This window comes from Salmo trutta, chromosome 16 (genome assembly GCF_901001165.1).
Source record: "Salmo trutta chromosome 16, fSalTru1.1, whole genome shotgun sequence".
Lineage (NCBI taxonomy): Eukaryota > Metazoa > Chordata > Actinopteri > Salmoniformes > Salmonidae > Salmo > Salmo trutta.
Window position 1 is genome coordinate 18,668,269 of NC_042972.1, and position 72,089 is coordinate 18,740,357.

At 42.3% G+C, this 72,089-nt stretch overlaps 2 protein-coding genes and 1 long non-coding RNA gene across 3 annotated transcripts; 1 reads left to right on the plus strand and 2 right to left on the minus strand.

The window, feature by feature from the left end:
* The first annotated feature begins 13,980 nt into the window (after window positions 1–13,980).
* On the plus strand, window positions 13,981–38,431 carry LOC115150223 (interferon-induced protein 44-like). The gene is made up of 8 exons (XM_029693301.1): window positions 13,981–14,032; window positions 26,750–26,798; window positions 27,111–27,144; window positions 32,300–32,504; window positions 36,841–36,990; window positions 37,144–37,315; window positions 37,491–37,591; window positions 37,895–38,431. Exons 2-8 carry the CDS (start codon window positions 26,750–26,752, stop codon window positions 38,066–38,068), a joined length of 885 nt encoding a protein of 294 aa, XP_029549161.1. The 5' UTR covers window positions 13,981–14,032; the 3' UTR covers window positions 38,069–38,431.
* A 26,346-nt stretch (window positions 38,432–64,777) lies between these two features.
* On the minus strand, window positions 64,778–66,088 carry LOC115150225 (uncharacterized). The gene is made up of 3 exons (XR_003867076.1): window positions 65,798–66,088; window positions 65,632–65,692; window positions 64,778–65,454 (listed from the first exon to the last, which is right to left on the minus strand). It is a non-coding gene; the product is annotated as an uncharacterized LOC115150225 (long non-coding RNA).
* A 41-nt stretch (window positions 66,089–66,129) lies between these two features.
* Window positions 66,130–67,290, minus strand: LOC115150224 (aminoacylase-1-like; the record flags this gene model as incomplete). The annotated part of the gene is made up of 4 exons (XM_029693302.1): window positions 67,279–67,290; window positions 66,719–66,775; window positions 66,401–66,450; window positions 66,130–66,283 (listed from the first exon to the last, which is right to left on the minus strand). Coding segments are annotated over exons 2-4 (225 nt in total), but the record flags the coding sequence as incomplete, so codon positions are not given.
* Between the last annotated feature and the right edge of the window lie 4,799 nt (window positions 67,291–72,089).

The window sequence follows — 72,089 nt, forward strand, 5'->3', positions numbered from 1 at the left end:
ATCTCTCCTAAATTTCAATCGGCTGGGTCTTTGTCCTCGCTCGAGAAATTAATAATGACCTAGCCAACACGCGTCTGAAACGCGCGAGGCAGAAATAGCCCAGTGGCCAAACACGCTATTTATCAGATAGCTTTATCAGCCCTCATACAGAACTGTATAGGGTATGCTACCCACTGACTACCTCAGAGCACAACACTGAGGCGATTCTCCAGAACACACACGCACCAATAATTCCGATCTACAATTCCCATAATGTATATAATCAACTTGGTATATTATGTAATCTGCTTTTCAATTTTATATAGGCTGAATCAAAATGAAAGCTTCATCCTATTTTAGATTCCTCGCACGGGGGCTCCATTATGTCGTGTCTTTGGCTATGCCGGATTAAGTGATATGACATGCTAACTTATACAATTATTTCTCTGTAATTAATATTACCTGATTAAGCTAATCATGTAAATGTAATTAACTAGAAAGTCGGGGCACCACAGAAGAACGTTTATAGAGCTGTTATCTTCTGAATAAACTCTTAAAATACTTAGTAATATTTTACATCGATAGCAGTCAATCTTATCTTATTTTCAGTCTCATCATGAAAGTTATAAATTCTTGGTTATCTTCACGAACCCTGGCTAACAAGTTGAATCAGCAATACAAAATTGGGTTTAATTATTTATTTACTAAATACCTAACTAATCACACAGAATTACAAATACACAGAATACATATGATGTCATACAGAAAACGTCCTGGTGGACTGAGCCTGTATCATGGCTGGTTACACAAAGGAAGGGGGTTGGGCTTGAATGAAAGAGCGGGAAGATTTAGGAAAACAGAAACAGCAGCTATGCTATCGTAAATACATTATCTTATGCATTCTAAATTACCGCCCATTTGGAAAAGGAAAATGCAATAAATATTTACTCTGAGCTGCGCTTCGGTAGATTGGTCGTAGATGCTGGCCGGGTTGGCCAACAGATCTCCCTGTAGTGGAAGAATGTCAAAGGTGGCAAATTGGATACGTGGTGGTCTCTTCGTCTGGTTGTTAGACTGGATCCGTCGTCCGTCCTTTCCTAGCCCACGTTAGCAGCGGCTAACTCAACGGCTAGGAAGTATCACTTCTGTAGTGAATAAGCTCAAAGTTCATACCATTCGCCATCAAAGCTCACGCCGAGGTAGGCTTAGTTCTGTCCTAGATATGTGTCTAGTTAACATGTGTGTCCTTCTGACGTAGAGGCTGCAGTCCTCACGTACTGGAACCCGTGAATGTCTTTTCGTCAAAGACTTATATAGTGGAGGGGGGAAGGAGGCGCCCCATCGTTTATAACCCCATGTCTCTTCACAGGGTTGGCCACTGATCGGCAGGGCACTTTCCCTATGAAAACCCAATTCTCTCATTTGGAAGCTAAAATTACATTTAATCTCCTAACAAACAATTTCAATATCAAACATTTCAATTGCATAACAATTCCATGTGACTCTGATAACTAGAGGGTGTATACTTTCTCCGGTACAGTTTATGTCGTCCTGCCATCAATCATAATGTCTCAGATAACAATGAACTGACATACATACTCATTACGTTATCAAGCATATTTCCAACTGGTTTTATTAACAAAAGATGGTTCCTTTCCCCATTTGTTTGATGTTCCCAGACTCTCTATATTTAACACAGGCTATTCCAGTCCTTCAGTAGGGTCAGAGAGAGAGGGGAAGGGAGAAGGTATTTATGGGGGGGTTATAAACCTTACCCACAGGCCAACGTCATGACACGCTGCATTTTGGTCTTCATCCTACGACAACCGTGACAGTTATCAGAAGAAACTGTGTAACCTAGCATTTATAGCGGCTAAGAAATGCATTGCAATTAATTGGAAGGTTGGTTATTCTCCCACAATGTCACAATGGATGTCAGAAATGTCAAGTTATGTATCACTAGATTTTATATATTACAAGATTAAAGGTATACTGTTTAACTTTCAAGAGGTCTGGATGCCTTATATGGAATAATGTACAACAAAGGTGTCTGTATTGAAAACATGCCCACATCAGGGAGATACCAATTTAGGTAATCCCTAGCTGCTGGGCTGCTCAGTCCTGGCCCTGGGGGTCTGCTGTAGTGTTGGTTGTCACTCTGGCCTTGGCCTAACACACCTGAAACCAATGAATGTTTCACTAAGATCCTAAAGCTGAGTGTGGTGTGCTGGGTTGGGGAAATGCAGGGAGCTGGACCCCTAGTAGCAGTAAGGGGCGATTGTCACGCCCTGACCGGGTGAACTCAGGTGTTTTGGGTCAGGGTGGTTTATGTTGGGTGGTTTTCCTGTGTTTGTTTTCTGTTTTGCGTTGGAGCCTTGTGTTGGCTCTATTGGGGAGTATTTCTATGTTGGTTTCTGTCTTCCCAATCAGAGACAGCTGTCGCTAGTTGTCTCTGATTGGGATCTCATTTAAGTTCATTTTCCCCCACGCTGTTCGTGGGGAATTGTATTTGCATTGCTATTCGTAGCCTGTGAAGCTGTTCGTTCGTGGTATCGTTTATTGTTTTGCTGGTTCACCGTTCTAATAAAAATGATGATGAACCAAACCTCCGCTGCGCCTTGGTCCCTCTATAACGACGAACGTTACAGAATTCCCCACCGAACCAGGACCAAGCAGCGGGAGGAAAAGGAGCGCGAGAGATGGGCTCGCGAGGGAAAGGAGTTCTGGACCTGGGAGGAGATCATGTCGGGGAAAGGACCCTGGCGGACGGACTCCCAGGTCGAGGAGGAAAAGCCAGCCGGTAGACGGAGTCGCAGGCGGCGGTCGAGGAGGCCCGGAAAACAGCCCCAAGAAAATTTTGGGGGGGGGCTAATGGGGTGGTCCGGTAGGGCAGAGGAAGAGCCCAGACCACTGCTCTCGTGGGGGATGACGGCGGAGGAAGAGACGAGGATGAGGCAGTTGATTGAGGACCTGCAGAGGGAAGATCTGGAGGAGGAGCCCTGGTATGCGGAGTTGCGCGCTGTGTCGCCAGTGCGCCCGCACAGCCCAGTGCGTCCGGTGGACAGACCCAGCACATGCCGTGCTAAGATGGGAATCCAGCAGGAACGAGTGGCTAAACCAGCTCCACGCTACAGGTCACCTATACGTGTTCACAGTCCTGTCTGGCCCGTCCCTGCTCCCCGCACCAAGCCCACGGTGCGTGTCCACAGTCCTGTCCGGCCCGTCCCTGCTCCCCGCTCCAGGCCACGGGAAGCGGAGTTGCGCGGTGTGTCGCCAGTGCGCCCGCACATCCCGGTACGTCCGGTGGACATGCCCAGCACATGCCGTGCTAGGATGGACATCCAGCCAGGACGAGTGGCTAAACCGGCTCCACGCTTCAGGGCACCAGTACGTGTTCACAGTCCTGTCTGGCCCGTCCCTGCTCCCCGCACCAGGTTAGTGGTGCGTGTCCCCAGTCCTGTCCGGCCCGTTCCTGCTCCCCGCACCAAGTCAGAGGTGCGTGTTCCCAGTCCTGTCCGGCCCGTTCCTGCTCCCCGCACCAGGTTAGTGGTGCGTGTCCCCAGTCCTGTCCGGCCCGTTCCTGCTCCCCGCACCAGGTTAGTGGTGCGTGTCCCCAGTCCTGTCCGGCCCGTCCCTGCTCCCCGCACCAAGTCAGTGGTGCGTGTCCCCAGTCCTGTCCGGCCCGTCCCTGCTCCCCGCACCAGGTTAGTGGTGCGTGTCCCCAGTCCTGTCCGGCCCGTCCCTGCTCCCCGCACCAGGTTAGTGGTGCGTGTCCCCAGTCCTGTCCGGCCCGTCCCTGCTCCCCGCACCAGGTTAGTGGTGCGTGTCCCCAGTCCTGTCCGGCCCGTCCCTGCTCCCCGCACCAGGTTAGTGGTGCGTGTCCCCAGTCCTGTCCGGCCCGTTCCTGCTCCCCGCACCAAGTCAGAGGTGCGTGTTCCCAGTCCTGTCCGGCCCGTTCCTGCTCCCCGCACCAGGTTAGTGGTGCGTGTCCCCAGTCCTGTCCGGCCCGTTCCTGCTCCCCGCACCAAGTCAGTGGTGCGTGTCCCCAGTCCTGTCCGGCCCGTCCCTGCTGCCCGCACCAAACCAGTGGTGCGTGTTCCCAGTCCGGCACGGCCCGGGTCCGGTCCACCGGTGCCCAATCCTGTTCCGGGCGACGGCTCCGCTCCAGAGCCTGGGCATGCCGCTCCACAGTGGTCCAGTCCGGGCCAGAGGGGTAGGGCTAAGGTGGAGGCGGGGGGGAGAACACGCCCGGGGCCAGAGCCTCCACCGAGGGTGAGGCGCCCACCCGGATTCCCCCCCCTAATAGACTTAAGTTTGGTGCGCCGGGAGTACGCACCGTTGAGGGGGGGGTACTGTCACGCCCTGACCGGGTGAACTCAGGTGTTTTGGGTCAGGGTGGTTTATGTTGGGTGGTTTTCCTGTGTTTGTTTTCTGTTTTGCGTTGGAGCCTTGTGTTGGCTCTATTGGGGAGTATTTCTATGTTGGTTTCTGTCTTCCCAATCAGAGACAGCTGTCGCTAGTTGTCTCTGATTGGGATCTCATTTAAGTTCATTTTCCCCCACGCTGTTCGTGGGGAATTGTATTTGCATTGCTATTCGTAGCCTGTGAAGCTGTTCGTTCGTGGTATCGTTTATTGTTTTGCTGGTTCACCGTTCTAATAAAAATGATGATGAACCAAACCTCCGCTGCGCCTTGGTCCCTCTATAACGACGAACGTTACAGCGATCCAGCTGTATTGTGTGCAAGTTCATTTTAAAATAGCTCTACAGTACTATTAGGCCTATGATATGAATTACAGTGCCCTCCATAATTATTGGAACAGTAAATCAAACAATTACTATGAAGTGCAGACTGTCAGCAAAAGTATTGGCACAAATTCACTTGTACGTGTATTTAAGTAGTAAAAAGTGAAGTATTTGGTTCCACATTCATAGCACGCAATGACTACATCAAGCTTGTGAATCTACACATTTGTTTTAGGTTGTCTTTCAGATTATTTGTGCTCAATAGAAATTAATGGTAAATAACGTATTGTCATTTTGTAGTCCATTTTTCTGTAAAAAGTTAGACACACATATCATACCCACCCCCCCCAAATAAATGCTAATGTCCCCTGTTATTACTATGGTGAGAGTTTAGCATGTCTTGGGGGTTTGATATTTGTACGTCTAACTTTCTCACTCATCATTATTCACGATTCATTCAGGATAATCCATAATCATGGTAGCATTCACATTCACGTAGAAGGGTTTATTTACAATAATTGACCCCAAAATGACTCCAAAAGGGTCATATTAGAAATGAGCTTAAGATGTCTAAAAAATATGAGGGAGGACCCCCAGAACCCCACCAGGTTATGTCCCCCTGACTTCTAAAACCACAGTTGCGCTCCTGAAGAAATGTACAATCTACAATCTACTTACAATGCTACATATGAACTGCACAGTGATCTTTCAGAGGGGAAATAAAGTATACATCACCTTTGGATGAAGGTTGGGATGCAGGAGAAGCTATCCATTTGGGTCCATGGTGTATATGTACCCATTGGCTCCAAGCAGCAAAGGACAGAGCAGATTGTGTGTGTGTTTAAGTAAGAGTGTGAAGTGCAATATACTGCAGTATACTAACATTGTATGTTGGTGTCAGCTTCTTGATTTCCTCCAGATGTACGTCCACCCCCATGACACTTAATATCAGCTGATTCTTTGGCGAAAAAAACCCGCAAACACAACGTCAAGAAAGGGTGTTTTAGTAAACAAAGCTGTGCATCGGTCAACATGGGCCAATTTAAATGGCTGTACCTGTGAGTTTCCATCCACAGTGAGATTTAAAACAGGAATTGTTCCAGTAAAAACCAGTCCCAGACCCTAAGAATAACAAAATGTTAAGTATTTTCACTAATCCTCCCTAATTTCCCTAGTCCTCCTGGACACTACCAACAGAACACATCATAGTCCAGGACTAGGCTTACTCTTTGTCCGCTTAATCTGTGTCCTGTAATCAGGACTAAGCTCTGAAACTGCCCCAAAATCTCCAGAGAACTCAAATGTATATCTGTCAGTAGAAAGTGCATAAGGCCAATGTAGCCTGTAAGAAAGTGCATAAGGCCAATATATAAGAAAGTGTATAAGGCTAGTGTCCTGAGCCAGGTGATCTCTCACCAAGGTATCCTGATAGACGTTGGTCCACTGAACCTGCTTGGCACGGCTGCTTGCCAGGACCATGGGGCAACCTAGCACGTCCATGTACTCCTGGTAACAATACACAGGAATAGCAAACAGTCAGGCATCAGCTGTGGAGCAATACTGATGTTACTCATACTGTAGTCCCTTTGCAGTGCACTACTTTTGACCAGGACACATAGGGCTCTGGTTAAAAGTAGAGCATTACGTAGAGAATAGGATGCCGTTTGTTACACAAGAAACGGAAATGTAGTTCACTTGACTATGTACTGTTGCTGACTGAAACATGCTCAGTAAAGTTGGCCTATCTTGATAACTTTGTCTGCCATGAAGCTGTAAAGTGAAAACACTTCACAGTAACAACCTCAAGGTAATTAGAATATATATATGCGCTGCATTAGAGTCAGTCTCCACTAATTAACAACAACATTTCCGGGAAGTAGGAAGCATTGCTAGGAGGAAAACTGACAGACCCATGATCAGCTGTGTGAGAGTCACTAGACAAACCCACCTGGGTGTTAATCCTTATGGCACAGATGGAGCGGATCTCAAAATAGTAACCTAGAGGGAGAGATGGAGAGAAGAGAGAGAGAGACCGAGAGAGAGAGAGACAGGGGGAAGAGGGAGAGGGGGTAAAAAGAGAGAAAATGGATGAGAAACAGAGCTCAGGATTATGGCACATATGAGGGTGAGTGAAGATGGAGGTTAATAACCTCGGCTAGGGGTTATATTATAAACGATGAAAGACTACAGTAATTTCTCCTCGGCTATGGTTATATTATAAACAATGAAAGACTACAGTAATTTCTCCTCCGCTAGGGTTTATATTATAAACTATGACTACAGTAATTTCTCCTTGGCAAGGGGTTATATTATAAACTATGAAAGTACAGAGAGATAGAGAGAGATATTAAAATGTCCGCATGTGTTGTTGTTTTTTGTGTTTTGGCCAGTTGTACTGCTTAAAGATGTCCTGAGCTCGATCCTCTCCTCCATCCGTGAACAGCATGATTATTTTATTGCAGTGAGCTCGGGGGACATTTGTCTTCTGAGAAAGACAGAAAGTGAAAAATAAAGAGAGTGTGACATGAATACATAACACAGCCAGTGAATCATTAATACAGAAAGTTAATATGTGATATATAAAGCAGGCAAGAGGGGAAGACTATCCAAAGCCACTTACATCAGTGAGTGCATTTTTTTAAGTTTGCGTATGGGTGGCCCCAGGGGGAATCAAACATGTGACTCAGGCGCCATGCTCTTACCAACTAAGCCAAACAGGATCACCCGTTCCATATATAACACTGTCTACTTCTAGAGAGCCACTGTTATATGTTATACTGGTCTGTTATCTATAATTAAATGTAATTTATAGTAGTAACAAAGAATTGGGCATCACTAGTCCATAGTGCGGTCATTCAGAGTGTTGAGCTTTGAGTCATTTACGTTTAGTAGCTGATTGAAGGCAAAGTGGAAACCAGACTTGTAGTCTGTGGTGCCTTTAGCTTGCATGATCTGCACAGTCTCTTTGAAGATCTTCTTGTTGCGAACGTTGGCCTGGACCAGGTGTTTGAAGCAAGGGACCACTGCCTCTGCCTTCTCATTAAACTGAAACAGGGCAGGAGAGAGAAGGACGGAGCAGAAGAGGGTTTGAAGAAAGACTATGAGAGAGCAGGTTAGAGAGATAAAGACAGTGAGTTAGAGAGGGGGAAGGGAGGGGTTAATTATTAACAAATGTATAACCGTCATATGATAGCGTTTTGTTCTGTTGCTTAATAAGGTCGTCCAACATGTTTTATGTTGATATCATGTATCAAAAATAATACATTAAAAAAAGTATAACCAATGAAATATCAATCCCAGGTTTAACGAAAGTACCACATTATCAGACATACTCACCCTGGCCACGTTGACATAGTCGTCATCAGACAGTATCCAGCATCTCCGTCACTGATGCCTTGATCAGCTTCAGAGTCAGTCCGCTCACACAGCCTCTCCTGAGGTGGGAAAGGGGAAAGGTATCATGGCACACACTCAAAAAAATAAATAATAATAGCATAATAATAGCACACACATGCACTTGTGCATGTACGTATACAGCAACAGCAAGGCAGGCCCAAGCCAACACACTGTGTCACACTGAACAGAGCACAACACTAACCTGTAGGAAGTACACGTTTTATGAGGCCTACATCAAATTATCCCCCGTACAAACTAGAGGTCGACTGATTAATCGGCATGCCCGATTAATTAGGGCCGATATCAAGTTTTCTTAACAATCGGTAATCTGCATTTTTGGACGCCGATTATGGCTGTTTACATTGCACTCCACGAGGAGACTGCGTGGCAGGCTGACCACCTGTTACGCGAGTGCAGCAAGGAGCCAAGGTAAGTTGCTAGCTAGCATCAAACTTATCTTATAAAAAACAATCAATCTTAAAATAATCACTAGTTAACTACACATGGTTGATGATTATACTAGTTTAACTATCTTGTCCTGCGTTGCATATAATCAATGTGGTGCCTGTTAATTTATCATCGAATCACAGCCTACTTCGCCAAACGGGTGATGATTTAACATGCGCATTCGCGAAAAAAGCACCGGCGTTGCACTAATGTACCTAACCATAAACATCAATGCCTTTCTTAAAATCAATACACAAGTATATTATTTTAAACCTGCATATTTAGTTAAAAGAAATTCATGTTAGCAGGCAATATTAACTAGGGAAATCGTGTCATCTCTCTTGCGTTCTGTGCAAGCAGATTCAGGGTATATGCAGCAGTTTGGGCTGCCTGGCTCGTTGCGAACTCTTCCTAACAAAGATCGTAATTAATTTGCCAGAATTGTACATAATTATGACATAACATTGAAGGTTGTGCAATGTAACAGCAATATTTAGACTTTAGACGATAAAATACGGAACGGTTCCGTATTTCACTGAAAGAATAAACGTTTGTTTTTGAAATGATAGTTTACGTATTTGACCATATTAATGACCTAAGGCTCGTATTTCTGTGTGTTTATTATATTATAATTAAGTCTATGATTTGATATTTGATAGAGCAGTCTGACCGAGTGGTGGTAGGCAGCAGCAGGCTCGTAAGCATTCATTCAAACAGCACTTTCCTGCGCTTGCCAGCAGCTCTTCGCAATGCTTGAAGCACTGCTCTGTTTATGACTTCAAGTCTATCAATTCCCGAGATTAGGCTGGCAATACTATAGTGCCTATAAGAACATCCAATAGTCAAGGTATATGAAATACAAATGGTATAGAGAGAAATAGTCCTATAACTACAACCTAAAACTTCATAACTGGGAATATTGACGACTCATGTTAAAAGGAACCACCAGCTTTCATATGTTCTCATGTTCTGAGCAAGGAACTTAAACATTAGCTTTTTTACATGGCACATATTGCACTTTTATTTTCTTCTCCAACACTGTGTTTTTGCATTATTTAAACCAAATTGAACACGTTTCATTATTTATTTGAGACTAAATTGATTTTATTCATGTATTATTTTAAGTTAAAATAAATAGTGTTCATTCAGTATTGTTGTAATTGTCATTATTACAAATATATACAAATCGGACGATTAATCGGTATCGGCTGTTTTTGGTCCTCCAATAATCGGTATCGGCGTTGAAAAATCATAATCGTGAGCTTCACAGCTATGGAATGATGCTAGGAAGCTGCGTCTAACAGCCAGGACAGCGAAACGAGTCCCCAAACGAAACACCACAGATCCCCAAAAAAATATAAATTTGTATTTGTACCCCACCTTCACTGGCAATACAGCAACAAAGCATGGCAAAGCAAATTAGGTCAATGTCATCACACTCCTGGAGAGCAGAGGGCATGTTGTGGAGAACAGAGGCCTGGTGGTGCACCCTGACCATCCTTGGTTGGGAGCCAGCCCAGATGGGATCCTTGATGCAACACAGCTCCTTGAGATCAAGTGCCCCTTCAAGAGTTCCACGTCTCTAACATCATTTTTGAGTCGGCCAAATGGTGACATCAAAAGCTTGGATGATGGACAGTACCTAATTCACCCCAATGGAAAAGATGGATACTACCTTAAGCTGGGTAAAAATGTTTTCAAGAAAATTGATTATTAGCTGCATTATTTCAAGTATTGAACATTGTATTGTAAACTCATACTAATCAGAATTTTGTGGCAATGTGCTTTCTTGTTCCTTCTTTCAGACACAAGTGACCATGATGTGCATGGGCCTACAGAGCTGCAAGCTGGTCATCTGGACACCAAGCGAGCACATAGAAGTGGACATTCCATTTGATAAAGACTACACAGATGCACATGTGCAACAGCTGCAGAAGTTCTACTTTTTACACATACTACCTAGGTTGGCTGATGATTTGGCTGAAAAGAAGATACATCTCTGCCCAAAGTACCTGGAGCTCTTTAAGTAAATGGGAGTGAGCAGTAGATTGAATATGCTGGGCATAGACAATTCAATTAGTTTGAGCATGCACTTACTTCATGAAGTACTGTTTTAATAAATATATTAAATAATACAAAATATACTACTATTAGATAATCAATTTATTAAGAGATATACCTACACAAACACAGTGTCATGATCTCACCAGTTTATTTTTCATAAGACAAAGTCAATTTTTCATAAGACAGAACCAGTTAAAATAGGCAAGTTGGTATAAGCAGTTGTGTGAGCTGACAAAACAATGATTTAAAACAAATACAGCTAACAGTTGGAATAAAATAATGTTACAAATGCTGACAATGTTTTGCAGTTCATTAATGGAAATAAAGTGATGTACATTTTTGTAATACATAAACAATCAGTGCATGTTAGTCATGTTGATTGTGAAATAGTGTCACGTCCTGACCAGTATAAGGGTTATTTGTTATTGTAGTTTGGTCAGGACGTGGCAGAGGGTATTTGTTTTATGTGGTTCGGGGTGGTGGTTTATTTAGTAGGGCGTTTGATTTATTATTTCCGGGGTTTTGGGGTTTTTGGGTAATGTTCTATGTGGTCTCTGGTCTTTTGTATTTCTATGTCTGGTTTATTGGAGGCAGGACTCTCAATTGGAGGCAGGTGTTTTCTCGTTGCCTCTGATTGGGAGTGCTATATATGGGTATGTGTTTGGTTTAGTGTTTGTGGGAGATTGTTTCTTGTTTTGCATGTGTGAGCATGACAAGACTGTTTCGTTGTTCGTGCGTTCTTTGTTATTTTGGCGTTCTCTTGATTTAAAATTAAATACAAGATGAGCATCCACATTCCTGCTGCGTTTTGGTCCTCCATTCCCGACAACAACCGTTACAAATAGTCTCTATTTGCTAGAAATAAGCTCTCCTCTCAGATTTACAAGAGCTGCACACATTTTAAGTATGTTGGCAATTTTAGGGACCAAACTAATAGGCAGTTTGTGAGAGAATCTTGTACACCTTAAGACGCCTTATTGCTCGTTCCACATGAATACGGACATTAGCAATGCGTCGTGTGCGAGTGACCTGCTCATTTGTCAACTGGCATTTCTTGCGTGTAAATGCTGGTAAGACCAAGCGTACATTCCGTTCCTCTAGCAAGTCCCTAATTGTGAAGCCACGGATCCTCATCACCTCATCTCCAGCACGCAAATGGTTCTGTGTTATGAACACATCGCTACATTTCCCACCATTAGCCTCTGAAATGAACACAACCATTCCTGATGGAGCAGTTGCTACTAGATATTTTACAGTATTACTGGCATAGTAGTGACTGTAGAATTCACTTCTTGAGTCCAGATTTTAGCCTTCTGCAAAACACTTTCTGAGCAGTCAATAACACAAGTTGTGTTTGAAAAATTATCCTGAAAAACCTGTGGCATAGCAGCCTTTATTGTCTCACGAGGCAGCCATGGAATGAGATCCTTGGTGTGCTCAGCAATAACATCTATCCAGAATTTCAACGTTTTACTGACCTGAACAGGTGACCTTTTGAAGTGTCTTGCTAAATCAGCTATTACAAAGTTCTAAGTTTCATTAGTGTCAACAGAATTTGGTCTACAACCGGCATTGCTGATGATGTGGGGGCAAAACCTTGGAAGCAAGACACAACAGTGTTGAATTCTAGTAGTGGAATCCCTGTCTACAGCAGACAGTCTGCATCATCTTTCAATGTAACATCTGCAACAGATAGTGACCTCTCAGGGGCTGGTGCAGTTGTCATGCCACATGTGATGATAGGTCCTTTGGAGTAGGTGTGGTCCTCCATTGCTGGGTCTGACCACTGTGTTTGGGTATCATGGAAGGTCTTTGAAATAGAACCTCGCTCCTCAGAAACCTCCACCACACCAGGCTCATCTGCAGGTGATGATTAGTTGAATATGAATATAGATGATTAGTTCATGAGATTATTTGGTAAGGATCTGGAAAAGCAAATACACTAATTAGGGATACTTTTAAAAACACTTTAAACTCCCTGTGCCTTACTTATATTGTTTATCAGACTATTCACTACTGCAAATAAACCCAGTGGGATACATAGACTAGGTTTAATATTTTCAAAACAAATATTCTGTATCTATTAGCTAGAACAGGGAATGAAATTAACACCTGCCAAATACAGGGTAAATGTTGGCTGTGGCAGGTAGGTTATTATTATAAATTAAGAATAATCATGGATTAAAGGTTACACAATATGTACCATATTTCTAATGTCAGGTAGCCTACCACTGACTCAGTGTTTACAATTATAAAGCGTTTAGCATAGATTTCATAAGAGGCAAAAAAAAATATGGTAGAAATGAAAGAGATTCATTTCAGACCCTGACTAGGACCTAACGTAGTCAGATTCTAGTAACAAAAACTGAAGACAAACACGCGATATGAAAACTAGTCGACATAACGTTACCTATTCTTGTGACATGTCTGTCAACCCTCCTGTTGAGGCGGCGTCTCATAACCCAGAAAGAGGGTTGAGTATGGGTTATCCTGCGTTGGCGTTTTATCAACAAAGCGAAACGAGGGGGGACTTTTTAAAGTTTTTGAGCCAATTTCTTTTCACTTTGTCGTCATTTGGGAGGCAATGGAAACTGTACCATCTCGTGACAGGAACATTCTGATTTAGTTTTAGGTTTATGGTCGAAGGACTCCAATTTCAACATCTAGCGAGTGAATATCTTATTATTCCTTATCCCAGTTGCCTAGCTTCTAAAACCAAAAATACAGCTGGTTAACTCAGTACCGCTACTTCCGCAGGAAATGCCACCCATAATCGTTTCCCCAGGAAACTTGTGGATAAAAACATGTTTTCACTTTGTCATTATGGGGAATTGTCTGTAGATGGGTAATACATTGATGTAATACATTTTGAATTCAAGCTGTAACACAACAAAATGTGGAATAAGTCATGGAGTATGAATTAAATATTTCTGAAGGCACTGTAGAAGCAAGTTGTGGTACCTTAATTGTCTTCCGAAAAAAATTACATTTACATGAATATTGACCACAAAGATTGCCATTTTCCCAATGACTATAATGGGGGATTCTGCTTCCTGGATACAACAGCCTGCAGTATACAGGTTGGCCTTCAACTTGAGATCCTCGATGAGATGGGACAGTCATAAAACAGAGTCATGTTGAAAGTGAAACTATGCCCCCTCTATTCCTGTAACGGTACCATTTACAGGAAATTGGTATAGAAATAAGAGAGCCAGATTGCTCTCTCTACTTGATAGATTTGTAGAATGATCTAGTTATTCTATATCTAACACTGGAAAGTGAAACTTACTGCACCAGTCAGTCAATTTCACTTTCTATTGTAGCCTATATAAGTGCAGCTGCAATTATTGTTTCACATCTACATCAGCATCTCAGTCTCAGGAGGAACTAATACTAACAAGGTAAGTCTGTGGCATTACCAATTATTCTACTGATAAATATTGGTAGAGGACCTGCTTGATATACAGTACAGTATATTCTTCCCATTTGCAATGTAAAAGGAAAAATCTAATTGCTATATTGCAATGTTTGTAGAAGCTTGCTGTAATTTGTGCACAAGGGGAATGTGTTACATTGTCTTCTATTGTTCCTACAGTATATAGCCTTTACATTACAGGGCAGTTTCCTAGATACAGATTAAGCCTATACGATAAATACAAAATAAGACATTATACTTTAACACAAATTGAATTGTAACCCGTCAAATTGCATTCCACCCATCTTTGCTTTCACAAACACCTGACAAGCTAGTTTGAAGTGCATTTTTTGTTACTAAATACATTACAAATGTATTGGAAACAGGTTATTTCACATGCCGTGGAAAATGTCAGACTTGCAAACGAAACGTGTTAATTTTGTGTGAAATGTCCGGCAGGGAATACTGGACTAATGCTTACTTTAAAACAAATATGTGTTAATAGGGCAGTAAATATATACTGAACAAAAATATAAATGCAACATGTAGCAATTTTAAAGATTTTGCTGAGTTACAGTTCAGGAAATCAGTCAATATAAATTAGGCCCTTAATCTATGGATTTCACATGACTGGGCAGGGGCGCAGCCATAGGCCATAGGCCCACCCACTTGGGAGCCAAGCTGACCCACTGGGGAGCCAGGCCCAGCCAATGAGAATTAGGTTTTCCACACAAAAATACTTTATTACAGATAGAAATACTACAATGCTCACTAATAGGGATGTAAACAAATTTGTGCACAAAATGTGATAGAAATACGCTTTTTGTGCATATGGAACATTTCTGGGATCTTTTATTTCAGCTCGTGAAACATGGGACCAGCACTTTACATGTTGCGTTTATATTTTTGTTCAGCGTAATACAAAAAATGTATGTATTCAGTGGAATGCACTGTACTTCGGCATGGTCTGCCACTAGTGCTGAGCAATTAGTGCTTTTTGGTAACCATCATTTATTCATATTACTTTACTTAAATAAAATATTTCAGTTGTTGTGTATATTACATTTGTTTTATTTGATGACTTCATTATTTAATTCCAAGTCATCATCTCCAAAGAGCTGCGGTCAATGCTGTCTGACAAAATCACTATTTAAGTAGTTCTTCAAAGTAAATAAGGCATACTTTCATGACTGCTGATTACCAACTGTCAATCACTTAGATCATGTATTTTCAGGTAGAGATAAATCACGAAGCAACTGCTCCCTATCCCCTTTGAGCATGCATTTTTCTGTCTCTTCTCACTCTCAGTGACTGCCCCACACTAACCTAATGTAGCAGGCATAAAAGAAGCAAACTGAAAGGACAAGTAGGTGCGCAATGGATTATGGTCAATGTAGTTAATTACCATGTTTTCGGCACTAAACTATGTAGAATATTGGCCTGTTGGAAACTACAACTCCCTAATATGCACAGTTCGGGTTTGATCTCATTTATTTCTAGAAAAATAAACAACTGCGTAAACAAGATGGCGCCGACAGAGAGGGCTGCCTCGCTTCTAGTCATTAGATAACTTTGCAGTATTTTGTTTTTTTATGACTTATTTCTTACATTGTTAGCCCAGAAAATCTTAACCTCTCTAGGGTAGGGGGCAGTATTTTCACATCCGGATAAAAAACGTACCCGATTTAATCTGGTTATTACTACTGCCCAGAAACTAGAATATGCATATAATTGTTTGATTTGGATAGAAAACACCCTAAAGTTTCTAAAACTGTTTGAATGGTGTCTGTGAGTATAACAGAACTCATATGGCAGGCAAAAACCTGAGAAGATTCTGTACAGAAAGTGCCCTCTCTGACCATTTCTTGGCCTTCTACACTCTCTTTCTTGAAAACTTAGGATCTCTGCTGTAACGTGACACTTCCTAAGGCTCCCATAGGCTCTCAGAAGGCGCCAGAACATTGAATGATGACTTTGCAGCCCATGGCTGAAAAACAGTAGTGCATTTGGTAAGTGGTCGATCTGAGAACAATGAGACGGGCGCGCGTGTGCACGTGAAGACTCCATTTTAGATTTTGAGTCTTTGAACAAAAACAGGGTTTCCCGGTCGGAATATTATCGCTTTTTTACGAGGAAAATCGCATAAAAATTGATTTTAAACAGCGCTTGACATGCTTCGAAGTACGGAAATGGAATATTTAGATTTTTTTTGTCACGATACGCGTCCGCGCGTCACCCTTCGTCACCCTTCGGATAGTGTCTTGAAAGCAAGAACAAAACAGAGGATATTTGAACATAACTATGGATTATTTTGAACCAAAACAACATTTGTGGATGAAGTAGAAGTCCTGGGAGTGCATTCTGATGAAGAACAGCAAAGGTAATCCAATTTTTCTTATAGTAAATCTGAGTTTGGTGAGTGCCAAACTTGGTGGGTGTCAAAATAGCTAGCCCGTGATGGCGAGCTATCTACTCAGAATATTGCAAAATGTGCTTTTGCCGAAAAGCTATTTTATTAATCGGACATAGCGATTGCATAAAGGAGTTCTGTATCTATAATTCTTAAAAGAATTGTTGTGTTTTTTGTGAACGTTTATCGTGAGTAATTTAGTAAATTCACCGAAAGTTTGCGGTGGGTATGCTAGTTCTGAACGTCACATGCTAATGTAAAAAGCTGTTTTTTGATATAAATATGAACTTGATTGAACAAAACATGCATGTATTGTATAACATAATGTCCTAGGAGTGTCATCTGATGAAGATCATCAAAGGTTAGTGCTGCATTTAGCTGTGGTTTTGGTTTTTGTGACATTATATGCTAGCTTGAAAAATGGGTGTCTGATTATTTCTGGCTGGGTACTCTGCTGACATAATCTAATGTTTTGCTTTCGTTGTAAAGCCTTTTTGAAATCAGACAGTGTGGTTAGATTAACGAGAGTCGTGTCTTTAAAATGGTGTAAAATAGTCATATGTTTGAGAAATTGAAGTAATAGCATTTCTAACGTATTTGAATATCGCGCCACGGGATTCCACTGGCTGTTGAGTAAATCAAAATCAAAATCAAATCAAATTTATTTATATAGCCCTTCGTACATCAGCTGAAATCTCAAAGTGCTGTACAGAAACCCAGCCTAAAACCCCAAACAGCAAGCAATGCATGTGAAAGAAGCACGGTGGCTGGGAAAAACTCCCTAGGAAAAACTCCTGAGAAAGGCCAAAAACCTAGGAAGAAACCTAGAGAGGAACCAGGCTATGAGGGGTGGCCAGTCCTCTTCTGGCTGTGCCGGGTGGATATTATAACAGAACATGGTCAAGATGTTAAAACGTTCGTAAATGACCAGCATGGTCAAATAATAATAATCATAGTAATTGTCGAGGGTGCAACAAGCACGTCCGGTGAACAGGTCAGGGTTCCGTAGCCGCAGGCAGAACAGTTGAAACTGGAGCAGCAGCATGGCCAGGTGGACTGGGGACAGCAAGGAGTCATCATGCCAGGTAGTCCTAGGGCTCAGGTCCTCCGAGAGAAAGAAAGAAAGAGAGAATTAGAGAGAGCATATTTACATTCACACAGGACACCGGATAAGACAAGAGAATACTCCAGATGTAACAGACTGACCCTAGCCCCCGACACATAAACTACTGCAGCATAAATACTGGAGGCTGAGACAGGAGGGATCAGAAGACACTGTGGCCCCATCCGATGATACCCCCGGACAGGGCCAAACAGGCAGGATATAACCCCACCCACTTTGCCAAAGCACAGCCCCCACACCACTAGAGGGATATCTACAACCACCAACTTACCGTCCGAAGACAAGGCCGAGTATAGCCCACAAAGATGTCCGCCACGGCACAACCCAAGGGGGGGGCGCCAACCCAGACAGGAAGACCACGTCAGTGGCTCAACCTACTCAAGTGACGCACCCCTCCCATGGACGGCATGGAAGAACACCAGTAAGTCAGTGACTCAGCCCCTGTAAAAGGGTTAGAGGCAGAGAATCCCAGTGGGAAGAGGGGAACCGACAAGGCAGAGACAGCAAGGGCGGTTCGTTGCTCCAGCCTTTCCGTTCACCTTCACACTCCTGGGCCAGACTATACTTAATCATAGGACCTACTGAAGAGATAAGTCTTCAGTAAAGACTTAAAGGTTGAGACTGAGTCTGCGTCTCTCACATGGGTAGGCAGACCATTCCATAAAAATGGAGCTCTATAGGAGAAAGCCCTACCTCCAGCCGTTTGCTTAGAAATTCTAGGGACAATTAGGAGGCCTGCGTCTTGTGACCGTAGCGTACGTGTAGGTATGTACGGCAGGACCAAATCGGAAAGATAGGTAGGAGCAAGCCCATGTAATGCTTTGTAGGTTAGCAGTAAAACCTTGAAATCAGCCCTTGCCTTAACAGGAAGCCAGTGTAGGGAAGCTAGCACTGGAGTAATATGATCAAATTTTTTGGTTCTAGTCAGGATTCTAGCAGCCGTATTTAGCACTAACTGAAGTTTGTTTAGTGCTTTATCCGGGTAGCCGGAAAGTAGAGCATTGCAGTAGTCGAGCCTAGAAGTAACAAAAGCATGGATTAATTTTTCTGCGTCATTTTTGGACAGAAAGTTTCTGATTTTTGCAATGTTACGTAGATGGAAAAAAGCTGTCCTTGAAGCAGTCTTGATATGTTCTTCAAAAGAGAGATCAGGGTCCAGAGTAACGCCGAGGTCCTTCACAGTTTTATTTGAGACGACTGTACAACCATCCAGATTAATTGTCAGATTCAACAGAAGATCTCTTTGTTTCTTGGGACCTAGGACAAGCATCTCTGTTTTGTCCGAGTTTAAAAGTAGAAAATTTGCAGCCATCCACTTCCTTATGTCTGAAACACAGGCTTCTAGCGAGGGCAATTTTGGGGCTTCACCATGTTTCATTGAAATGTACAGCTGTGTGTCGTCCGCATAGCAGTGAAATTTAACATTATGTTTTCGAATGACATCCCCAAGAGGTAAAATATATAGTGAAAACAATAGTGGTCCTAGAACGGAACCTTGAGGAACACCGAAATTTACAATTGATTTGTCAGAGGACGAACCATTCACAGAGACAAACTGATATCTTTCCGACAGATAAGATCTAAACCAGGCCAGAACTTGTCCATGTAGACCAATTTGGGTTTCCAATCTCTCCAAAAGAATGTGGTGATCGATGGTATCAAAAGCGGCACTAAGATCTAGGAGCACGAGGACAGATGCAGAGCCTCGGTCTGACGTCATTAAAAGGTCATTTACCACCTTCACAAGTGCAGTCTCAGTGCTATGATGGGGTCTAAAACCAGACTGAAGCGTTTCGTATACATTGTTTGTCTTCAGGAAGGCAGTGAGTTGCTGCGCAACAACTTTTTCTAAAATTTTTGAGAGGAATGGAAGATTCGATATAGGCCGATAGTTTTTTATAATTTCTGGGTCAAGATTCGGCTTTTTCAAGAGAGGCTTTATTACTGCCACTTTTAGTGAGCTTGGTACACATCCGGTGGATAGAGAGCCGTTTATTATGTTCAACATAGGAGGGCCAAGCACAGGAAGCAGCTCTTTCAGTAGTTTAGTTGGAATAGGGTCCAGTATGCAGCTTGAGGGTTTGGAGGCCATGATTATTTTCATCATTGTGTCAAGAGATATAGTACTAAAACACTTTAGTATCTCCCTTGAGCCAAGGTCCTGGCAGAGTTGTGCAGACTCTGGACAATGAAGCCCTGGAGGAATACCCAGATTTAAAGAGGAGTCCGTAATTTGCTTTCTAATGATCATGATCTTTTCCTCAAAAAAGTTCATAAATTTATTACTGCTGAAGTGAAAGCCATCCTCCATTTGCGAATGCTGCTTTTTAGTTAGCTTTGCGACAGTGTCAAAAAGAAATTTCGGATTGTTCTTATTTTCCTCAATTAAGTTGGAAAAATAGGATGATCGTGCAGCAGTGAGGGCTCTTCGATACTGCACGGTACTGTCTTTCCAAGCTAGTCGGAAGACTTCCAGTTTAGTGTGGCGCCATTTCCGTTCCAATTTTCTGGAAGCTTGCTTCAGAGCTCGTGTATTTTCTGTATACCAGGGAGCTAGTTTCTTATGACAGATGTTTTTAATTTTTAGGGGTGCAACTGCATCTAGGGTATTGCGCAAGGTTGAATTGAGTTCCTCGGTTAGGTGGTTAACTGATTCTTGTCCTCTGACGTCCTTGGGTAGGCAGAGGGAGTCTGGAAGGGCATCAAGGAATCTTTGGGTTGTCTGAGAGTAGACGATTTCGTCCCACATACCCTAGAGAGGTTTTAAGTGTTATTACATACAGCCGAGAAGACCTATTGGATATCAGAGCGACGTCAACTTACCAGCACTACGACCAGGAATACGACTTTCCCAAAGCGGATCCTTTGTCCGCACCACCCAGGGCATTTGAACTGACCCCAGAGGCCGACCCAAAACAACGCCGCCGGAGAAGAGGAAGACGGAGCGGTCTTCTGGTCAGACTTTGGAGGTGCGCACACCACCCACCGCTTCCGAGTATATTACTCGCTAATGTCCAGTCTAGATAACAAGGTCAACGAAATTAGGGCAAGGGTTGCTTTCAAGAGAGACATCAAGTATTGTAACATACGCTATTTCACGGAAACACGGCTCTCTCGTGATATGCTGTCGGAGTCGGTAAAGCCACCTGGATTCTCGGTGCGTCGTGCTGACAGAAATAAACATCTCTCTGGGAAGAAGAAGGGCGTGGGTGTATGTTTCATGATTAACGACTCATGGTGTAATTTTAACAACATACAGGAACTTAAGTCCTTTTGTTCACCTGACCTAGAATTCTTCACAATCAAATGCCAACCGTATTATCTCCCAAGAGAATTCTCTTACGTTATTGTTACAGCAGTGTATATCCCCCCTCAAGCTGATATCACAATGGCCCTCAAGGAACTACACTGGACTTTATGCAAATTGGAAACCATATATCCTGAGGCTGCATTTAGTGTAGCTGGGGACTTTAACAAAGCTAATTTGAGAACAAGGCTACCTAAATTCTATCACCATATCGCCTGTCACACTCACGCTGGTTAAACGCTGGACCACTGTTACTCTAACTTCCGCGATGCATACAAGGCCCTCCCTCGCCCTCCTTTTGGCAAATCTGACCACGACTCCATTTTCTCCTCCCTTCCTATAGGTAGAAACTCAAACAGAATGAACCCGTGCTAAGGACTATTCAACACTGGTCTGACCAATCGGAATCCACGCTTCAAGATTGTTTTGATCATGCGGACTGGGATATGTTCCGGGTAGCCTCAGAGAATAATATTGATTTATACGCTGATTCGGTGAGTGAGTTTATAAGGAAGTGTATAGGAGATGTTGTACCCACTGTGACTATTAAATCCTACCCTAACCAGAAACCGTGGATAGAAAACTGAAAGAGCGAACCACCGCATTTAACCATAGAAAGGAAACTGGGAATATAGCCGAATACAAACAGTGTAATTATTCCCACCGCAATCAAACAATAAAAATGTGGGGGAAGAGACTAAGTGGAGACGCAATTCAATGACTCAGACACGAGACGTATGTGGCATGGTCTACAGACAATCACGGACTACAAAAGGAAAACTGAATTCTTGATTCCAGACAAACTAAACACCTTCTTTGCCCGCTTTGAGGATAATACAGTGCCACCGACGCAGCCAGCTACCAAGGAATGTGGGCTCTCCTTCTCCGTGGCCGATGTGAGTAAGACATTTAAACGTGTTAACCCTCGCAAGGCTGCCGGCCCAGACGGCATCCCTAGCCGCGTCCTCAGAGCATGCACAGACCAGCTTGCTGTTGTGTTTACGGACATATTCAATATTTCCCTATCCCAGTCTGTTGTCCCCACATGCTTCAAGATGGCCAGCATTGTTCCTGTACCCAAGAATACAAAGGTAGCTGAACTAAATGACTATTGCCCCATAGCACTGACTTCTGTCATCATGAAGTGCTTTGAGAGACTAGTCAAGGATCATATTCCTCCCCTTACCTCTCACCCTGAACCCACTTCAATTTACAGGTGCATCAAAGCTGGGACTGAGAGACTGAAAAACAGCTTCTATCTCAAGGCCATCAGACTGTTAACCTCTCTGGGCTAGGTGGGACGTTTGAGTCCCACCCTAGTTAACAGCCAGTGGAATCACGTGGCGCGAAATACCTCAAAAATGCTATAACTTCAATTTCTCAAACATATGACTATTTTACACCATTTTAAAGACAAGACTCTCGTTAATCTAACCACATTGTCCGATTTCAAAAAGGCTTTACAGCAAAAGCAAAACATTAGATTATGTCAGGAGAGTACCCTGCCAAAAATAATCACACAGCCATTTTCAAAGCAAGCATATATGTCACAAAAACCAAAACCACAGCTAAATGCAGCACTAACCTTTGATGATCTTCATCAGATGACACTCCTAGGACATTATGTTATACAATACATGCATGTTTTGTTCAATCAAGTTCATATTTATATCAAAAAACAGCTTTTTACGTTAGCATGTGATGTTCAGAACTAGCATACCCACCAAAAACCTCCGGTGAATTTATTAAATTACTCATGATAAACGTTGAAAAAAAGCATAACAATTATTTTAAGAATTATAGATACAGAACTCCTTTATGCAAACGCTATGTCAGATTTTAAAATAGCTTTTCGGCGAAAGCACATTTTGCAATATTCTGAGTACATAGCTCGGCCATCACAGGCTAGCTAATTTGACACCCACCAAGTTTGGGGCTCACTAAATTCAGAATTACTATTAGAAAAATTGGATTACCTTTGCTGTTCTTCATCAGAATGCACTCCCAGGACTTCTACTTCATCCACAAATGTTGTTTTGGTTCAAAATAATCCATAGTTATATCCAAATACCTCCATTTTGTTAGTGCGTTCAGGTCACTATCCGAAGGGTAACGCGCGAGCGCATTTCGTGACAAAAAATGTCAAAATATTCCATTACCGTACTTCGAAGCATGTCAACGCTGTTTAAAATCTATTTTTATGCTATTTTTCTCGTAAAATAGCGATAATATTCCAACCGGGCAACGTTGTATTCATTCAAAGACTGAAAGAAAAAAATGGAGAAGTCTCGTGAAAGGGCATCTCAGTCTCACTGTCCCCAGGCTGACCACTTACAAACTCTGCTGCTGTACTTTGCCCAGAGACAGCAGACACCCCATCCCACTTTCTGGCGGCTTTAGAGAGCCAATGGAAGCCTTAGAAAGTGTCACGTTACAGCACAGATGCTGTATTTTTGATAGAGGTGCAACAGAAGGACAACAAATTGTCAGACAGAGCACTTCCTGTATGGAATCTTCTCAGGTTTTGGCCTGCCATATGAGTTATGTTATACTCACAGACACCATTCAAACAGTTTTAGAAACTTCTTTTAATCGACTAATTATATGCATTTTCTCGTTTCTGGGCAAGAGTAGTAACCAGTTTAAATCGGGTACGTTTTTTATCCGGCCGTGAAAATACTGCCCCCTAGCCCCAACAGTTTATACAGCCATCACTAGCACAGAGAGGCTGCTGCCTACATACATACTTGAAATCATTGGCCACTTTAATAAATGTTACACTAGTCACTTTAATAATGTTTACATATCCTGCATTACTCATCTCATATGTACAGTTGAAGTCGAAAGTTTACTTACACCTTAGCCAAATACATTTAAACTCAGTTTTCCACAATTTCTGACATTTAATCCTAGTAAAAATTCCCTGTCTTAGGTCAGTTAGGATCATCACTTTATTTTAAGAACGTGAAATGTCAGAATAATAGTAGAAAGAATGATTTATTTCAGCTTTTATTTCTTTCATCACATTTCCAGTGGGTCAGAAGTTTACATACACTCAATTAGTATTTGGTAGCATTGCCTTTAAATTGATTAACTTGGGTCAAACGTTTCGGGTAGCCTTCCACAAGCTTCCCACAATAAGTTGGGTGCATTTTGTCCCATTCCTCCTGACAGAGCTGGTGTAACGGAGTCAGGTTTGTAGGCCTCCTTGCTCGCACACACTTTTTCAGTCCTGCCCACAAATTTTCTATCGGATTGAGGTCAGGGCTTTGTGATGGCCACTCCAAAATACCTTGACTTTTCTGTCTTTAAGCCATTTTGCCACAACTTAGGAAGTATGCTTGGGGTCATTGTCCATTTGGAAGACCCATTTGCTACCAAGCTTTAACTTCCTGACTGATGTCTTGAGATGTTGCTTCAATGTATCCACATATTTTTCCTCCCTCATGATGCCATCTATTTTGTGAAGTGCACCAGTTCCACCTGCAGCAAAGCACCCCCACAACATGATGCTGCCACCCCCGTGCTTCGCGGTTGGGATGGGGTTCTTCGGTTTGCAAGCCTCTCCTTTTTCCTCCAAACATAATGATGGTCATTATGGCCAAACAGTTCTATTTTTGTTTCATCAGACCAGAGGACATTTCTCAAAATCTTTGTCCCCATGTGCAGTTGCAAATCGTAATCTGACTTTTTTATGCCGGTTTTGGACCAGTGGCTTCTTCCTTGCTGAGCGGCCTTTCAGGTTATGTTGATATATGTCGATGTAGATGCTTTTGTACCTGTTTCCTCCAGCATCTTCACAAGGTCCTTTGCTGTAGTTCTGGGATTGATTTGCACTTTTCGCACCGAAGCACGTTAATCTCTAAGAGACAGAACGTGTCTCCTTCCTGAGCGGTATGACGGCTGCGTGGTCCCATGGAGTTTATACTTGCGTACTATTGTTTGTACAGATGAACGTGGTACCTTCAGGCATTTGGAAATTGCTCCCAAGGATGAACCAGACTTGTTGAGGCCTATGATTTTTTTCTGAGGTCTTGGCTGATGTCTTTTGATTTTCCCATGATGTCAAGCAAAGAGGCATTGAGTTTGAAGGTAGGCCTTGAAATACATCCACAGGTACACCTCCAATTGACTCAAATGACTTGAATTGTGATACAATGATACAATAAGTAAAATAATCTGTCTGTAAACAATTGTTGGAAAAATGACTTGTGTCATGCACAAAATAGATGTCCTAACCGACTTGCCAAAACTATAGTTTGTTAGCAAGAAATTTGTGGAGTGGTTGAAAAACGAGTTTTAATGACTCCGACTTCAACTGTATGTACTGTATTCTGTACTATCTATTGCATCTTAGCCTATGCCGCTCTGTCATTGCTCATCCACGTATTTATTTATATATTCGTATTCCTTTACTTAGATTTGTGTGTATTAGGTATCTGTTGTGAAATTGTTACATATTACTGATTAGATATTGCTGCACTGTCGGAACTAGAAGCACAAGCATTTCGCTACACTCGCAATAACCATGTGTATGTGACCAATAACATTTGATTTTATTTGATTTTGAGCTCACAAATGTTTTTTTATTTTATGTAATTCAAATATTTCAACCCGACGTCGGTTCTATAAAGATTGTAATTGTGTCAATATGTTGTGAATATTGTAGAAAATCCTCACAGCCATTTTCCATACTGAAAAGTGATGAACCACTTGGTGCGCACCAGCTTACCATGCAGTATGTTCCTCCGAAGTGTGAGTTGTAGAAATTACAATCTTGGGTTTGGGGATTTCCACCAGTCTTCGTGGTTTTTTTAAGCAGGGAGCATAAATTGTACAATTGTAAAGTAACACAGTATCTTTGAAGTTGGAACCAATGTATAGTCCCGAGTGGTGCAGTGGGCTAAGGCACTGCTTCTCAGTGCAAGAGTCGTCACTATAGTACCTGGTTCAAATCCAGGCTGTATCACATCTGGCTGTGATTGGGAGTGCCGTAGGGCAGCGCACAATTGGCCCAGCCTTGTCTGGGTTTGGTCGGAGTAGGCTGTCATTGTAAATAATAGTTTGTTCTTAACTGACTTGCCTAGATAAATAAATATTTAAATATCTGATAGGGTCCAATATCTGCTAGCTGGACATTCATCTCTCGATGTTCATCTCAAAGTGCACCAGATTGATGCATTTAGCTATTGAAATTTCTTTTGTTTTCTTCTGGGGGAGACCCCAGGACCAACCTATTAGGGTTCCCCCTCTGGCTTTGGGCAGAGCCCCCAATGTTCTCAAATCCTAGCAAAGCCCCTGGTGCCGGCCAGCATGGATGGAAAAAGAAAAGTCTGAGCCTTTTGGGCAAAACACTGGGGTAAACCCTGTACTGAAATACGCCGTAGAAGCATTTTCAATGGAGCCATTGAGCATTTTTTTATTCCAGGACCAGGCTTGATCTGTCTGTGAAACTGCCCCTAAATGTTTTGTGTGAAATAAATAGAGGTCAAATTGCTGACTTATAACGAGTGCTTTGCGTTTCTTGGTCAGTAGTTTCTCGATGTCTGAAGCCCCTTTCTCTACCATCTCATAAGGAGAATTCTTCACCTGGCTGAACTGCCTTCTTTTCTCAATGTAGATCTGCAAAAAGAGTTTGAAATACAAACATCATCATTTTGAGTGCAGTTATATGATAGTTCCATATGTTGTACTGATTGTATACTGATTGTATTACAGTATTTCCCATCATCTGCAACAGTTTCCAATCCTTGAGTTGTCAGCAACAAGGAGGCACCCAGAACATACAGAACATATATCTGTTTGTATGTGGCTCTTTGCAGACTCAGATAGTATTTTTATATTCCCCCTCTGAAAAGCAAAGATGGGCATAGGAGAGTCTACATCACCAGCACCACCACCACCAAAGAAGGGTAAGAGACATATGACATAACTGTAAAATACCCTTATAGTGAATATATCGACTGTGAGTGCAAATTCTGTTCAAGCACAGTTCATCAGTCACAATTCCTGTCACTTGTTCAGGAAATCAGCATACTCTGTTTTAGCGCATGCATTGACAACAGTCCCAAGGCAGTACATATCATTGATTGTAGTCTACTCTCAGTTATTGTGTGTAATCAAAATCATCAGATTCTTTTGAAAATTATAGATGTGGGTATTGGAATCTGCAAAACAATAATGAAGTTCATTTAATCAAAATGTGTCCCATGTGTGTCACACAGAATTTGACCAACAATGGAGGAAAACATGTTGGAGGTAAGTACTATACTGTCTGACCAAATAGGGAGGATGAAGGAGTGGAGCTCCCTCACTTTTTTCAATTTGAGAATACACAGAGTTGGAAATATTATTTCTGGAAAATTAATTATAATAAATTCTAAATACTTTTTTTCTAATCACCATAAAAAAATCCATGAAAAACAGAATGACAAACCAAATAAATATGTATAGCAGCCTAGAGGTAGGTAAATGGTCATTTCTTCCCTGTCTTCTCTCTGGCGGTGGCAAGAATGATGAAGAATATAGGCTACAGTGGTTCCTCCTTTAAAAGTTGTGTCATACTGCGGCACACTTTGAGGGCTGCTGCAGCATTCTGTGGCACGTTATCTATTTGTCAGCCATTTTTTTTGTTAATACAAGTTATTGTTAGTTTGACCAGCAGAGGGCATCTTTGAGAAGCATTTTATAGTCTTCCATATTGCAGGCACGCGGGAGACCGGGGTTCAAGGAGTAGATAAGAATTTGTTCTGAAATGATTCCATATGTGTTATTTAATAGTTGTGATGTCTTCACTATTATTCTACAACGTAGAAAATATTAAAAATATAGCAAAATCCTGGAATGAGTCCAAACTTTTGACTGGAACTTGCTTAATTAATTTGATTAATATTATGGTGTTTCTATTCCATGAAAAACAAAAAACCCTCTGGGTTTCTGTTAGGATGGAACGGAAAATATGGCGCTGTACAACGTGACGGTCGGCAGTACAGTACTGGACTATTTAGCTAAAGAATCCCTGTGTCGTGCGGATGTACGTGTGCACTGTGGAGGCCCGTTGGAGGCTTAATCACTTTCGCCAATCAGAACATTGTACAAACATCTACATTTATCATGTGTCTGACTTGAAGTTCATAGAACTCAATGTAACCCCTCTTGTGCAGTGGAATCCAAAACAATGTGACCACTTGGTTACGGTGACACTGTTCCGCCGAGGACACCCAAACCAGAGTGGCCACTGCAAAAATCAAGGAGCCTGACCCTCTCTGGAAGTTGCTGTAGCCCTGCTTGGGATATTTAGCCTACATTGGCTATTAGTTGAGACGCAGGGCCTGTTCTATCTTGGTACTGTATGTCAGGGTGGGCAATTGGAAATGTGAACTGGGCCAAGTTGGAGATAATAATGCATTTAGATTATAGTTTGAGATGCATGAACACACCACACCAAAAGCTTGATTTTATGACTGTTTTAAAATGAATTTCATGCTATTCTACATAGTAATGATTTATGTTCACTACGTGGTGAATTGATTTGATAGTATGTTTAATCTATGCAAATAAATTATATGAATTGATGGTTCACCTCTCTGTTTTCTTTTATTCTGTGATAGGGCATATTGTAGCCATGTGTTCAAGCTAATCAAATCAAACTTTATTTATGATAAGCTACACAATACAAAGAGATGCATACTCGCAATAAAGCTCTCCTCACAAACAGAGCAATGATAATAAGCTATATGTATTTGTAGGCTATTTACATTAGGCAGTAGCCTACAAATACAGTGTCTTCAGAAAGTAGTAATACCCCTTGACTTATTCCACATTTTGTTTTGGTACAGCATGAATTAAAAATGTGTGAAATAGATTTTTTTCTTACCCATCTACTCACAATACCCCTTAATGGCAAAGTAAAAACATGTTATAAAATAATTGAATACATTTATTGAAAATGAAATACATAAATATTTAATTTACGTACAGTACCAGTCAAAAGTTTGGACACACATACTGATTCTAGGGTTTTTCTTTATTTTTACTATTATCTATATTGTAAAATAATAGTGAAGACATCAAAAATATGAAATAACACATATGGAATCATGTAGTAAGCAAAAAAGGGTTAAACAAATCAAAATATATTTGAGATTCTTCAAAGTAGCCACCGTTATGACAATGTAGAAAATAGTAAAATTGTCTGGTGGAATTGTCTGGTGGAAAGCAGACTCAACCAGGTTTTCCTCAAGGATTTTGCCTGTGTTTAGCTCCATTCTGTTTCTTTTTCATCCTGAAAAACTCCCCAGTCCTTAACAATTACAAGCATACCCATAATATGATGCAGCCACCACTGTGCTTGAACATTTGGAGAGTAGGTACGCGGGGTTCTCGGGAAACCGGGGTGGCTGGGGGAGCTGTGCTGCTAACAGCCGGGTTACTGAGGGGTTGGGAGGTTACCGTCGTGGTAGTCTGCCTGACAGACAACCCGCGGAATTGCTCCAGCAATGTGTTCAACTCGCGGCCATGGCGTTCGGTCAAGGTCTGGAACCCCTCCATAAGACCACGAAGCAACTCCTTGTGCCTTCCAATGGTGGCTCCTTGGGAGGAGACGGAGTTGCAGGGCTGGTACAAGTCTGCTGGGTCCATCATGGCCAGTTCGTACTGACACGGCTCAGGAGAAGACCCAGATGCAGACAGTTCGAAGTAACAAATGTTTATTACAAAAACGGGGCAGGCAAACGACAGGTCAAGGGCAGGCAGAGGTCAGTAATCCATAGCAGAGCCCGAAAGGTACAGAACAGCAGGCAGGCTCAAGGTCAGGGCAGGCAGAGTGCAGTAATCCAGGACAGTGTCACAAGGTACAGAACGGCAGGCAGGCTCAGGGTCAGGGCAGGCAGAATGGTCAAAACCGGGAAAACTAGAAAACAGGGACTAGAGCAAAACAGGAGTACGGGAAAATGCCGGTTGACTTGATGAAACAAGACGAACTGGCAACAGACAAACAGAGAACCTAGGTATAAATACACTGGGGATAATAGGGAAGATGGGCGACACCTGGAGCGGGGTGGAGACAAGCACAAAGACAGGTGAAACAGATCAGGGTGTGACATTTAAGATTGATTACTATAATCTAAATGCGATTTCTGTCATTCTGGGCACCGCAGGTGGACACACTAATCAGATTACACACACAATGCATATGGGTTTGGGAGAAATGTACCGGTAAATTTAAATGCTGCTGGTCAAATGTCCATGCCACAATTGCATAATGGAAACCCTTCACTGGCCTCATGGTAAAATCCCTGAGTTGTTTCCTTCTTCTTAGGCAACTGAGTTAAGAAGAACGCCTGTATCTTTGTACTGACTGGGTGTATTGATACACTATCCAAAGTGTAATTAATAACTTCACCATGTTCAAAGAGATATTCAATGTCAGCTTTTTATTTTAATAAATACAAATACCAATAGGGGCCTTTTTTTATGAGGCATTAGAAAACCTCCCTGGTCTTTGTGGTTGAATTTGTGTTTGAAATTCAATGCTCGACTGAGGGACATCACAGATAATTGTATGTGCGGGGTACAGAGATGATGTAGTCATTCAAAAATCATGTTATAAAACACTATTATTGAATACAGAGTGAGTCCATGGAACTTATTATGTGACTTATTAAGCAAATGTTTACTCCTGAACTTATTTAGTCTTGCCATAACAAAGTGGTTGAATACTTATTGAATCAAGACATTTTACAATTAATTTGTAAAAATAAAACATACTTCCACTTTGACATTATGGGGTATTGTGTGAAGGCCAGTAACAAAAAAACTAAATTTAATCAATTTTAAATTCAGGCTGTAACACAACAAAATGTGGAAAAAGTCAAGGGGTGTGAATACTTTCTGAAGGCACTGTAGTTATACCACGTAGTCGTAGGCCTATTAGGCTGTAGGCCTACTGCAAATTATTGTTGTTTGTTCTTGAACTGACCGAATGACAGAACTATCCTTCAGCTATCCCTTAGCACCACAAGTTGGTTCAACTTCTTTAACATCATTGAGTGATCCTGGCGCTATCCTTTCTGCACCAAAGGGCATTCCTATGGCTTAAAATAACATCTTATCAAGATCTGTTGCCTATGCCTAGTAGTTATACTCATCACTTATTATCATTATTAGTAGTAGTATTATTATTACAAATAGAAGATTATCACTTCTCACAATGGTGCTCGTTTGGTAAAGTTTGATCAAAGCTGAATCAATGTCTCAGAAGATCACATAATGATTTATAAGCATTTTACGTAACAAAATATAATATAATACCATAGCATAGAAGGACTGTAATGTTACTGTTACACCAAAAACATCTCCTCATATCTAATGAAATTTTAGGATGGTTAGCTGAAGCTGAGTAGTCTGCTCTAATTCTCTCACAAAACAGTAATTCAAGAAGCTCTAAATGCATATTCCCATGAAACGGATTGAGATCAATCAAATGATTGGCATGGAAATGCAGTTGGACATTTCAAAAGTGAAAAATTATCATTCACGATTGACAGTGATGATGGCCTTTTTGAAATTAGGTAGCCTATTCCTAACTTGGTGTTTCAGGGTATTACAAAAATATAACATTTTGTTAAGACAATATGTCTTAATTGAAAACAAACACAGTAAGGTACTTAATTGTTAGCCAGAAAGGATTGGATATTGAGATAAAAATGGCTGCATTGGACCTTTAAATCCTGTTATATTGATGCAATCAATATTGTACATAATTAATAATACTTAGAGATAATTCACCAAAATTACAAAATGACATATTGGTTTCCTTACCCTGTTATTGTTAGTCATGTCCAAATAATCTACAAGTAACTTAATTGAGCTACATAATACATTTTACATACTTGAGGACGATTTGGACATGAAATTATAATATCGGTACCATTGACTTGCATTGGATTTGTGCCACAAATGCTAAAAAGTTAGCATTTGAAAACAAAAGTGGCCAGGTAAACAAAACCAAGGCATGGATTTCTGTTCGACCTTGTCAATAGACTGCTTACAGGCTAAGACGAGCAATATGTCTCAAAATGCGCATCAGGCATGAGCCAATTAAAATAAATGATGTAATTGCACGTGATCAAACGTTGTATTGAAAGCATAAGTAGCATCTTGTTGGAGCTTCTAGTATAAAGTATTGTTGGAGTATTCACAACTGGAGACCTTGATTAGTTGATTATTGGAGTCAGGTGTGTGCCAGCTAGGGCTGGACCAAAAGTGTGTCACCAAAAGTGTGTCACCAATGAGGTCCCCGAGGACTGGAGTTGCCCATCCCTGTTGTAGCATATGATATATATTATAACCCATACAGTATGTCTTCCATGAGATGTGTTACAGAAGTAACACTCTTTATTTTATCTGACAGTAAACAAGAGAGAGATGCCATGGTGGACGCACTGAGGAACTTTGAACTGAGTGATCCTGATGTGGGTCAGCTGAGATGCCTGCTACATGGACCAGTCGGAGCAGGGAAGTCCAGCTTCATCAACTCAGTCAACAACGTTTTCCAAGGACGATCAACACATAATGCCCTGGTAGCTGCAGCCTCTGGCAAAAGTTTCACCATGAAAGTAAGTTGGTTTGCCTAATAAATGTAACTACACCATTCAGGGATGGGATATGGCTTCCTAATATACCTTGGTACACTAAGACATTTCATGAGCCACATACAGGCAGAACAGAGACATGAAGAGAGACTTATAGAAACAAAGAGTGTTCATCTGCACTCTTTTAAAGAGGCCCAGTGCAGTCTAAATTCCGTTTTTCCTGTGTTTTGTATCATATTGTACAACAGCTGATAAAAATAACACTGTAAAAGTGTGAAAAAATGTGATTAGTGTTATTTCCTGAAAATACAATTTACACAGCACCTTCTAATCAGCAGGTTTAACATGGCAGAGGTTTGGCTTAATAGACCAATAACAATGAGTGTTCCAAACCTCTCTGCCAATAACAGTTAGTTTTCAGGTTACATATCTCTCCTATTAGGCCCTCCAATCAGGCCCCTCACTCACACCAGCTCCCAGACAGTCCTAGCAAAATTCTGTCTTGTTAAATAGGTTTTTTTCTAAAAAATGAATTTTAGTTTCATAATGGAAAACTATTACGGTAAGGTACTTAATTGTTACCCAGAAATTATTTGATATAGAGCTAAAAACGGCTACATTGGGTCTTTAATACAAAACATAGTCAGTCACAGATGTGTAGGTTTCAAAAAGTAGGATAATGGGAAGGATAGAAACTGCACACTGTTGGAAACATGGGAAAAAATCCAAAATGTAAGTTCAGAAGCAAACATTTACACTGAGTGTACAAAACATCCCCCCGCATGAGGCGCCATCATATCAAGATTGCAACGCGTTAAACCAACTTACTGATCATGAAATGCACCATTAATATTTCACATAGAGATTAATTGTTTTATATACACTGAGTGTACAAAACATTATGAACACCTGCTCTTTCCATGACAGACTGAACCAAGTGAATCCAGGTGAAAGCTATGATCCCTTATTGATGTCACTTGTTAAATCCACTTCAATCCGTGTAGATAAAGGGGAGGAAACAGGTTAAATAAGGATTTTTAAGCCTTGAGACAGATTGTGTATGTGTGCCATTCAGAGGGTGAATGGGCAAGACAAAAGATGTACTGTAAGTGACTTTGAACGGGGTATGGTAGTAGGGTCCAGACGCACCGGTTTGTATCAAGAACTGCAATGCTGCTGCTTTTTTCACGCTCAACAGTTTCCTGTGTGTTTCAAAAATGGTCCACCACCCAAAGGACATCTAGCCAACTTGACACAACTGTGGGAAGCATCCCTATGGAATGCTTTTGACACCTTGTAGATTTCATGCACCAACGAATTGAGACTTTTCTGAGGAAAAAAGGGGGGAATTGGAGGGGGGTGATGCTGATTGGCTGACAGCTGTGGTATATCAGACCGTATACCTCGGGTATGACAACATTTATTTTTACTGCTCTAATTGCATTGGTAACCAGTTTATAATAGCAATAAAGCACCTCGGGGCTTGTGATATATGGCCAAATCAAATCCAATTTTATTGGTCACATACACGTGTTTAGCAGATGCTTTCGCTGGTATAGCGAAATGCTTGTGCTTCTAGTTCCGACAGTGCAGCAAAATCTAACAAGTAATATCTAACAATTTCATAACATATACCCAATACACACAAATCTAAGTAAGGAATGGAATTAAGAATATATAAATATGTGGACGAAAAATGTCAGAGCGGCATAGACTAAAATAGAATAGTATAGAATACAATATATACATATGAGATGAGTAATGCAAGATATGTAAACATAATTAGAGTGACATTATTAAAGTGACTAGTGTTATATTTATTAAAGCCTCTCTGTGCTAGTGATGGCTATTTAACAATCTGATGGCCTTGAGATAGAAGCTGTTTTTCAGTCTCTCGGTCCCAGCTTTGATGCACCTGTACTGACCTCGCCTTCTGGATGGAAGCAGGGTGAACAGGCAGTGGCTCGGGTGGTTGTTGTCCTTGATGATCTTTTTGGCCTTCCTGTGACATAGGGTGCTGTAAGTGTCCTGGAGGGCAGGTAGTTTGCCCCCGGAGATGCATTGTGCGGACTGCACCTCCCTCTGGAGAGCCCTGTGAGTGGTGCAGTTGCCGTACCAGGTGGTGATACAGCCCAACAGGATGTCCTCAATTGTGCATCTGTAAATGTTTAGGGTTTTAGGTGACAAGCCAAATTTCTTCAGCCTCCTGAGGTTGAAGAGGCGCTGTTGCACCTTCTTCACCACAATGTCTGTGTGGGTGGAACATTTCAGTTTGTCAGTGATGTGTACGCTGAGGAACTTGAAACTTTCCACCTTCTCCACTGCTGTCCGTCGACATGGATAGGGGGGTGCCCCTCTGCTGTTTCTTGAAGTCCACGATCATCTCCTTTGTTTTATTGACGTTGACGTTGAGTGAGAGGTTATTTTCCTGGCACCACACTCCCAGAGCTCTCCCCTCCTCCCTGTAGGTTGTCGTTGTTGGTAATCAACCCTACTACTGTTGTGTCATCTGCAAACTTGATGATTGAGTTGGAGGCGTGCATGGCCACGCAGTCATGGGTGAACAGGGAGTACAGGAGGGGGCTGAGTATACACCCTTGTTGGGCCCCAGTGTTGAGGATCAGCAAAGTGGAGGTGTTGTTTCCAACCTTCGCCACCTGGGGGTGTCCTGTCAGGAAGTCCAGGACCCAATTGCACAGGGCGTGGTTCAGACCCAGGGCCTCGAGCTTAATGATGAGCTTGGAGGGTAATATGGTGTTGAATGCTGAGCTATAGTCAATGAACAGCATTCTTACATAGGTATTCCTCTTGTCCAGATGGGATAGGGCAGTGTGCAGTGTGATGGCAATTGAATCGTCTGTGGACCTATTGGGGCGCTAAGCAAATTGAAGTGGGTCGGTCTAGGGTGACAGGTAAGATGGAGGTGATTTGATCCTTGATTAGTCTCTCAAAGCACTTCATGATGACCGAGGTGAGTGCTACGGGGCGATAGTAATTTATTTCAGTTACCTTTGCATTCTTGGGTACAGGAAAATTGGTAGCCATCTTGAATCATGTGGGGACAGCAGACTGGGATAGGTAGAGAATGAATATGTCTGTAAACACACCAGCCAGCTGGTCTGCAAATGCTCTGGGACGCAGCTAAGGATGCCGTCTGGGCCGGCAGCCTTGCGAGGGTTAACATGTTTAAATGTCTTAATCACGTCGGCCACGGAGAAGGAGAGACCACCATCCTTGGTAGCGGGCCGCATCGGTGGCACTGTGTTATTCTGAAAGCGGGCAAAAAACGTGTTAAGCTTGTCCGGAAGCAAGACGTCGGTGTCTGCGATGTGACTGGTTTTCCTTTTGTAGTCCGAGATTGTCTGTAGACCCTGCCACATACGTCTTGTGTCTGAGCCGTTGAATTGCGACTCCACTTTGTCTCTATACTGATGTTTTGCCTGTTTGATTGCCTTGCAGAGGGAATGACTACTCTGTTTGTATTCTTTCATATTCCCAGTCACCTTGCCATGTTTAAATGCGATGGTTCACGCTTTCAGTTTTGCGCGAATGCCGCCATCTATCCACGGTTTCTGGTTAGGGTAGGTTTTAATAGTCACAGTGGGTACAACATCTCCTATACACTTCCTGATAAACTCAGTTACCATTTCAGTGAATTCGTAAATATTATTATTGGAAGCTACCCGGAACATATCGCAGTCCGCGAGATCAAAACAATCTTGAAGCATGGATTCCGATTGGTCAGACCAGCGTTGAATAGTCCTTAGCACGGGTACTTCCTGTTTGAGTTTCTGCCTAAAGGAAGGGAGAAGCTAAATGGAGTCGTGGTCAGATTTGCCGAAAGGAGGACAGGGAGGGCCTTGTAGGCATCCCAGAAGTTAGAGTAACAGTGTTCTAGTGTTTTAGCAGCGAGCTACAGTCAATATGCTGATAGAATTTAGGCTGCCTTTTCCTCAAATTTGCTTTGTTAAAATCCCCAGCTACAATAAATGTAGCCTCAGGATATATGGTTTCCAGTTTGCATAAAGTCCAGTGAAGTTCCTGCCACGCGTTGCATCATGCCAAAGAACAGCCCTTAACCATGATATATTGGCCATATACCACACCCCCCTGGGCCTTATTTCTTAATTCTACTGTTAAGTTACATACTTTCAGTTGAGTAAACCGAAACGTTAGTCTTGCACGTTTACTTTGTGCACATTTTTGCACTTTGCACATTTTGAGGTATTGTGTCCCAAATAAATCATATATTTGTGCAGTCGGGGATGTTTTATTATGTTTCCGAGTTTGTGGGTATCTATAATTTCCTTCGAAAATAAGAATTTAAGCTATGTTATTAAAATAAAAAATGTCTTTTTAGTATAAGACACACTACTTTCAAGGCCGTAAAGGAGAAAAACGTCTTCCCTTTGCATTCAATGATGTCATGGGTCTGGAGACACAGAAAAATGGGTTGCACCCTGATGACATCATCAATGCTCTGAAGGGCCATCTACCTGAAGGCTATGAGGTAATTCAGAAGTCATAAACACGCACCAGCACGCACGTACACACACACACATACACACACACACACACACACACACATACTAGCCAAAGATTTAAATAAATTAGATGTAAACAAAGTAGTATCATCTGACAAGTCTTATCTTTTCTTGGCCAGTTCAATCCTTTACACCCGCTATCAGACCAAAAAGAAGAATACATCCAGAATCCCAGTTTAAGTGACAAAACTCACTGTCTGGTCAGTATTGTGACAGCAGACACAATCTCTCGCATGAATAAGGATGTCATAGACAAGATGAAACACATCAGGGCAGAAGCCAGTAAACTGCGTAAGTAAGCTCATGAAACCCTTTTGTTTTTTAGGATTTCTAATCTTATCTTAATTAATTGTAACTGTAACTGTGGTTGGGTATTCAGCTGTAGTAGTTCTTGACTTTTAAATATTACATGACAGTATTACTTAAGTTAGTCCTTCTATTAATTAATTATACATTTCTACGGCAGAAATCCCTCAAGTTGTTGTCATGACCATGCCAGACAAGGCTTGTGAGCTGGTGAACAGGGATGTGAAGAGAATCTACTTCAGCAAGGCAATCAAAGATAAGGTAAATCACCGCAGAGCTGATGAAATTTCACAATGGCCACATTCCAGGCTGACTACATTGCCAAATCTCACAACGCCTGGATAAGATTTTACATATCAGCTGACCACATCATATGATAAAGCTGTACTTTTGATGCCCAAAGGTACAGTTGATGACATAGCATGCAATTGGTTGATGTAATGCAACATCTGCAATATAGTCAACCTGGAAAGCGACCGTTAAATCTTGGTTATGTTGACCTGATCCAAAGATCATCCCTCACGCTAAACTTATCCAGCCCTTTTTGTCTTCATCGTTTCTCAGATGCAGATTTGCAGTAATGAGCTGGGCGTTCCCATGAACTGCATCTTGCCTGTGAAGAACTACCATGAGGAGGGGATGCTGGATAACGACATAGACATCCTGATACTGAACGCCATGACTCAGATTATGAACTTTGCCAACGACTACATCTGGGACCTCCAACAACATGCATGAGTGTAACACACTAGGAGATTAGAGAGCCATGCAGTACATAGCCTAGATTGGATTTCAGAGTAATTCAAGGTCAATGTAGTCTTTTTCCCCCATAGGAAATAGGACATTTGTTTTCAAGGCAGGATAAAGTAACATTGGAGGGAAAGTTTTCCTTTACATTTTTTCATATTGTGGTTGTATCGTTTCACTTAATGTAAAAGCCTAAATATACTGTTTAAAGGCACAATATGCACCTGTGTGACAAAAACCTTGAAAGAATGTGCATGCACTGGATATGCATTATACTACTTTAAACTATACATGTAACACCCAACAGTGTACACTTGCATTAGATAAGCTAATATCCTTGCTATAATGCAAAAACATGATGCAGAACTCACATTGATTTTATATCAATCATTGTACTTTTCAATATTTGATGTGATGTTATAGTTGTGTTTTTTATGCTTTTCCCTGGTAAAAACAAATCATATAGGATTTCAATACAAATTCAATTTAGAATCCAATAGAAAATCCTAAAAGATTTTGGAACCTATCCTATAGGATTCCAATAGGACTGGTTCCAAAATCTGATAGGATTTTTCTATTGGATTCTTGTATTGGATTCCTATAGGATCCTATAAGATAAAATCCTATAGGATAGAATGAAATCAAATAGTATTTGTCACATGCTTCGTAAACAACAGATGTAGACTAACAGTGAAATGCTTACTTACGGGCGCTTCCCAACAATGCAGAGACAAAGAAAAGAGAAATAATAGAAAAATAACACGAGAAATAAATACACAATGAGCAACAACAACTTGGCTATATACACGGGGTACCAGTACCCAGTCAATGTGCAGGGGTACGAGGTAATTGATGAAGATATGTACATATAGGTAGGGATAAAGTGACTAGGCAACAGGATAGATAATAAACAGTAACAGCAGCGTATGTGATGAGTCAAACGTGTTAGTGAAAAAAGGGTCAATGCAGATAGTCCGGGTAGCATTAACTTTTTAACTAACTATTTAGCTGTCTTATGGCTTGGGGATAGAAGCTGTTCAGGGTCCTGTTGGTTCCAGACTTGGCGCATCGGTAAAAAAAAAAGAAATCTGATAGTTTTTTTTTCTTTGCCTGTTTTGCATGTTATTTGGGCATTAATATGTGTCAAATATCAGTTTGCAAAGAATGTAAAATATATATATATATATTGAGTTAATAAAGCTGCATACAAACATTCTCTTTTTTGCTTCCTTGACATTTAAGTCATTGACTAAGGCAGGACCAAAATGCAGGTGTTTCAGCCTAACTCAGTGCTTTCTGTGGTTAGCAGAAAATACGGAGTGTAGGTGTTGGCAATATTCTCTAGTTGTGCCGTGATTGGCTCAGAGTTCTGTCACTCATGGGAACACTACGTTGCCACAAAATCTACGGGGAGGGCTTGAAAATTCAAGCCCCTTGGGTGCTTCCTCATGACGGGGGGCTGCTGAGTGGCGCAGTGGTCTAAGACACTGCATCTCAGTGCAAGAGGTGTCACTGCGGTACCTGGATCGAATCCAGGCTGCATCACAGGCTGTCATTGTAAATAAGAATTTGTTCTTAACTGACTTACCTGGTTAAATAAAATGTTAACATGATCAGTCTAATCAAAGGTATGGTAGATATAATGTGATTTGACATCATTTTATCTGCCAATGACCTTGAGCCTTCTTGGATGGGCACTTCTAATGTAACTTTATGGAATTTTTATTTCATTGTTATTTATTTAACCTTTATTTAACTACGCAAGTCAGTTAAAACTTCTTCAGGATCGATGGGTCCCCTGCGGGACATTGAGCTAAAGTAGGCTAATGTGATTAGCATGAGGTTGTAAGTAACATGAAAATTTCCCAGGGCATAGTGTAAGGGCTGTCTGAAGAGAGAGTGGACCAAAACGCAGCGTAGTTAGTGTTCGTCATATTTAATAGAGAAAGAACACTATACAAAAACAAGAAAAGAGAAAACCGACAGCCAACAGTCCTGTCAGGTGCAAACACTAACAGAAACAATTACCCACAAAACCCAAAGGAAAAACATGCTCCTTATGTGTGACTCCCAATCAGCAACAACGAGCTTCAGCTGTGCCTCATTGGGAGCCACACACGGCCCAAAACAAAGAAATACAAAAACATAGAAAAAGGAACATAAAACGCCCACCCAATGTAACACCCTGGCCTAACCAAAATAAAGAACAAAAAAACCCTTTCTATGGCCAGGGCGTTACACATAGACATATCTGATATTGGCAGAAAGCTTAAATTCTTGTTATTCTAACTGCACTGTCCAATTTACAGTAGCCAGTACAGTGAAATAATTCCATGCTATTGTTTGAGGAGAGTGCACAGTTTTGAAACATGAAAAGTTATTTAGAAACCAATTTGGCACATTTGGGCAGTCTTGATACAAGATTTTGAACAGAAATGCAATGGTTCATTGGATCAGTCTAAAACTTTTCACATACGCTGCTGCCATCTAGTGGCCAAAATCTAAATAGCAGCTGGGCTGGAATAATACATGATGGTCTTTCTCTTGCATTTCAAAGATGATGGTACAAAAAAAATACTAAAGAACGGTTGGTTTTTTCTTTGTATTATCTTTTACCAGATCTATTGTGTTACATTTTCCTACATTCCTTTCACATTTCCACAAACTACAAAGTGTTTCCTTTCAAATGGTACCAAGAATATGCATATCCTTGCTTCAGGGCTTGAGTTACAGGCAGTTAGATTTGGGTATGTCATTTTAGGCGAAAATTTACAAAAAGGGTCCAATCCTTGATTGCCTACCCCGGCCAAACCCTAACGACGCAGGGCCAATTATGCTCCTGCAGTCTGGGACTCCCAATCAAGGCCGGTTGTGATACAGCCTGGAATCAAACCAGGGTCTGTAGTGACGCGTCTAGCACTGAGATGCAGTGCCTTAGACTGCTGCACCACTCGGGAGCCCCAAACATCATACTTTTAAAATCTTAGCTAGCAAACTAGACAAGTAGTCATCATCATGAATCACGTCGACAATCTACTGGGAAATCCTTTTCAATCCTTGTCATATGAAGTGAAATTATAGATAAAATGTACCGGTGCTCATCGGCCATTGTACATAAACATTAAACAACAAGTTGGAAATCGCTAATTCAACAATAAGTGGTTTGGAATGATTCAGTGGCCAACTACAAGCATGGCAAAGCAATCACTAGCCTGCTATTCAGTGGAGTGGGTGTGTGGTCCACGTCTGGGTTTAAGGGTCTCTTTTCTAAACTTAAAAGGATAAACGTTCACATGCCATGAGCCAGAAAAGGTTGAATACATTGGCCATGCTGTCAGTCCAGGATGACTTCTGACGCATTCAAAACAACTGGGAAGTCGGCACTGGGAAATCTCAGACTTCAGTGAGTTCAAGAAAACTGGGAATTTGAGCTCCGACTGGGAAAATACGTTTTGAACGGTCATCCAACTCAGAATTCCATGTCGTGATTTCGGCCTCTTTCTAGAGCTCCGACCTGAAGATCACTGACGTCCTGATTCAACCTTGTTTTTTACCAGTTCCCAGTTGTCTTGAAAGCACCATAAATCCAGAGAATGCCAGACATTGATGACGAAGTTTGATGACTAAATATACCCACAAGGACCGCCGCTCCGCCTTCCTGTTCAAGTGAGTCCTTGTCTTGTATGCTGCTCCATAAATTATGTAATATGCCAAGGAGATATATATACTGTAGCTAAGAAAGTCATACTAAGTGTATGTTGTGTAGTAAGCTGTTAGTAGCCCATGTGCCTCACCCTAATAACTTGGTACCTTTCCCCCTCATTACTTAGCCTACTATTCTGACTTGGTGGTGCACAGGTAGCCTATAACCTGTTTTAGAGAAATGTAATCATCAAATATTGTAAGAGCTTTCATTGTCTGCTTATATGCCCTCTTTATTCATCCTACGGTTCTTACTTGGTGTACAGGGAGAATAATGTAAGATCGGCCCATGTTCTGAATTCTGTCACTGTACATTTCAAAGGTGCTGAACAAATAGTTATATTGACTACGTCCATCCTAGCTCGCTCATTAATGTCTTAATCGAAATTACAGATTGCCTCTTATCTGCTCGTCGTCCCCTTATGCCATAGTTTGTACATCTCAATTGTCAGTAGAAACCACATTTGTTTAAGCAAGTTAGCCACGTCAGCTATGTTTTTTTTTACAGAAGTAAATGAGGCTGAATGAACTGTTTCGCTGCCAGACAAGGCTTCGCTGACAGCCAGTGTAGCAGTGGTAAGGATTTATCGTGCTGAAAAGAAAGCTCTGCTGTTGGGACAGCTTTATGTAGGCCCTAAAAGTTTGTGGGCACCATTTGTCACTGTTATAGTGCAATTAATGTATTGTTTAGTGTTGTGTAGTGACTTTGCTGGCATGCATGAACTAAAATATATGAATGTTTGTCCCATCAACATTCACATGCTAAAATCACCACTGCTAAGGTAATAATGTGAGAGATAGAAGAAACAATGGCAAGATATAAAAATCAAATGAGAAATTTTAACAAACCTTACATTTGAGCAGAGCATTATAAGACAGAAATGATCCCAGCATGTGAGGCCAGAAAGAAAAAAAATCCTTGCCATTGCGAACCAAACAACCAAAAGCCTAATCCTACTAAGTGAAATATCACAAAAGTATTAACACAAATTAAAGTTATGAAGAGTATTTTCCAAACTATTCTGATAAAGTGTTTAATGTCCTAAAGTTACTGGGAATAATTATGAAAGTCGGAGTTTATGCTATTCTCATTCACAGATGTATTTTGAATGACAAATATTTTAGGCTACAAGAAGTGAAATTGAGCAAACAATACCAAGATCGAAAAATAAACTCAGCAAAAAAAGAAACATCCCTTTTTCAGGACCCTGTCTTTCAAAGATAATTCGTAAAAATCCAAATAACTTCACAGATCTTCATTCATCATGCTTGTTCAATGAACCATGAACAATTATAGAACATGCACCTGTGGAACGGTCGTTAACTTGTTATGGATAGGGGGCAGTATTTTCACGGCCGGATAAAAAACGTACCCGATTTAATCTGGTTATTACTCCTGCCCAGAAACTAGAATATGCATATAATTAGTAGCTTTGGATAGAAAACACTCCAAAGTTTCTAAAACTGTTTGAATGGTGTCTGTGAGTATAACAGAACTCAAATGGCAGGCCAAAACCTGAGAAGATTCTGTACAGGAAGTACCCTGTCTGACCATTTCTTGGCCTTCTTTGTCATCTCTATCCAAAACAAAGGATCTCTGCTGTAACGTGACACTTTCTAAGTCTCCCATAGGCTCTCAGAAGGCGCCAGAACATTGAATGATGACTTTGCAGCCCATGGCTGAAAAACAGTAGCGCATTTGGTAAGTGGTCGATCTGAGAACAATGAGACGGGCCCGCTCGTGCACGTGAAGAGTCCATTTTAGATTATCAGTCTTTGAACGAAAAACAACAACTCCCGGTCGGAATATTATCGCTATTTTACGAGAAAAATCGCATAAAAATTGATTTTAAACAGCGTTTGACTTGCTTCGAAGTACGGTAATGGAATATTTTGTCATTTTTTGTCACGATACGTGTCCGCGCATCCCCCGTCGTTACCCTTCGGATAGTGTCTTGAACGCATGAACAAAACGCCGCTATTTGGATATAACTATGGATTATTTGGAACCAAACCAACATTTGTTGTTGAAGTAGAAGTCCTGGGAGTGCATTCTGACGAAGAACAGCAAAGGTAATTAAATTTTTCTTATAGTAAATCTGAGTTTGGTGAGTACCAAACTTGGTGGGTGTCAAAATAGCTAGCCCGTGATGGCGAGCTATCTACTCAGAATATTGCAAAATGTGCTTTCACCGAAAAGCTATTTTAAAATCGGACACCGCGATTGCATAAAGGAGTTCTGTATCTATAATTCTTAAAATAATTATGTTTTTTGTGAACGTTTATCGTGAGTAATTTAGTAAATTCACCGGAAGTGTTCGGTGGGAATGCTAGTTCTGAACGTCACATGCTAATGTAAAAAGCTGGTTTTTGATATAAATATGAACTTGATTGAACAAAACATGCATGTATTGTATAACATAATGTCCTAGGAGTGTCATCTGATGAAGATCATCAAAGGTTAGTGCTGCATTTAGCTGTGGTTTTGTTTTTTGTGACATTATATGCTAGCTTGAAAAATGGGTGTCTGATTATTTCTGGCTGGGTACTCTCCTGACATAATCTAATGTTTTGCTTTCGTTGTAAAGCCTTTTTGAAATCGGACAGTGTGGTTAGATAAAGGAGAATCTTGTCTTTAAAATGCTGTAAAATAGTCATATGTTTGAGAAATTGAAGTTTTCGGATTTTCGAGGAGTTTGTATTTCGCGCCACGCCCAATCATTGGATATTGGAGCGGTGTTCCGCTAGCGGAACGTCTAGATGTAAGACACTAACAGCTTACAGACGGTAGGCAATTAAGGTCACAGTTATGAAAACTTAGGACACTAAAGAGGCCTTTCTACTGACTCTGAATAACACCAAAAGAAAGATTCCCAGGGTCCCTGGTCATCTGCGTGAACATGACTTAGGCATGCTGCAAGGAGGCATGAGGACTGCAGATGTGGCCAGGGCAATAAATTGCAATGTCCGTACTGTGAGACGCCTAATACAGCGCTACAGGGAGACAGGACGGACAGCTGAACGTCCTCCCAGTGGCAGACCATGTGTAACAACACCTGCACAGGATCGATACATCCGAACATCACACCTGCGGGACAGGTACAGGATGGCAACAACTGCCCGAGTTACACCCGGAACACACAATCCCTCCATCAGTGCTCAGACTGTCCGCAATGGGCTGAGAGAGGCTGGACTGAGGGCTTGTAGGCCTGTTGTAAGACAGGTCCTCACCAGACATCAACGGCAACAACGTCGCCTATGGGCACAAACCCACCGTCGCTGGACCAGACACAACTGGCAAAAAGTACTCTTCACTGACGAGTCGCGGTTTTGTCTCACCAGGGGTGATGGTCGGATTCGCGTTTATCGTCGAAGGAATGAGCGTTACACCGAGGCCTGTACTCTGGAGCAGGATCGATTTGGAGGTGGAGGGTCCGTCAAGGTTTGGGGCGGTGTGTCACAGCATCATCGGACTGAGCTTGTTGTCATTGCAGGCCATCTCAACGCTGTGTTACAGGGAAGACATCCTCCTCCCTCATGTGGTACCCTTCCTGCAGGCTCATCCTGACATGAACCTCCAGCATGACAATGCCACTAGCCATACTGCTCATTCTGTGTGTGATTTCCTGCAAGACAGGAATGTCAGTGTTCTGCCATGGCCAGCGAAGAGCCCGGATCTCAATCCCATTGAGCACGTCTGGAACCTGTTGGATCGGAGGGTGAGGGCTAGGGCCATTCCCCCCACAAATGTCCGGGAACTTGCAGGTGCCTTGGTGGAAGAGTGGGTTAACATCTCACAGCAAGAACTGGCAAATCTGGTGCAGTCCATGAGGAGGAGATGCACTGCAGTACTTAATGCAGCTGGTGGCGACACCAGATACTGTTACTTTTGATTTTGACCCCCCCCCCCCCCCTTTGCTCAGGGACACATTATTCAATTTCTGTTAGTCACATGTCTGTGGAACTTGTTCAGTTTATGTCTCAGTTGATGAATCTTGTTATGTTCATATAATATTTACACATGTTAAGTTTGCTGGAAAAAAACGCAGTTGACAGTGAGAGGACGTTTCTTTTTTTGCTGAGTTTATAATGAGGAGTCAAAAGAAAATTTGGCCTAGGCCTATTGTAGATTATTCCAGCAATGTGCAACCTACCTACAATACATATAGCAGCCTAGGCCTAGTAAGAAAGGAGGATGAGGAAAAAATGCGAATCGGTTTATAATTATCCAGTTCTGAGGACAGCAGAGTTGCTCTGCAGCCCATAAGGATTTACAACCAATCACCAATCAACCAATCACAACCGAGATGCACATCTTGCAGGCTCTTTGACTGTGTCACTCGCTCCATCTGTGCGCTTCGGGCACACACAGATAGCCAGATAGGCCTAGACTACTACACATCTCTTTTGTGCCACAGCTCCACCAGAGTAGAATAGGCTATTCGCAAAGATTTGGCTGCAATAAATATATTTTGTCAATGTCATGATTCCTCTCGTCCCTCCACCAGAGTAGAATAGGCTATTCGCAAAGATTTGGCTCCAATAAATATATTTTGTCAAATTTCTCATGATTCCTCTCGTCCCTCCCGTAGCATGCCAGCCAAATGTATAGCAGTCCTTTTATTTTGGATGGCCGCAAGGGTGCGATAACTTTGTCTATGTATGGAAAAGCGCAAAAAAATATTTCAGATACCTCCTATGTACTTCACTCATTTTCAGTCACCCTTTTGGGCGATGGTTTTACATACTTTTTTTGTTGGGAGAGTCACTTCAGCTTTCGGACAAGTAAAAAAATCTGGCAAGTCACAGCAATGAAGAATGCGAAGAGGGGGAGAATTCTGGCAGGGGGGAGATTTTCGGCACAACACCGGCAATGTCCGCTCTACCCAGTAGCTATCTCGTGCAGCTCCATCCCCCCAAGGGACACAACATGAGTAAACATTGGATAAAAAACAAGTAAAGTTAACCCTGAAAGGGGGAAATATAGAATGATTTACACGAAGAAGTAGCTTCAGCTTCAAGTCATTTTGTAACAAGGCTACAGTAAACATGTCGCCCCCAACAAATTATGTAGTTAATTACTATAGCTCCTGCCTTGGGCCAATCAGTGTATTTTTGTGAATGCCGGATCTCTATGGGAAGACACATCATTCACCCAAGTTTCGTCAAAATCATCCCAGTGCTGTCTGAGATATCGCTCGTTGCTAACGTATGAACGCACGGACAGAGACAGATCCACAGTCCCCTCCCCGGCTCCATGCACGCCATAGAAATTCCTAGGCAACACTAATCAAACTCGGCACAAACAGACGTCACTAGAGCACACAGGTGGTATTATCAACATTCAGATAAATGACAACATATTACTTGCTGGTACACATTCTGATGCTTTTGTTTTTAAGCGAGTGTTTTGTTGAAAAACGTGTACTGTACTGCTGGTCATACTGCAAATTAACTTGCAGCCTCGAATTACAGCTCTCATATTGTGGTGCTGAATCAAAATGAATGATGTTGCATTGTACTGGAACAAATTACAACAAACTATAATTTATTGGGTTCAATAAAGAAAAAAAAGCTCTAATAGGATTTGGATTGGGGTGAAGAAATCCTAATAGATTTAGGATCCAATAGGATTATTTTTGATTTCCAATAGGGAAAAGGTAGTCCAATAGGATTATGATAGAGGTGACACAAAATCCTATAGGATTGCGAGAATCTTATAGGATCCAAAATTATTACTTTAGATTTCCAATAAGAAAAACATAGTCCAATAGGATTTCAATAGGATTCTGATAAATAGGACATCTTATAGGATTCTATTGGGATTTATTTACTAATGTTCTGCCTGAGATGGCCTATTTTTGAGATTTTACGGGTAAATAAATAAATAATAATAGTGAAGGTAAATAATTTGCCATTATTTCGTTTCCTTTTGGCAATTGTTGACATGTATTTATTTCCATGACTCAAATATACCAGATGTGGTGTTATTATTAGGGTTGTCAGAGTTAATCAGTTAATTAATGTAAAGTATTTGTAATTTTAGTGCACAATTGGTTTTTAATCACGATTAATCACATAATTCAAAAGCATTCAAAATACACCAGAAACATCCAAAATACATCATCTATACAGCTAAAAACAACTATGCTGTCACACCCTGATCTGTTTCACCTGTCTTTGTGATTGTCTCTACCCCCCTCCAGGTGTCGCCCATCTTTCCCATTAACCCCTGTGTATTTATACACGTTTTCTGTTTGTCTGTTGCCAGTTCGTCTTGTTTGTCAAGTCAACCAGCGTTTTTGTCTCAGCTCCTGCTTTTCCCCAGTCTCTCTTTTTCTCGCCCTCCTGGTTTTGACCCTTGCCTGTCCTGTCTCTGAGCCCGCCTGCCTGACCCCTCTGCTTGCCCCTGTCCCTGAGCCTGCCTGCCGTCCTGTACCTTTGCCCCACCTCTGAATTACCGACCTCTGCCTGACCCAACCCTGAGCCTGCCTGCCGTCCTGTACCTTTCTCCCACTACTCTGGTTATCGACCCCTGCCTGCCTTGACCTGTCGTTTGCCTGCCCTGTTGTTGTAATAAACATTGTTACTCCAACAGTCTGCATCTGGGTCTTACCTTCAAACCTGATAGTACGAACTGGCCATGACTGACCCAGCTGACCCGGGCCAGCTGCGCGACGTCATCTCCTCCCAAGGAGCCACCATCGGGAGGCACGAGGAACTGCTTCATGGCCTTATGGAGGGGGTCCAAACGTTGGCTGAACGCCATGACCGGACATTGGACAGTTTTCTGGAGCAATTCCACGGGTTGTCTGGGAGACTGCCTACCACGGTGGTAACCCCACATTACCTCAGTAACCCAGCTGCTAGCAGCGCCATCTCATCGGCCACTCCACCTTTTCGGGAGCTCCATTTACCCCTCCCCCGGAACGCTTCAATGGAGAGTCGAGCACCTGTCGGGCATTTCTAGCTCAGTGCGCCCTCATTTTCGAGCTTCAGCCCTCCTCCTTCCCCTCGGATTGCTCTAAGACAGCCCATCTCATCACGCTGATGTCCGGGAGGGCTCTCACCTGGGCTACTGCTGTATGGGAACAGGAGGGGTTCGTGGGAGAGGTGAAGAAGGTTTTTTGTGCCCCGTTCTCCGGGAGCGAAGCTGCCCAGAAGCTAATCCTGCTTCGGCAGGACTCCTGCAGAGTGGCCAACTATGCAGTGGATTTCCGCACGTTAGCAGCAGAGAATGCTTGGAACCAAGAAGCACTGTCGATAAGGATGAGCTTGCTGCTTGGGAGTTACCTTCGGCTCTCGATTCCCTCCTTGCTTTGACCATCTGAATCGAGGGAGAGGAAATTCGACTTCGCTCGCACCCCAGAGCCTAAGAGGGGGGGGGGTCCAGATGTTCATGCCTAACGCGGTCCGCTCTGAGGTCCTAGAGTGGGCCCACTCCTCCAGACTGGCCTGCCACCCGGGCTCCTGCCGTGCCCTGGCTTTTGTGCGACAACGCTTTTGGTGGCCCACCATGGTCCTTGACATCTCCGCATTCGTCGCCGCTTGCACAGTGTGTGCACAAAACAAGACTCCTCGACAAGCTCCGGCTGGTCTCCTCCAACCTCTGCCTGTCCCTCACCATCCCTGGTCCCACATCTCCCTGGACTTTGTCATGGGTCTTCCCCCATCTGATGGCAACACCGCCATCCTGATTGTGGTGGATCGGTTTTCCAAAGACGCCCACTTCATTCCTCTCCCCAAACTATCCTCTGCCAAGGAGAGGGCCCAGCTCATGGTGCAGCACGTCTTCCCGATCCATGGACTGCCGGTCAACATGGTCTCTGACCGGGGCCCTCAGTTCTGGTCTCTGTTCTGGAAAGCGTTCTGCACCCTCATTGGTTCATCGGACAGCCTGTCCTCCGGATTCCACCCCCAGTCCAACGGCCAGTCGGAGCGAGCCAACCAGGATCTGGAGACTACTCTGCGCTGCCTGGTCTCTGCCAACCCCACCTCCTGGAGCCAGCAGCTGGTGTGGATCGAATACGCCTTATTGCTATTATAAACCGGTTACCAACATAATTAGAGCAGTAAAAATAAATGTGTTGTCATACCTATGGTATATGGTCTGATATACCACGTCTGTTAGCCAATATGCATTCAGGGCTCTAACCACCCAGTTAATAATAATGCTTAGAAAACAAATTTGAAGGCCAAAATTGTGGCCTTCGACTGATCTAGCTAATGATTGGTACAAATACAGATGGGCAACCCCATGCTTCAGCCTATTTATTTATAGACACTATGCTATATCAGTTGGGCTACAGGTGACAATGCTTATTGCTAAATAACACACCAACCTGATAATATGGACCAATATGTTTTTAGGCTCATTTTTAGAGGGGGAAATTATATTTTAATGGTGCCACCATCATTTCATTTTCATTAATTTTGGAGTAGAAAAGTCACTAGGGCTGCATTCAGTACGATAAAACATAATGCAACGTTCAACTAAACAGAAACGGTGCTGTTCTGAACAGCCAGCTAAAAAACGTGAAGGGCTTGGGTTGTGGGTTAAAAATGCACTGGTCCCCTTCAAATACATCACTCATTGATTCAAGCCACACCCCACCACACTCACCAAACAGAGTAAATGTAGACTACCTTGAAGTCTGTTTAAGAATGTTGTAGAACATTTTGGGTTAGCATGTCATTCAGTACAAGCCGTTATGCAACGTAGCAAACATTCAATCCAACAGAACGCACCCCAGAACTGACTTTCTCACAGTCCTTCTAACAAAAAATTGCCAAGCAGGGTTACTTTCTGAGCTGTTAGAGTTAGATAAATAATTTAAAGTAATACAGAAATACTGTTTTTTCAGTTGTGGTTGGGATATATTGACTAAATTATCAGGACATTTTTTAGAAACAAGCATTTCACAGCTATTTATTTAGAAATAATCTCCTGGGGAAACAACCATTTGACAGCTATTTCTTTAAAAACAATCTCCGATGCCCCTAGAACCCATGTGTAACATAAAGTTAAGCCCTTGTTTGTATGTGATTCCATCATGTATTGTGTGATATGACAGCAGCCACAGTCCACATCCCTCCATCTTCTGTTTTATCGCCCGTTCCTTGTTTGTCAGAGTAGTCGCACCATAACAAGAAATTAGCCTCCACTCTGTGATAAATTTGCTCACCCAGAAATACGATGCGAGTACGGTCACCGACGGTGGTATTTAAATGCCGTACATCAAATTACGTATTTTGTGTGTGACAGCTTGAGCAAAGTTGTCTTTTTGCGGGTGGTATAGCCACTGCTATAGAATGCTTACGTCTATTGCTGGGGGAACGTGAGACCCTTGGCTCCAGGCCACTGTACTGAATATCAAAATAATCTGGAAAGATACCAAGCAGACGATACTGCAAGACGGGAGTGCAAATCGCCATTTTCCATTAAAAAATATTGGAAAAGGGTTAGAAAAAATATGAATGAAGATCCCAAAACGTTATTGTTCAATTGCCTTTCAATTTTTTATCTGGGTTGCTCTGCTCATTTGAACAGTAAAGCAAGCATTGCGGAGAGTGGACTAGCCTATAGTGGTTTATTGATGCTGCTGCCAAGATACCGCTGAGTCATTCGTTCGCCTACTCTGCACTACTCTCATTAACATCAGCAGCATCCGACGCTCAGGCACGAGCTAGTGTATCTCAAATAGCTTACGCATGAAAAGGACAACTTTGAACCTACATTATGTTATACACGCTCAATTTCATAGATGAACTAGGCTTTATTGGTAACTATTTAATTAATTTACAAACACAAAAATATAAATTCTGACCCCAATTTTCATGTCATTTCTTTCTGCATATAAATGCTTTAAACATTTATTGACAATAACAAATAAAAACATTTGAAATATAAATTGTGATTTACTATGACTAAATGTATGTTATTGTTGTTTATCTTCATGAGGTGATGTAGTGACTAAAAGGAAACGTGTTATGCAATGCAGCTCTGTACTGTATTTCCTCCTGCAACTGTGTAACAGCTGGAGCTGCTTGGATAATTCACTGTGCGTAGGGACTTGCACATGTAGCTTTACCAACTGGACAAAACGTAATTTAAATGATGTCCTTTCTCTACTGCCGGTATTCTTAGAGCGTGAAAAACCAGAACAGTCATTGACATACATTGCTCAGTTGAGCACTGGCCTTGTGCCAGTTAATGAATCTAACAGGTTCCTCTCTGTACCTTGGCCCCTAGGGGTCCTTGGTGAAATATAGACTGAAGAGCTCAGCTCTCTGCTGTTAATCTGACCTACTAAAGGTTAGATGAGATTTCTGCTTCAAAGCAGTTAATTGAGTGGTTTATTGAATGTTCACACAATAAACAAAACTACAACATTTTGCCTGTACAATATATCTCAACATAGTCTCTCATTGCTATACCTCACCTCCAAAATCACATCGCCTGGTTCGCAAATAGGCTAATCTCAACATAATAGCGTACTCCCATATGTAATATGCTGTAGCCTATATGTCTACAGAAACATATTAGAATGAAACTCAATAGCACAGAAGTTATATTGTCTATATTGGATCGGCAATAAAAAGTTATGGCACACCTGATATTTTCTGTGGATATGTCCGAAATGGCACACTTTTCCCTATATAGTGCTCTACTTTTGACCAGAGCTCTATGGGCCCTGGTCAAAGGTAGTCCACTATGACACGGTCGCCAGGTGTACGGTGTTTCCTCCGACACATTGGTGCGGCTGGCTTCTGGGTTGGACGGGCATTGTGTCAAGAAGCAGTGTGGCTTGGTTGTGTTGTGTTTCAGAGGACGCATGGCTCTCGACCTTCGCCTCTCCCGAGTCCGTACGGGAGTTGCAGCGATGAGACAAGACTGTAACTACTACCAATTGGATACCACGAAATTGGGGAGAAAAAAGGGGTTAAAAATAAAAAATAAAAAATAAAATTAGTGCACTATATAGGGAATAGGGTTCCATTTGAGCCAGACTTCCTACTTCCTCTTCTAGCTGCACAGTGCACTGAGTTCACACTGCACAAGAAGAGAGAGGAAATAATAAAATCTCAAGCAAAAACAGCTTAGGATCAATAAGTCGATCAAAGAAAAGACAAAGGTAGAAACACCGAGCAGGAGATGTGTTGTAGTATACTGAGAAGAAGAATAAAAGGTGTTACTGAGGACAATATCACAGAGTGTTGGAGTGCAGCTGTGAATTGAAGGTTAGGCAGACAGCCAATGAACAAGAGCAGAAAGAGATAATATGCCCATTGCCTTTATACTGTATACACTAAAACAATCAAATAAAACACATCTCTGTGCTCTCCTGAATCGAAGACAATCAAATAGACATATCTCATAGTCATGTCAGATGTCAGTACCATACTGTTCTAAAAACACATTTTGAAAATGTGTACAGTATGGTGTTATTTGTTCATTTCAGCTCAGTAAATCTTTATTGTTGTCACGTCCTGTCCAGTAAAGGGGTCATTTTGTTATTGTAGTTGGTCAGGATGTGGCAGGGGTGTGTTTGTTTTGTGTGTTTCGGTTTTTTGGGGTTATGTTCTATGTTAATAGATTTCTATGTTTGTTCTAGTTCTTCTATTTCTTTGTTTAGTTTATTGGGTTTTCCTTCAATTGGAGGCAGCTGTTCCTCGTTGCCTCTAATTGAAGGTCCTATTTAGTAGGGGTGTTTTTCCATGGGTTTTGTGGGTAGTTGTTTCTTTGTATAGCTGTGTAGCCTTACAGGACTGTCATTCGTGTTCTTGTTTTGTTTAGTGTTCACGTTTATAAAAAATAAAAGTATAAGTATGGACACTTACCACGCCGCGTATTGGTCCAATGATTTCTCCTCATCAGAAGACGAAGCTTATGACAATTGTCCCTGAAGTGCAATTTGAGTGGAGCATAAAAAGACATGTAAAAACACAACATAAAACCATTTTATACATAATAATGCATAGGATAAGTGCAAGTACGATACAAAGTGAAAAGTTGTTGTGAAAAATACGAGGTCTAAAGTCAATGACTTTTGTTCTGTAATTATAAGGTGGAGTTGCAGGATATTTGGGCAGGCAAACACAAATGGAGGGAGTTGTGATTGATTGAGAACTACTGTTGATTGAGAACTACTTCTACTGAAAATCCCAGCTGTGGCAGTATCTATTCCTGTTTCTCCAATCTCCAGGCAGGGGTGAGGGGTATAGCAGGGGGTGCAGGCGGGGGTGCTGGAGGATATAGCTTTGAGGACTCTCCCTGACAGCACTGCAGTCTTTAATCCTGCTGTCATGTCCTGGGGAGAGCATTCTAATTACTGACCTACCACCGCCTCTTATCTTCCTGATTATCCCCCCTAGGAGGGCCCTACTCTGTTAATTGGAATGGATCTCCAAAAGGAATTTAACAACAGTTCACCACTACACGTGTCTGTTGTGTGTGTGTGTGTGTGTAGAAAAATCCAAGTAATAATAGCCCAACATTAATAAGTACTTTGGTTTTGTGTACTGAGGTAGGGAACATTGTCAAGTCAGCAGGACCATGAATACACAGTGTAATGTCGATCATACCAACCAGACCTTAACCTTCCTATGACCGCTGGTGATGTTCCCTCAGTCTCAACGTTTATCACACAAGTATCATGGAGGTCCACTCCAGCATATTGAGAATAATACGTCTCTCACTATAACAATACTACAGTCTCAGACAACGTTATTTGGGTGGAAAAAAACAACCTTTTCTTTGTCAGACTCCGTGTGCCCCCCCAAATTTTTTGGGGGGGGGAGCTGCCTCTCGGGCTTCCGTTGTTGCCGTGCTAATTCCTCCTAGCTTCGCTATTCTGCTCTCGCTGCCTCTATCTCCTCCTTTGGACGGCGATACTCCCCTTCCTGCCTCCAGAGTCCTTTCCCGTCCAAGATTTCCTCCCAGGACCATTCCTCTTTACCACGCTGCTTGGTCCTCTGGCGGTGGGAGATTCTGTCACGACTGTGTGTAGGAATGGACCAAGGCGCAGCGTGAATATCGTTCCACATATTTTATTATAATGTGCAACTATGCAAGACAGATAATAAACAATAAACAAAAACAACAAACCGTGACGACAGAGGTGCAACTTGCACAAACTCAAAATAATGTCCCACAAACAAAGGTGGGAAAAACAACTACATAAATATGATCCCCAATTAGAGACAACGATGATCAGCTGCCTCTAATTGGGGACCATACAAAAAAACAACATAGAAAAACAGAAACTAGAACCAAACATATAAAATAAAACTAGAATAAACCCCCCCAGTTATGCCCTGACCTACTCTACCATAGAAAATAAGAGCTCTCTATGGTCAGGACGTGACACTTGTGTGGTTGGTGCCTCTTCAGTAAGGATATGGTGTAGTTGGTGCCTGTTCAGTAAGGATACGATGTGGTTGGGGGCTATTCAGTAAGGATATCAAATGAAATGTATTTATATAGCCCTTCTTACATCAGCTGATATCTCAAAGTGCTGTACAGAAACCCAGCCTAAAACCCCAAACAGCAAGTAATGCAGGTGTAGAAGCACGGTGGCTAGGAAGAACTCCCCAGAAAGGCCAAAACCTAGGAAGAAACCTAGAGAGGAACCAGGCTATGAGGGGTGGCCAGTCCTCTTCTGCTTGTGCCGGGTGGAGATTATAACAGAGCATGGCCAAGATGTTCAAATGTTCATAAATGACCAGCATGGTCAAATAATAATAATCACAGTAGTTGTCGAGGGTGCAACAAGTCAGCACCTCAAGAGTAAATGTCAGTTGGCTTTTCATAGCCGCTCCTGCTGTCTTTAGAGAGTTGAAAACAGCAGGTCTGGGACAGGTAGCACGTCCGGTGAACAGGTCAGGGTTCCATAGCCGCAGGCAGAACAGTTGAAACTGGAGCAGCAGCATGGCCAGGTGGACTGGGGACAGCAAGGAGTCATCATGTAAGGTAGTCCTGAGGCATGGTCCTAGGGCTCAGGTCCTCCGAGAGAGAGAAAGAAAGAAAGAAAAAGAGAAAGAGAGAATTAGAGAGAGCATACTTAAATTCACATAGGACACCGGATAAGACAGGAGAAATACTCCAGATATAACAGACTGACCCTAGCCCCCCGACACATAAACTACTGCAGCATAAATACTGGAGGCTGAGACAGGAGGGGTCAGGAGACACTGTGGCCCCATCCGATGATACCCCCGGACAGGGCCAAACAGGCAGGATATAACCCCACCCACTTTGCCAAAGCACAGCCCCCACACCACTAGAGGGATGTCTACAACCACCAACTTACCGTCTGAAGACAAGGCCGAGTATAGCCCACAAAGATCTCCGCCACGGCACAACCCAAGGGGGGGCGCCAACCCAGACAGGAAGACCACGTCAGTGGCTCAACCTACTCAAGTGACGCACCCCTCCCATGGACGGCATGGAAGAACACCAGTAAGTCAGTGACTCAGCCCCTGTAAAAGGGTTAGAGGCAGAGAATCCCAGTGGAAAGAGGGGAACCGGCAAGGCAGAGACAGCAAGGGCGGTTCGTTGCTCCAGAGCCTTTCCGTTCACCTTCACACTCCTGGGCCAGACTATACTTAATCATAAGACCTACTGAAGAGATAAGTCTTCAGTAAAGACTTAAAGGTTGAGACTGAGTCTGGGTCTCTCACATGGGTAGGCAGACCATTCCATAAAAATGGAGCTCTATAGGAGAAAGCCCTACCTCCAGCCGTTTGCTTAGAAATTCTAGGGACAATTAGGAGGCCTGCGTCTTGTGACCGTAGCGTACGTGTAGGTATGTACGGCAGGACCAAATCGGAAAGATAGGTAGGAGCAAGCCCATGTAATGCTTTGTGGGTTAGGAGTAAAACCTTGAAATCAGCCCTTGCCTTAAAAGGAAGCCAGTGTAGGGAGGCTAGCACTGGAGTAATATGATCCATTTTTTTGGTTCTAGTCAGGATTCTAGCAGCCGTATTTAGCACTAGCTGAAGTTTGTTTAGTGCTTTATCCGGGTAGCCGGAAAGTAGAGCATTGCAGTAGTCGAGCCTAGAAGTAACAAAAGCATGGATGAATTTTTCTGCGTCATTTTTGGACAGAAAGTTTCTGATTTTTGCAATGTTACGTAGATGTAAAAAAGCTGTCCTTGAAGCAGTCTTGATATGTTCTTCAAAAGAGAGATCAGGGTCCAGAGTAACGCCGAGGTCCTTCACAGTTTTATTTGAGACGACTGTACAACCATCCAGATTAATTGTCAGATTCAACAGAAGATCTCTTTGTTTCTTGGGACCTAGAACAAGCATCTCTGTTTTGTCCGAGTTTAAAAGTAGAAAATTTGCAGCCATCCACTTCCTTATGTCTGAAACACAGGCTTCTAGCGAGGGCAATTTGGTGGCTTCACCATGTTTCATTGAAATGTACAGCTGTGTGTCGTCCGCATAGCAGTGAAATTTAACATTATGTTTTCGAATGACATCCCCAAGAGGTAGAATATATAGTGAAAACAATAGTGGTCCTAGAACGGAACCTTGAGGAACACCGAAATGTACAATTGATTTGTCAGAGGACGAACCATTCACAGAGACAAACTGATATCTTTCCGACAGATAAGATCTAAACCAGGCCAGAACTTGTCCATGTAGACCAATTTGGGTTTCCAATCTCTCCAAAAGAATGTGGTGATCGATGGTATCAAAAGCAGCACTAAGATCTAGGAGCACGAGGACAGATGCAGAGCCTCGGTCTGACGTCATTAAAAGGTCATTTACCACCTTCACAAGTGCAGTCTCAGTGCTATGATGGGGTCTAAAACCAGACTGAAGCGTTTCGTATACATTGTTTGTTTTCAGGAAGGCAGTGAGTTGCTGTGCAACAACTTTTTCTAAAATTTTTGAGAGGAATGGAAGATTCGATATAGGCCGATAGTTTTTTATAATTTCTGGGTCAAGATTCGGCTTTTTCAAGAGAGGCTTTATTACTGCCACTTTTAGTGAGCTTGGTACACATCCGGTGGATAGAGAGCCGTTTATTATGTTCAACATAGGAGGGCCAAGCACAGGAAGCAGCTCTTTCAGTAGTTTAGTTGGAATAGGGTCCAGTATGCAGCTTGAGGGTTTGGAGGCCATGATTATTTTCATCATTGTGTCAAGAGATATAGTACTAAAACACTTTAGTATCTCCCTTGATCCTAGGTCCTGGCAGAGTTGTGCAGACTCAGGACAATGGAGCTTTGGAGGAATACCCAGATTTAAAGAGGAGTCCGTAATTTGCTTTCTAATGATCATGATCTTTTCCTCAAAGAAGTTCATAAATTTATTACTGCTGAAGTGAAAGCCATCCTCCATTTGCGAATGCTGCTTTTTAGTTAGCTTTGCGACAGTATCAAAAAGAAATTTCGGATTGTTCTTATTTTCCTCAATTAAATTGGAAAAATAGGATGATCGTGCAGCAGTGAGGGCTCTTCGATACTGCATGGTACTGTCTTTCCAAGGTAGTCGGAAGACTTCCAATTTGGTGTTGCGCCATTTCCGTTCCAATTTTCTGGAAGCTTGCTTCAGAGCTCGTGTATTTTCTGTATACCAGGGAGCTAGTTTCTTATGACAGATGTTTTCAATTTTTAGGGGTGCAACTGCATCTAGGGTATTGCGCAAGGTTAAATTGAGTTCCTCGGTTAGGTGGTTAACTGATTCTTGTCCTCTGACATCCTTGGGTAGGGAGAGGGAGTCTGGAAGGGCATCAAGGAATCTTTGGGTTGTCTGAGAATTTATAGCACGACTTTTAATCTTCCTTGGTTGGGGTCTGAGCAGATTGTTTGTTGCAATTGTAAACACAATAAAATGGTGGTCTGATAATCCAGGATTATGAGGAAAAACATTAAGATCCACAACATTTATTCCATGGGACAAAACTAGGTCCAGAGTATGACTGTGGCAGTGAGTAGGTCCAGAGACATGTTGGACAAAACCCACTGAGTCGATGATGGCTCCGAAAGCCTTTTGGAGTGGGTCTGTGGACTTTTCCATGTGAATGTTAAAGTCACCAAAAATTAGAATATTATCTGCTATGACTACAAGATCCGATAGGAATTCAGGGAACTCAGTAAGGAACACTGCATATGGCCCAGGAGGCCTGTAAACAGTAGCTATAAAAAGTGAGTGAGTAGGCTGCATAGATTTCATGACTAGAAGCTCAAAAGACGAAAACGTCATTGTTTTTTTTGTAAATTGAAATTTGCTATCGTAAATGTTAGCAACACCTCCGCCTTTGCCGGATGCACGGGGGGTATGGTCACTAGTGTAACCAGGTGGTGAGGCCTCATTTAACACAGTAAATTCATCAGGCTTAAGCCATGTTTCAGTCAGGCCAATCACATCAAGATTATGATCAGTGATTAGTTCATTGACTATAACTGCCTTGGAAGTGAGGGATCTAACATTAAGTTACCCAATTTTGAGATGTGGAGTATCACAATCTCTTTCAATAATGGCAGGAATGGAGGAGGTCTTTATACTAGTAAGATTACTGAAGCGAACACCGCCATTTTTAATTTTGCCCAACCTAGATCGAGGCACAGACACGGTCTCAATGGGGAAAGCTGAGCTGACTACGCTAACTGTGCTAGTGGCAGACTCCACTAAGCTGGCAGGCTGGCTAACAGCCTGCTGCCTGGCCTGCACCCTATTTCATTGTGGAGCTAGAGGAGTTAGAGCCCTGTCTATGTTCGTAGATAAGATGAGAGCACCCCTCCAGCTAGGATGGAGTCCGTCACTCCTCAGCAGGCCAGGCTTGGTCCTGTTTGTGGGTGAGTCCCAGAAAGAGGGCCAGTTATCTACAAATTCTATCTTTTGGGAGGGGCAGAACACAGTTTTCAACCAGCGATTGAGTTGTGAGACTCTGCTGTAGAGCTCATCACTCCCCCTAACTGGGAGGGGGCCAGAGACAATTAATCGATGCCGACACATCTTTCTAGCTGATTTACACGCTGAAGCTATGTTGCGCTTGGTGACCTCTGACTGTTTCATCCTAACATCGTTGGTGCCGACGTGGATAACAATATCTCTATACTCTCTACACTCGCCAGTTTTAGCTTTAGCCAGCACCGTCTTTAGATTAGCCTTAACATCGGTAGCCCTGCCCCCTGGTAAACAGTGTATGATCGCTGGATGATTAGTTTTAAGTCTAATACTGCGGGTAATGGAGTCGCCAATGACTAGGGTTTTCAATTTGTCAGAGCTAGTGGTGGGAGCCGTCGGCGTCTCAGACCCCACAACGGGAGGAGCAGAGACCAGAGAAGTCTCGGCCTCCGACTCCGACTCGCTTAACGGGGAGAACCGGTTGAAAGTTTCTGTCGGCTGAATAAGCGACACCGGTTGAGCATTCCTACAGCGTTTCCCTCCAGAAGCCATGAGAAAGTTGTCCGGCTGCGGAGACCGTGCGAGGGGGTTTATACTAACGTTACTATCTGTACTTGCTGGTGGCACAGACGCTGTTTCATCCTTTCCTACACTGAAATGACCCTTGCCTAATGATTGCGTCTGAAGCTGGGCTCGCAGCACAGCTATCCTTGCCGTAAGGCGATCGTTCTCCTGTATATTATGAGTACAACGACTGCAATTAGAAGGCATCATGTTAATGTTACTTAGCTTCGGCTGTTTGAAGTCCTGACGAACCATGTCCAGATAAAACCTACGGGGTAGGAAAGTTGAATGAAAAAATAATAATTGAGTGAGGGAAAAAGTAAAAATATACGGTAATGAAAAAGTAAAAACCGTCAGGTAGCGAAGTAAAATCGGCAACAAAAACGCACAGCAGCGTAAACAAGTCTGCAAGTTGTGACCGGAAACAGGATACAATACAGGATATACTCACAGACACCATTCAAACAGTTTTATAAACTTTAGGGTGTTTTCTATCCAAAGCCAATAATTATATGCATATTCTAGTTACTGGGCAGGAGTAGTAACCAGATTAAATCGGGTACGTTTTTTATCCGGCCGTGTAAATACTGCCCCCTATCCCCAACAGGTTAAAGGTTGAGAACAAGTCTGCGTCTCTCACATGGGTAGGCAGACCATTCCATAAAAATGGAGCTCTATAGGAGAAAGCCCTACCTCCAGCTGTTTGCTTACAAATTCTAGGGACAATTAGGAGGCCTGCGTCTTGTGACCGTAGCGTACGTGTAGGTATGTACGGCAGGACCAAATCGGAAAGATAGGTAGGAGCAAGCCCATGTAATGCTTTGTAGGTTAGCAGTAAAACGTTGAAATCAGTCCTTGCCTTAACAGAAAGCCAGTGTAGGGAGGCTAGCACTGGAGTAATATGATCACATTTTTTGGTTCTAGTCAGGATTCTAGCAGCCGTATTTAGCACTAACTGAAGTTTATTTAGTGCTTTATCCGGGTAGCCGGAAAGTAGAGCATTGCAGTAGTCCAACCTAGAAGTAACAAAAGCATGGATGAATTTTTCTGCATCATTTTTGGACATAATGTTTCTGATTTTTGCAATGTTACGTAGATGTAAAAAAGCTGTCCTTGAAACAGTCTTGATATGTTCTTCAAAAGAGAGATCAGGGTCCAGAGTAACGCCGAGGTCCTTCACAGTTTTATTTGAGACGACTGTACAACCATCAAGATTAATTGTCAGATTCAACAGAAGATCTCTTTGTTTCTTGGGACCTAGAACAAGCATCTCTGTTTTGTCCGAGTTTAAAAGTAGAAAGTTTGCAGCCGTCCACTTCCTTATGTCTGTAACACAGGCTTCTAGCGAGGGCAATTTTGGGGCTTCACCATGTTTCATTGAAATGTACAGCTGTGTGTCATCCGCATAGCAGTGAAATTTAACATTATGTTTTCGAATGACATCCCCAAGAGGTAAAATATATAGTGAAAACAATAGTGGTCCTAAAACGGAACCTTGAGGAACACCGAAATTTAACTAATTTAATTAATTTCATGACAGAAACTCTCTTGAGCAATTAGGTTCTGTGTTGTATTTAAGCTGTAGCTCAGGTTCACCAACTGTTCTCAGTATCACCAGAAATTGTTCAAAGAGAAACTGGCAGATACACCTGATTTATTGAGGGGATAGTTGATGCTAGGTTTAGATAGATGAGTAGTATTGTGGAAGGAAACCTGAAGTGATGATGTGCAAGGTTTAGATGAAACATAATTTTAAATTACCATCTTCAAAGAGCATATTCTGATATAACCGTTCAATACATCTTTGATAATCCTCTATCCTTAAAACATCTTTGATAATCCTCTATCATTTATTTTAAGACTTTGGTAAAGTCATACATTGATTAGGATACTGAATCGGAATACCCTTTTGTCAAGACTTTTTACACAGACATTATTCTCATTACTACAATGTTGATACAAGGCTGTTGTTACAATGTTGTGTAATGCAATGGTATAACTGTTCTGAGTTGCTATGTACTGTCAGAGAAAATAAAGAGATTTTATGCATACAGAAGGCATAGTGACTATCCTAAACTATATGGATGGAGTAATCTCATCTGATTCTTTGGTTTGCTTTCTGGATTATTCAAAACAATCTGGATTATTCAAGATTAGTTTATCTGTGTGAGAGGTGTCAGATCAGATTGACAAGTGGCAAAGAGAGGTTCAGGGAAACAGGAAGCGATGTAGCCAAGGTGTTGTCCTTCCTCTACGGCAGTGCTTTCTAAACTGGTTTTGTTTAGGGATCTAAATTTGACTGGGTTGCCTCAACCGTGACCCAATACTCAAATCGCCTAACAACAACAAAAAATCCACAAAATCCAATCATATTTGGGTCACACACCAGTTAAGAATCGCTGCTCTAGATGATGGCAAAGCAGAGCAGGCATGTTGGCCAAAGCTGGCACCAGTTTCTCATACACCTGAATGCCTTTAACTTCTTGCATATAGGCGTTCCGCTAGCGGGACCCCGTTCCGTCAGCGGGACCCCGTTCCGCCAGCGGGACCCCGTTCCGCCAGCGGGACCCCTAGCCAACAGCCAATGGAACAGCAGGGTGTGAAATTCAAAACATCAAAAATCTAATAATTTCAATTTTAAAGATACACTTCTCCTGAATCCAACCACGTTGTCCGATTTCTAAAAGGCTTTACAGCGAAAGCAAAACATTAGATTATGTTAGGACAGCACCTAAACAAGAAAAGCCACACAGCCATTTTCCTAGCAAGGAGATGTGTCACAAAAACCCAAAATCCAGCTAAAATGAAGCACTAACCTTTGACGATCTTCATCAGATGACACTCCTAGGACATCATGTTACACAATACATGTATGTTTTGTTCGATCAAGTTAATATTTATATCCAAAAACAGCATTTTACATTGGCGCGTGATGTTCAGAAAATGATTTGCCTCCAAAACTTCCGGTGAATGTGCACATTCATTTACAGAAATACTCATCATAAACGTTGACAAAATATATAACAATTATTTAAAGAATTATAGATATACTACCTCTTAATGCAACCGCTGTGTCAGATTTCAAAATAACTTTACGGAGAAAGCACATTGTTCAATATTCTGAGTACAGCGCTCCTCCATCAATGCAAGCTATACAGTTAGCCGTCAAGCCACGGCGTCGTCAAAACTCTAAAATACTGTTACAAATATTTTCTTACGTTTGCTGATCTTCGGCGGAATGCACTCGGAAGGACTCCCACTTCCACAAGAAATGTTCATTTGTTTGATAAAGTCCATAATTTATGTCCAAATACCTTCGTTTTGTTGGCGCGTCCAGAACACTATTCCAAAGGCACGAGACAGGGGCGCAAATCAATAGACGAAAAGCTCAAAAGTTCCATTAGCGTTTGTAGAAACATGTCAAACGCTGTTTACAATCAAACCTTAGGGTGTTTTTAACATAAACAATCGATAATATTCCAACCGGACAATAGCGTATTCATTACAGAAGAAAATAAAAAAATGCTATCCATGCGTGAATGCGCATGAAGTAACTACATGACCTCAGACAGTCCACTGCTTGAACCGGCTGTTATTCGGTCAAAATTCACCATAGAAGACTCAAACAACTTTGTAAACACTGTTGACATCTAGTGGAAGCCTTAGGAAGTGCAAGTTGACCCACAGACACTGTAGTTTCAATAGAAAATGGTCTGAAAGACGACAAGTCTCAGACTTCCCACTTCCTGGTTGGATTTTTCTCAGGTTTTTGCCTGCCATATGAGTTATTTTATACTCACAGACATCATTCAAACAGTTTTAGAAGCTTCAGAGTGTTTTCTATCCAACTCTACTAATAATATGCAAATATTTGACTCTGGGCCCGAGTAGTAAGCTTTTAATTTGGGTATGTTTTTCATCCGGCCGTGAAAATACTGCCCCCTATAGCGAAGAGGTTTTAAGGAAGACCTGCTCATTTAGATATTCGTTGTGGTTGTGCAGCAGGATGGGGGTCCAATTCATTGGGGAGAAGCCGATGGCAGAGAGAGCCAACACCAAGAGTAACACAAACATGATTTTTAGATATCCACCTTATTTGAAAAAAGCATTGCCACCAAATATCTGACACAGAAACCAGGTTTCCATCCAACCTGATGGAAACTGCAAATTTGTTACATGTCGGATAAAGCATGTCACGACAGGCCTGATAGAAACTGCAAGTTTGTCAGTAAACATTCCAAATGTTGACAAAATGCAAAAAAATCTAAATGTAAAGATACGCTAGACAAGGTGGGATCTTTTTGTGTCTGTAAAATGTATTATGTGAGAAATGGCTGTGGAAACACTTTTATGCGCAAATATGAATAAAATAACCATCATATCGAAGTAAACTTAGAGTCTCACGATTACATTTTGTTTGGTCCTCCCACTATGACTCAGAAAGCATGCAGTTTTTTAGGCTACAGATGAAATAAGTTATAATGAGCTTCACAAGGTGGGGAAAGTGCACGGTGATGAGCTTGATCCACCTTTCCAATAAATATTGAGGGTCTTATTGTAGTGACATGATGATCGATGCTTGGCTGCCGTTTGACAAAAAAAGATCATCTTGCTCTTCTGTACATATTAATCTCATCATGTAGGCTATACTTGCAATGTATCTGCAAGCTGTTGGCTAGAGCGCACGTTCCAATTATTCAAGTTATTTTTATGTGCACTACGTCATCATACACAGCTTTTAATCAACAAGTTGATGAAAACATCTCTGGTGAGAAAATGTGCATATTCCTTTTACGCAGATTTTCAAATATTCGCATGAAAATCTGTCGCCAATTGGATGGAAACCTAGCGACAACCTAACAGATGCAATATGTATTTTGGATTTACACGAATCAAATAGCATAAAATAACTGAACATTTCCGTTTTTGGAGTGTGGACCATCTACTATTGTAAATATCTTGACAATCTCAGGATAGATGCATTTATAGAGAGAACCACATTTAGCTCATTCATAGCACAGTGATTTGTCTCTAGCACAGGAGGTTGGTGCCACCTTAATTGGTGAGGACGGGCTCGTGGTAATGGCTGGAGCGGGATCAGTGGAATGGTATTAAATACATTAAACACATGGTTTCCATTTGCTCCGTTCCAGACGTTATTATGAGCCGTCCTTCCCTCAGAAGCCTCCACTGGTCTCTGGGGAGATTTCTGTCCTGTGGCATTTATGAAGCATTTCTTCTCAAATGAGCTGGTAAAAAGAACAACACAAATGTACATAACTTTGAAGCGCAAGCTTCTAGAACAACAAAATATATATTTGCCCTGAGGTCATAAACACAAAAAAAGACATGCATTTCTTAAAGTGTTTGAAAGTGAGACGTTGTTAGGGTTCAGACATTTCCCTTGTGCCACTGCTTTAACTCACCGCTCTGATGAAGCGACTGTCCCTGGCTGCAGGAAAGATCTCCTTTTCCAAAGTCATGTTCCTGAAGAGAGAAATTCAGATGAAGCTCGACTTTACAGTAGTGTGTGTGTGTGTGTGTGTGTGTGTGTGTGTGTGTGTGTGTGTGTGTGTGTGTGTGTGTCCTCACATGGCTTTGCAGGTTGTGCTGAAGATGTTCCACCAGGGGTCACTCATCTGTGGACGTCACATTTTGGTTCATGTGTTTCTGGAGGATGAAAGTACATTTCACATCTGATGAGAACAGATTTAAACGTACTCTTCTGTTCTGTGATCAGGTGTCTCCATGCTCATACACAAGTGTGTGTATGGAGTGATGCCGTTGAGTACAACTGACCAGTGCAAACTCATACGTGATGCCCTCCCCCGCCTTGTTACTTGTTAATCTGCTCCTCAAACTCCTGGCCAGAATAAAGACATGGTAAAGACAACATTGAACTGTGTTATTAGAACAATAACCCAAGCACACACCTGAAGATTGACAGTGGGCGGGATTCTCAAGTCGAAGCTGACATCCATCTCGGCAGGGATGACGGTCTTGGCCACGCCTACTTTCACCATGGTCACGTTGATGGTGGTGACATCACCAAGAGTGAAACACTCACTGGTGTTCAACCTGCAACACACACACACACATACACACGTCAATACTAATAGTGTCTTCCTGTTAAATTGTTATGGCTCCATCTAGGGGCTGGGTTAACTCATCTCTCTTCCTGCCTGTCTTACTAACCTCACTTTCTCCTTCTCTCTGTAGTCCAGGAAGGAGTTGATAACACTTCGCTGAGAGAAGGGAAACAGACAAAAGCAGGTGAGGTCAATGTCATCATCATCATCATCATCCAAGTGATCACAATCAGCACCCTTTTCTGTCTTTGGCCAAGTTGGCCTTATTCACTACTTTTCACCAGGGCTCATAGGGAATAGGGTGCCATTTTGGACACCCTCAATTTATTGTATACAGCTGGGTGTGTGTGTGTGTGTGTGTTTGATTATTGTTCAGTGTTACTGCTTGGGCAAGAATCTTTGACATACTACACTCTATACTCACACCAGGGATTCCTCTCGCCATAGAAGACAGTGAAGGCTTCCCCAGGGTTGGCAAGACCTAGAAAACATACAGACAGCATGTGACAGTAGGTTTACAGTTAACCATTTTTATGTAAATGCCATCTGAAAGCTACCAGCGGCCTGGCTTTGGCCCCAAATGAAAGCAGGTCCGCCGGAGCCATGGACCAGTGAGACACAGGTGCCGGCCTGCGTAGATAGAAACAGAAAAATCTTTAGGGTAAAACACTGGGGTGTGGGGCCTAACGAAGTGTGATTTTCAGTGCGGGATAGTCGCTGATTACATCTGAAAATGGAACTCTATTCCCTATATACTTTTGGCCCCTATGGGGTCAAAAGTAGTGCAATATATAAGGAATAGGGTGCAATTTGGGATGCAAACCTCTGTTTGTAGTAGAGTGTTAATAAGGGGCCAAGAGGAGGTTTAGAGTTAGTGGCAGAGAGAGACGTTTTGTAAAATTATTACAAAACTAGTTTGATTCAGTGGAGTTAGACGTGTAATCATTCACACAACATAACACCTTAACAAGGTTGTTTATTTACCTTCGTCAAGTGCAAAGCTAATGTTTAATTTCTGGAACTCTGGGAGCTTCACAAACGTCTCCATTCCTTTGAGACCTCCAACCTCCTCATCTGAGACATTCAGAGTGACCAATCCAGAACAAAGAGAAATAAAGATTGTCTCTCAATCAATCAAATGTATTTAAAAAGCCCTTTTTACATCAGCAGTTGTCACGGAATGTTTTTGCATTATATACACCTGTGGTTTTGTCATCAATGGCATCCTGTTCCCTACATAAGGTGTATTTGGAAAGTATTCAGACCCCTTTGGCTTTTTCCACATTTTGTTACTTTACAACCTTTTTCTAAAATGGATTAAATTATTTTATTTCCTCATCAATCTATACACAATACCCCATAATGACAAAGCAAAAACTGTTTTTTAGAAATGTTTGCAAAAATAAATTTTTTAAAGAAATATCACATTTACTCAGTACTTTCTATAAGCACCTTTGGCAGCGATTACAGCCTCGAGTCTTCTTGGCTATGACGCTACAAGCTTGGCACACCTGTATTTGGGGAGTTTCTCTCATTCTTTTCTGCAGATCTTCTCAAGCTCTGTTAAGTTGAATGGGGGGCGTCGCTGCACAGCTATTTTCAGGTCTCTCCAGAGATGTTTGATCGGGTTCAAGTCCGGGCTCTGGCTGGGCCACTCAAGGACATTCAGAGACTTATTCCGAAGCCACTCCTGCGTTGCCTTGGCTGTGTGCTTAGGGTCGTTGCCCTGTTGGAATGTGAACCTTTGCCCCAGTCTGAGGTCCTGAGTGCTCTGGAGCAGGTTTTCATCAAGGATCTCTCTGTACTTTGCTCCATTCATCTTCCCCTCGATCCTGACTAGTCTCCCAGTCCCTGCCACTGAAAAATGTCACCACAGCATGACACTGCCACCACTGTGCTTCACCGTAGCAATGGTGCCAGGTTTCCTCCAGATGTGACGCTTGGCATTAAGGCCAAAGAGTTCAATCTTGGTTTCATCAGACCAGAGAATCTTGTTTCTCATGGTCTGAGTCCTTTAGGTGCCTGTTTGCAAATTCCAAGCGGGCTGTCATGTGCCTTTTACTGAGGAGTGGCTTCCGTCTGGCCACTCTACCATAAAGGCCTGATCGGTGGAGTACTGCAAAGATGGTTGTCCTTCTGGAAGGTTCTCTCATCTCCACAGAGGAACTCTGTAGCTCTGTCAGAGTGACCATCGTGTTCTTGGTCACCTCACTGACCAATGCCCTCCTCGCCCGATTGCTCTGTTTGGCCGGGCGGCCAGCTCTAGGAAGAGTCTTGGTGGTTCCAAACTTCTTCCATGTAAGAATGATGGAGATCACTGTACTGTGTTCTTGGGGAATTTCAGTGCTGCAGAAATGTTGACACAGTCCTGTCTTGGAGCTCTATGGACAATTCCTTCGACCTCATGGCTTGGATTTTGCTCTGACATGCACTGTCAACTGTGGGACCTTATATAGACAGGCGTGTGCCTTTCCAAATCATGTCCAGTCAATAGAATTTAAAATAGGTGGACTCCAATCAAGTTGTAGAAACATCTCAAGGATGTTCAATGGAAACAGGATGCACTTGAGCTCAATTTCGAGTCTCATAGTGAAGGGTCTGAATACTTATGTAAATAAGGTATTTCTGGCTTTATTTTTAATACATAAGCAAACATTTCTAAAAACCCGTTTTCGCTTTGTCATTATGGGGTATTGTGTATAGATTTATGAAGAAAACTTTCATCTATTTTGGAACAAGGCTGTAACGTAACAAAATGTGGAAAAAGTCAAGGGGTCTGAATACTTTCTGGAAGCCCTCTAGTGCACTACTTTTGGCCAGAGCCCTATGGGTCCTGGTCAAAAGTAGTGCACTAGATAGAGAATAGGATGCCATTCGGGATGCACCCCACATTATTACAATGTCACCACATTATTACATTCTGAGAAGCCTGTCTTAGCCAATGACCGATCATCCTACCTGTCACAAACATTAGGTGGATTGTGCGTGTAAACTTCCTTCCATCTGCTTTAAGTCGTCTTATGGCCTGGATATACGTACCTATGGGAGACATCGAGCAGCTGCCTTTTTGGTTATGAGGTATACAAGAACTTGGAGATGTAAAGGACTCTGGTAACAGAAATGAGAGTACAATTCTGGTAACTTTCCTAAAATTCTCAGAAATCCTGGTTGGAAGATTCCAGATTCCTCCTTATTCCAAGAATATTCCCACTGGGATTTCTGGAAAATCAAGGTATTTTGGAAAAGTTACCAGAATAGGAGTTTTGACCTGTTGTCTTACGATAGAATATCCCAACAGGGTGGTGATGATGTCACACTCACTGTATGGTGACACATTTCATGTCCTGCGTCCCTCATGCGTAAATGTTTCCCTCTGCATCTTGCATCTGGGCTACTGAACGTTGACCAGGTCTTTACATGGTAAACAGGCACACAGTCAGTGTGTGAGTTGAGCAGGATGGTCTTCAGAGCAGGGTTGGTCCCCTCCCAGGTCATGATAGACACAACTCTGCCGGGGCAGACCTATGGACAGGTGTGAAGAGGACTGAGACAGAGGGAGGAGTTGACATGTGAACTCTAATGTGTGAAGAGTTGAATGTCGAAGCGGGGAACACCTAACCACACACACACCTCAATTTTATTAATGGGCAGCCCAAGCTCCTCTGCTATTCTATCCAGGAACATCAGAGCAGCACCTGTAAAGAGATAAACACAACCCAAGGGCCAAGACTGTTACACTATTACAAGGGTTATAGTAGTCTCAAACAGAAAAACATTAATACATAGGTGCAGTAATGAGTAGAAGATTTGTTGGCCTGAATCATATCATATATGATTTCATATCATGATTTCAAGGTTTTACTGCTAACCTACAAAGCACTACATGGGCTTGCTCCTACCTATCTTTCCGATTTGGTCCTGCCGTACATACCTACACGTACGCTACGGTCACAAGATGCAGGCCTCCTAATTGTCCCTAGAATTTCTAAGCAAACAGCTGGAGGCAGGGCTTTCTCCTATAGAGCTCCATTTTTATGGAATGGTCTGCCTACCCATGTGAGAGACGCAGACTCGGTCTCAACCTTTAAGTCTTTATTGAAGACTTATCTCTTCAGTAGGTCCTATGATTGAGTGTAGTCTGGCCCAGGAGTGTGAAAGTGAAAGGAAAGGCACTGGAGCAACGAACCGCCCTTGCTGTCTCTGCCTAGCCGGTTCCCCTCTCCACTGGGATTCTCTGCCTCTAACCCTATTACAGGGGCCGAGTCACTGGCTTACTGGTTCTCCTCTATACTGTCCCTAGGAGGGGTGCGTCACTTGAGTGGGTTGAATCACTGACGTGGTCTTCCAGTCTGGGTTGGCGCCCCCCCTTGGGTTGTGCCGTGGCGGAGATCTTTGTGGGCTATACTCAGCCTTGTCTCAGGATGGTAAGTTGGTGGTTGAAGATTTCCCTCTAGTGGTGTGGGGGCTGTGCTTTGGCAAAGTGGGTGGGGTTATATCCTGCCTGTTTGGCCCTGTCCGGGGGTATCATCGGATGGGGCCACAGTGTCTCCTGACCCCTCCTGTCTCAGCCTCCAGTATTTATGCTGCAGTAGTTTGTGTCGGGGGGCTAGGCTCAGTTTGTTATATCTGGAGTATTTCTCCAGTGTCCTGTGTGAATTTAAGTATGCTCTCTCTAATTCTCTCTTTATTTCTTTCTCTTTCTCGGGGGACCTGAGCCCTAGGACCATGCCTCAGGACTACCTGGCATGATGACTCCTTGCTGTCCCCAGTCCACCTGGCCCTGCTGCTGCTCCAGTTTCAACTATTCTGCCTGCGGCTATGGAACCCTGACCTGTTCACCTGACGTGCTACCTGTCCCAGACCTGCTGTTTTCAACTCTCTAGAGACAGCAGGAGTGGTAGAGATACTCTCAATGATCGGCTATGAAAAGCCAACTGACATTTACTCCTGAGGTGCTGACCTGTTGCACCCTCGACAACTACTGTGATTATTATTATTTGACCATGCTGGTCATTGATGAACATTTGGACATCTTGGCCATGTTCTGTTATGATCTCCTCCCGGCACAGCCAGAAGAGGACTGGCCACCCCTCATAGCCTGGTTCTTCTCTAGGTTTCTTCCTAGGTTTTGGCCTTTCTAGGGAGTTTTTCCTAGCCACCGTGCTTCTACACCTGCATTGCTTGCTGTTTGGGGTTTTAGGCTGGGTTTTTGTACAGCACTTTGAGATATCAGCTGATCTAAGAAGGGCTATATAAATAAATGTGATTTGATTTGATATAAACTGTTTTAAATTCACTTCTATAGTTATAAAATGCAGTCTCTCTCTCTCCTGTTTAATAATTACTTAGATATTCTTTTCTAACCACTGAGACTGACAATATGTAACCATTACCTTCCAAGTTTGAGTTCAATCAAGGGTACTCTGAGCTCCATATATTTAAAATGGCATAGACTTGAGTTAGGCTAATAGTCACAGAAAACACACAGACACAGAGATTACATGAAGCCAACCGCTATAACAAACTCATATGACATTTAGGCTCTAAACATTTAGTTCAACAACAACAGCAGCATAATGTGGAAACAGAGGAGTACAACACTGAAATGAACTGTGAGAAAAGACACAGAGACCCTCCCTGACACACTAAGACTGAGTCCCAAATGGCACTCTATTCCTTATATAGTGCACTACTGGGCCCTAGTTAAAAGCAGTGCACTCTATTCCATATATTGTGCCCTACTGGGTCCTGGTCAAAAGTAGTGCACTCTATTCCCTATATTGTGCCCGTTCTGG

Coding starts and splice junctions, on each gene's coding strand:
- LOC115150223 (XM_029693301.1), top strand. CDS start 26,750: ATGGGCATAGGAGAGTCTACATCACCAGCACCACCACCACCAAAGAAG. Junction 26,799..27,110: donor ACCACCACCACCAAAGAAGG/GTAAGAGACATA, acceptor TGTGTCACACAG/AATTTGACCAACAATGGAGG. Junction 37,316..37,490: donor GGCAGAAGCCAGTAAACTGC/GTAAGTAAGCTC, acceptor TTTCTACGGCAG/AAATCCCTCAAGTTGTTGTC.